Here is a 72,089-nt window from a genome sequence, read left to right as displayed (position 1 = left end):
AAAGAATCAACTGAATCAACTTGAACCAAGCTGAGGAAGCAGAAAAAGGAAAAATGGTAGGACAATATCGGATATCATTAAATATCTTGAAGGAGTGTTTGTGGGGATATGTATTTTTTAGAAACTTTAAAAGGATTCTAGCTACATAAGGTAAAGTAAGAATATGTTACAAAGAAATTATAGAAAGGTCTCTGGAAGGCATATCATGACAGTTTCTTCATCTGTCAGTAACAACACCTCTGATAAAGCTGATAAGACTGAACAACAGAACAGTCTTGTGAGAGCAAACATAGTGAATAAGTTCACATAATTGTGGAGATATTTCATTACCAAGCAAATATATTACAAATAAATAATCTAAGTCAGCCATTGTCTAAGCAACTTTCCTGAGGAGAATAAAATTTAATCAATGCTAATTAATTATATTACAAATAGAAGATTCAGCCTTCTAGAAAGAAGGTTAATGTCTATTTTTTTCATAAGTCTTAGAAACTTTTTAAGGGAAGAGTTGATTGTTTTAGAATTTGTGAGAAGTCAAAACCTGGAGGAGTCGTTCTCTGATCCTCTTGGTTCTTATGCCATAGATCATTGGGTTCACCATGGGTGGAACAAGGACATAGATGTTAGCCACAAAGATGTAATATGAGGAGCCACATGGTGCCCAAACCTGTGAGTAAGGAAGGAGAAAAAGGCTGGAGTATAGGCTACCAAGATCACACACACATGGGATCCACAAGTGCCCAAGGTCTTGAGCCGAGCAGCCTTGGATGGAAGACAGAAGACAGTGTAAAGGATGGCAACATAGGAACAGAGGATTACTATGAAATCTAGACCTCCAGTAAGGAAGGCAGCAGTTAGGCTGTATATTCTGCAGATCCTGGTCTCTGCACAGGCCAGCTTGATCAGAGCCATAAATTCACAGTAGGTGTGAGGGATGATATTAGTTCTGCAGTAGGGAAGCCACCGGAGCATGAAGGGTTGAGGACTGAAAAGCACAGCTCCACGGAGGACAATAGCCAGCCCCAAGTTCTGGATGACTCTGTGTGTCAGGATAATGGAATGTCTCAGAGGACTGCAGATTGCTACATACCTGTCAAAGGCCATGGCCAAGATAAACCCTGAAGCCATGCTGCATAGTGAGTGAATGAGAAATACCTGGACAAGGCAGACTTCAAAATAGATCTCCCTGTCATGGAACCAAAAAATGCTGAGGATTTTGGGCATAACAGTAGTGGAGAGGATCAAGTCAGCCACAGATAGCATACAGAGGAAGAAGTACATGGGCTCATGCAGGTTGGAGTCTGTTCTGATAATAAATAGAATAGAGAAATTTCCCAGGAGAGCACTTAGGTAAGCAAGGCAGAAGGGCATTGATATCCAAGCATGAAGGGCCTCCATCCCTGGAATGCCAAGGAGAAGAAAGGTACGGGGATGGATATCGGTATTGTTTGGCAGTGACATGATGAAAAATACCGACTGTGTTCAGTTGCAGAATGGTGTAGATTCTCTCATATGCATTTCCCCATTATTTAGTGAAGAGTTTTATTATTTTTATATACATTATATATATATAATACTTATATGTTTCATAAAATACTTGACGGTGTTTTAAGGATAAAACAGATAAATAGCACTCAATTCCTAACCTTAGATATTAACACTTCTAATTAGAGGAGAAACTGGTAGAAACCAACCATTAAATTCCCATGTGATTAATGCAGTAAAGTTATATGAACAAACAACTTTATGACCCAATAGATAAGAACATTTTTTCCACTTGTATGAGTCAGACGATTCTTAGAGAAGATGCTTAATCTTGGTTCTAAAGCATTCTGAACCTTTAAAATACAGGAAAAAAGAGAAAATTATAACATATTAAATTCACAATTAGAAGACTCTAATCTTAACTGTATTACCCCAATTTAGAATTCATTTCTACGGAACTGTTTGTGAAATATATTAAAATGGCAATCATATTGTCACATGAAGGGAACAGAAGATTCTCTCCTAAATTTCAGTTGACTCTCCACTCAGCCACATGTAATGCGCATGTTTTGAAAAATAATTTTGATTACACATATTGTAGACTCTTTTCCCAAGGAATGAGGACTATAAGAGTGACAACAAAGGCTCAAAACCAGGTCGTATTCTGCATCTGTCTCCTCATAAAAATTAGGAGCCACCCACTTACGGCAAGTAACTATTTTGAACCAGGCAATAATCATCTTTCAACTAGAATCTCATTCCACCACCAAACATCACCTCTTTTCTCCATCCTTTCTATCCAACAAGTTTGGATTGCAGAGTTCTGGAGGTTGCAGAACCTTGCATTATATAGGTAAGTTGTGCCATGCTCAGAAGTCCCACTATTAATTCTGAGGATGGTTTATAGACCAGATATACAAGAGGAATACATTGCAGTGGGAGTACATTGTGTCCTCAGAGAGGTATAAATCAAAACAAGAGAAAACAGCTGAAGATGCAGGAATAAGAGTGGCCACAAAAATAATAAGTGCAGATTCTATCACTGTTACTCCAGTATGAACAGAGAGGTCATTAAGCAGAAAAGTCCACTTTCATTAGGAAACATAAAGAAGATGCATAACTTCTCAGAGATATGCTACTCAACACCTACTTCAAATGTAAGTCAGAGAGCTAAAAAGGACTAAAAGTCCTACTACCTAGAGGATGGCATGTGGGAAGCAATAAACATATTACTCACTTTTGAAGTTGGCAACCACTGAGCATGGACAGATCTTTCTCATTTGAAAATGAATATGAGAAAAGAAAGAAAGGGAAATCTGAAATTATTTTGTAATGAACTTGGAAATTGGTTCAATATATATGGTTCAAGATTTACTTTGAATCATAGCTTTACTTTAGCAGTAAAATAGAAGTTTAGAAAGTAGATATTAGTGTATAAAGGATAGGTAAAGCACATGCATGATTGTGCAATTAAATTTGCTTTCAAAACAACTCTTCAATTAAAGAGCAAATCAAGTTCAGAGCAACACCCCGTTATAAAATTATAAAATATGAGAACATATGCCATCTGCATGTCATAATTCCTATTCTGAATTCTGTAATAAATTCCTAGAGTGAATTGCTTTTATTATATTAATGATAAAGAAAAATTTTAATAGAGAAACTTTGAATTGAGAGTGTTAAAATAACTCCAACAATAATTTGTAGAAAAATAGGAGAAAAGAAATGATGAGGATAAGAAAAAAAAAGAGTGAGACTTACTGGAACAGTAAAAGAAATTTTAAAAGTGTGTCATTTAAAAGAGGATCAAATCTGACAAAATTCTACCAAAAAAAAAAAAAAACTGCAGAAATGAATTAAGCAAACTGAGAAATGCAAAACAGCAACCAATATATTTACTGTGAAACTGCACATTAGAGATTTAAATGACTCATAAAGTAGGCCCATTGTTCTTCTGCCAAAAGGATATTCTTTTGTGCACAGACTCTCTTGCCATATTCATCAACCCCTGGACTCACCATTTTTTGGTCTTCACTTTCTTCTGCAGACTTAGTGACTAAGGCCTGAATTTGACATTCAGATTTAGATTTTTTGCAGTAGAGTGTGATAAAGCAAAAGAGTCAGACAGCCTGGATCCTACTTAGGACACCCTCATTTATCCTGTTTCCCCAGAAGCCACATGCATACAATACTTGCTTGGAATTTCTTTTTGTCCCATTGCCACTACAGGAACTGATTTTCCTTCAGTGGATCACAAAGCTCCTGCTTGTCACTTCAGCAACAATAACATGTGCTTTAGACACGACATATGCAGGTAGCATTCCTGAGCTTGCAGAATCTGAAAAGAAAGTAAACTCACAGAATGCCAGGTGCTTCTTTCTAGCATGCTTAGAATTCCTCAGCATCAGCTCCTGGAAAGATATCTTTAATAACCTGTCTTATTCTTGAGTCTGTTGTACATGGCAAATGCTGATGTGTGTACTTTGCCCTAGAGTTTGATTAAACAAGGAGTCAACAGGCTGTCCCTTTTATGTCTCCTCTTTTCACTGGCATTAGTTGTCCTTAGAAAAACTCAACTGAATGCCATGCCTTTCCTAGAGATAAGATCAGATGGGAAGTCTGTAAAGCTCCTGGAGAAAAGGAAAATACTTGAGAAATAGGATTTGGTGATCAAGAAATATCTACCCTAGAGACTCTTTTTAATCTTCCAGTATGATTCCGTTTTCTGATCTCTGTGTCCCTGAAGTACCTAGGGCCTTCTGCTCCATACCTTTGGTCATAAAGGGAGATATTGTGGTGGCTGTGTTATCCTTGACCTTACCTGTCCTATATCACCAGAACCTCCTGGCCTGTCTTTAATATAATACACTTCTTTTAGCTAACCTCAATTATATTAATAGTTCTGGAACCAAAGCATCCCAGGAGTCATGAAAGTGGCTCAGGTGTGCATAGGTTCCCTATGGAGCCCAATATAGGCCAGAGCAGAGATTTTTCAGCAGAAGTTAGTAGCGAATCTTCAGACTTATTCTCCCACCATTTTTATTAAAGATCCAAAAAGAGGAGAAAAAAACATAATTTTGTCAATGGAATCTATCTCACTATAAAACTATTTTGCTTGAAACATACTGGTTTGTCGAAAATATTTAGTTTACAAGACAGACTTCTTACTTTAAAATCTTTGAAATGTATAACCACGTTAGCTTTACATGATGACTTTTGACTTCATTGAGTATACATAGTTTCTAATTTCCTATAAGAAAATATAATGCAACAAAGGCCTTTCTGTTAATAGTAAAGTTTCCATAATTATAATTTTGTCATAAAATGTATCATTAAATTTGTTTCATAATTTACTTAACCGTTCTTATGTTCCTGGATAGATGTGTTATTTTCATTGTTCCACTGATTACAAAAAAAAAGACCAATTATTTATGCAAGTGTGATAGGAACATAATAGAAATAAAGAAAAAATATATAAAACTACCCACATCTACTGCTATAAACATTACTGTGCAAAAGAAGCTTTGCAGTCTCTTAGTGCACCACCAGGCACATGGAATTTTTTTCATATTCCTGTGTTTATTCATTAAATCAACTCCTTTTTATGAACTAGGGAATAGGTAATATTCTAGGGACTGGAAATGTAATAATCAAAGTGGATAAGGTCCTTCATGTTAGGATATTTGTGGTAATGTGAGAAATCAACAAAAAATAAAAAAAAAACATAATATTTCAGGAAGTAAAAAAAATTCTCTTATGAAAGCAAAGATGTTGATGTGATGGAAACTGACTAGAGGTAGGAAGACCTTAGAAAAAGAAGGTCAGGAAAGAACTCTGTTGAAGATAATGACTGAATTGAGACCTGGAAAATAAGAAAACACCAGTCTTCAAAGACAGGAGGGAGAGTATTGCAAGAAAAAGAAATGATGGAGGGAGTATCTTGCACACTGGGAGAAAATTCTTGCTAAGCTTAAAGAGGAGGAAAAGAGTATGATAGCTGAAACGAGACTATTTTCAAAGAGTAGGTTTAAGATGAGTTCAGGTTTTGTTAGGAAGCTGAAATATAAAGAAACATGAATGGATTCGGAATATGTTTGGGAGTTAAATTTATGGAATGACTGTGAAAAACAAAAAGGAATCAAGCATGACTACTAAGTTTGGGGCAGAAACAAACAGATGATTGACTATCACGTATGCCACAAGAAAACAATAAATAGTGGTTTAGATCCAGATGATGGTTGTCAAAATAAAGTGAACTAAGAGATGTGAGACCAATTTAAGATATAACCAACAGAGCTTGCTGTTGTACTGGATGTAGAGGATGAGAAAAAAGAGGGGAGCTAAGAGCTATTCCAGGGACATAGCCTTGAGAGAGAGCAGTGTCTTGTTGAGAACATCTGCATGGTATATGTGACTGATCCCAGTTAAGGCCTCTCTATAAACTTTTAAGACTCTGGAGGGCAGGTATGGAGATCTACTTGTCTTGTGGCTGTCCAAGACATTGACATCATAAAATAGATAATGAATGGCGGTCACATCTAAAGTCGTGGCATACAAGACTAGACAAAAGAACAGGACATTGAATGGAGGTTCCAAATTCTCTATAACCACCTAGCAGCAGAGTTGAAAGAAAGAGTGAACTATTAAAAAGGTAGAGTAAAATCACCTTGGCCAGTTAGACTAAAGTACTGTCCTAGGCTTTAATATATAAGAATGATCAACCAGTAGGTTCTGTTGGTCCAAATGCCAAAATAGGGACCTTGCAGAGAGATCAAACCCCATAAATGTATGGAAATCACAGAGACAACCACTGCCCCAACTCTCATCATGAATCAATGTGCTATGCTGCTCAGAACACCAAGCCCCATCATGGCTGAATAGGGGCTTATCTACTGGAATTTGCAATGGGATATCCCACCAGAATGTGAGAGATACTTCCCCTCACTGGGTGAGGAGGAACTACTCAGTCACCACTGGAATCTCATTGTCCTATTGCAAGCTAGACCTATTGAAAAACACTATACTAGAAGGGAACATCTGCCATTGAAAGAGGATAGAATGGTGGTCCTGGTCTGGCATGTCTGCTCCCAGTTCATGCCCTCATGACTGACAGTGCTGCATCCTTTGGTCAAAATGTGTAGTATGCACAACCAGGTTAAGTTTCTAAAGCTACCAACCTCCCTTTCCCCAAGCCACATGGACATGTTCTGTTTTTCACTGATACAATCATTTGGCCACCATTGTCGTTCCCTCCATTGGCCTAGAGGACATTATAGCACACATAAAAGCCCGTACTAAATCCACTCAGCAAGCCTTCAAATACAGGCAAAGCCTGTCTTTACTGGACACTGAGATGTCTCCGATGAGAAGAGCTGTCCTCAAAAACAGGATGTCCTTGAACATTCTTACTGCCTAGCAAGGAGGCACCTGAGCCATTATTCATGCTGAATGCTGCAGTTCAGACCTGATGAGTCCCTAATGTATCATGTTTGTTAAATCCCATGAAGCTACAAGTGAGCATTATGATTAATCTGACCCCAGTCTAGGGGGATTAACAAATCATGGTTCAGTTTATGTGGCTCTTGGTTGAAAAAATTACTTATTTTGAGCATTATTATCTTAACCTGTGTCTTCTCTCGCATGTGCCTGTACTGTTGTTGCATCTGCCTTTAGTGCACCCAGATAGCCACCAAACAAGCCACTTCTATGCTAGTGAAGCCCCTTGCTAACCACTCAGAGCACATTGCAGAAGAGGGTGGGCATATAAAGTTGTAAGAGCCAGGCTCGAGGGATAGAGTGTTGGAGGAGGTCTTTGAAGACTTGACTGCCAACTGATTCAGAAGCTAGACTAAGGCAGTCAGAGGATCCTTACCCCTCTGCTGTCTCTGGAATGTAAGATGCACCCTCCGTTCTCATACCAGGAGTAGCCAAGGACAAAGCCTTGAGAGAATGTGTATTGAAGACCATGTGGACCATTTTGGTGACTGATCCAAGTTAAGGCCTCTCTACTAACTTTTAAGATTCTGGTGGGTAGATGCAGATATCTACCATATTAGCAATAAAAAGGCATTATGTAAAACAAAAGGACTAGACATGATCTTTCCTTTTCCAATACATATGTGGAATTTTTTTTTATAAAACCAAAAATTCTGAGACTCAAGCAATCCTGTTGAGAGTCAGTTTCTAGAGACTATCAAGGAAGACTCACCTCCCCACACACCCCATCCTGGATTCTCCTGTTATTCAGATGTTACCTTTAAAGACTTAGAACCTGAATTCTAAACTCAAATCTCCAATTCCCAATGGCTTCTTTCTCTGATACCACAGGGAGGCCATCCACACGCAGTGCGCACGGGAGCCTTACACATTAGGAAACGTGTCTGTAACCGAGCTCATTTGGAAAAGCTCAGTCATGAGGGAACTGAAGGCTTCCTCAGTGAGGTGGGTGCTCACGCTCATCCCCCAGAACACCCACTGACATAAGGCAATGTGCAGTTGTTCCCATTTCTGTCATGGGCTTGGTGAACAATAGCCAGGTGGAAGGTTTCAGGGCTACATTTAGAGCAGACGGACTCAGAAAAAAACAGGCTTGTGTATGATTTCTTGAGGTAACTGAACCCATGTGGAATTGTGTCCCCTGGAAAGACTGCCTCTGTCCTACAAGTAACAGCCTCTCTACTCTGTTATAGGTTGTGACTAGGCTGCAACTTTCCTGAAAGTAAATTTCCACATGCACTTCCTTGCTTGTTAGTTTACTCCTTCAGAGGCAGGTTGATGAAGCAAGGGATGAGAGTGTGGATGTATCAGCCCTATATTCTGAACAAAACTTAGAAATGGATGATATTTGAGCAATGTTCCGTACTGTTCAAAGCCATCTTAACTGTGTTATGTCAATTTACATTTATAAAACCCTATAGAGTACATGTCTCCTAATGACTAATATAAAGATTCCACGCTTTGTAATTATACTTGGTTTCAAGTTATAGTACATGATTCATACTAGGATAGGTTTTGGTAGATCAATTGAACATTCTTAGCTTGTTTTCCTATCTGTGTCATGGGATGATTACCTACCCACAATTTCCTTAAGGGTTTAATAGGATAATGCCTGCAATATGCTTAACATGGTTCTAATAGATGCTCAATTTGTGTTTGTGTGTTTCCTTGTTTGTTGTAAAGAGAATGATAGAGGAAGTAGGATTTAGCCAGAAGACATTTTAGGCCATATATTTATTTAATTCTTCCAGGAGCAGATGTGAATTTCCTTCCTTTGTTCCCTCTTTTTTCTCCATGCTGTGGTCAAATAAGGAACAAATTATTGACAGAATTCAATTTTTCTGGAGACTGATCTCTTGGTATGTGTGAAAGAGTTAATATCAAAATCAGGAAATGCTTAATCCACAAAGTTTGGGGGTAGTGTGTGCTGCAGTAAATTTATAGCAATCTACAGCTTATCTTTCATTTATATTGAAATTACTAATCAAAAATGATAACACTCCCTTAGTTTCTGTTTTTTTCTTCTTTATTCATTAATTGGAACACTGGCAAAAAGGTGAAAAGAGATTGTCCCTGCCAAGTAAAAATGTGCAATATAATAAAGGAGAAAAATATGGGGAAATGCAAAATACAGTATGAGGAGATAGCAGGCAGGTAAGTGCATATAACACAGGGACACTGAGGAGGGGTGTCAGTGATGGTAGTAGCTAGAAAAACAATCTCAGGGGAGCTGATATGTGAGTATAATCTTTAATTTTATCCAAAAGTTACTGAAGATTTGATGTATAAAGAAATACTATGAAGAACAAAGACACAGGGTCACCACATTTATGAGTTGCATAGGTGACCAATTCTCTACTCAGAGAAATGTGAGAAAGGTATTTCAAGAGGTTAGAAAATTTTCTTGATATTTTACAAGACATGGAAGGCCACATCTTATTGGTAATTTCTTGGTTTCTATTTTTTTTTCTGAAGATTAGAATTGTAACTCTGCATTATTAATTTATTTACCTGAAACTATACAGGTGACACATGTATACACTGAGTCCATTTGCACTATTTAGAAAGTCAAATCATAGTGATGCAGCTAAATTTTACCGTCTCCACTCCTTCCCATCCATCTCCATTTTAGACTCCTGCTAAGTTGGGTGTGCATGCTTTCAGATTGTTTTGTTTTTGTTATAAATGTTCAGTATAAATTTATTTTATATACATATGCACAAATATATAGTAGTTTATATTATAGAATATATCTAACATATACATATATGCATATTTATATACACATATATACATACATATTACTATATGAATAGAAAACAAATTTAGCTTCTTTTTTTAATTTTGGATTTTCTCTATACTATTTGTTTTATCGATGCTAAATACTGCATAATATAAATTTGCCACAACTTTTAACTTAACTATTATTTTATTGCTGGACATTTTGAATACTGCAGATTTTTCTTCTATCACTGGCAGTGTTACACTGAGAAACACTGTATATACCTCCATGCATATACTGAAAATTATTACCTAGTATGGCAGGTAGTTAAAATGCTCTACCAAAAATATTATTTTTAGTAAAAATGTTTACTGCAAAATTTCCGTATAAAGTTGAATCAATTTATACTTCTGCCAATTATGCAAAAGAGTTGTCCTTTAACCCAAATGTCATTAAGAAATATCATCAATCCTGGTATTCTTTTGGTTAAGAATATGTTTTGTATCATATTCATTGTAATTTTTAATTTCCTGATTGCCAGTGAGGGCAAGATTTATTTTAAGCAATTGGACATGTGCATTCACTTCAGTGTTAATTTTTCTCTGCATAATCAGTCCACTCATTTTCTACTGAGAAAGTATATTTAAATGCTACAGTGGGATGGAGTAAATAGAAGGACTGAACGCCAAGGTTCAGGATAAATAGGAAAGTCTTGATGGATCTACAAATCCAGATAAAAGGATACAAATGTTCATTTTAGGGCAAAAAAAGGAAAGTATGCAAAAATGCATTAACTCAAAAAGTATACCTACGCTAATGGTAGAACAGGGTGTGATTGAGAGAGCTTTTGTCTGACAATGATAATTTTCCCCTGAGGAAGAGTTCATAACACATATTGAGAGTAAGTGCATTGGGAAAGTGTTAATTAGGATGAGAAAGGCTTAGATTTGGGCCAGCTCCATAGTAGAATTTTTAAAAAGAAAGATTTTTTGACCAGCATCCACAATCAAATTAATGGTGATGGTATTTTCTAACGTTATGTATGGGATAATCCTCATTCACTCTCTCACATACACAAATGCAAGTAAATGATCACTTCCTTAGGGAAGCTGATCATAATAATTAAGAATGAGGTCTCTGGAATTGGTGTCTTGGCAGAAACATGGTCTATCACTTACAGGTTGTTTAACCTCATACATGATACCTGAACTCTCCATATCTTAATTGGGGTTACACTTCATGTGTAACATGAAGTGTTCTCAGAAAAACAACTAACAATAACCACTTATAAATTTCAAATTATTATATAACTTCCCAATAATCTGATGTCTCTGTATTTCTTTTGTGTCCCAATTTATTTCACAATTCAGAAATGTCATTCTCTGGAGTTTTCAAAGCTCCTCACCCCATTGTGTCCAACTGTTTCCATATTCAAAAGAGAATATCCATCCTTAGGGACCTTGAAAGCCAAATAGTGAAATAAGCAGAAACTTTGGGTATGAAACTCCAACAAAAGATTAAAAGGCAAAAAAGTGTATCATCATTATAAATCAGCATTGATGCCCGATCTGTTATATATATTTCAGTCTCTAATGGACACTGACTTAAGGGTTGTTTTTCTGATCACAAAGACTCCATGTGGATCTACAAGTATCTATAATAGTGGGTAGAGTAAAAGGGGTGTCTCAGGAGCAGTGTCAGTTGTGCCTCCAAGAAGAAGAGAAGGAAAAACAAACTATCTATTACAGGTGCAGTATGACTTTCAAAATGTTGCTCCAAAGTCTTAAGAAACAGTATAAGAATAATCAGGAAATCACAGTATTGGATGGGGGTAGGAGTCAGCCAATACAGGAGAGGTATGCAGAGCAAAGGAAAGCTTATGAAGGAAAGTTCTGATGGAATAGACTGCCTATAGAGTGAACTTAATCAAAAGCAAGTCATGAAGTTGTTTTTCACTAACTGGATACATTGTTAGAAAATAAAGGAAGCTCAGAATATAGGTTACAGTCCTACTGTTTTAGTTCCTGTCTGCTGTGGTCAGGAGTCAACACTATTCAAGGGCCAGGGGAGAGTAGTGAGCAATGCATTGAGTTGTTAGATCACTGACACGTTGTCATCAGGCCCACGCATCGTCCTGAATGAGTCCCCTGTTTGTGCGAATGAACACCCTTCTGTTCATTGCACAACAATACTCCCAAATTTTGGTATTTTGATCTCAAAGCTATATCCCGTAACTTTGCACCTAGAATTATTGTGACTGAAATCTAAAAATTAAAAAAAAAGAAATTCTGATTGAAATCGCATGTCATTTCTCCTGTGTCTCACTCTAATTTGTGTTACAACTACACTTTTCTTATTAAGTCATTCAAACCGGTGACTCTTACACATTCCTCAGCTTTCAATTTGGTATGTTTTATCTCAATGGGTAGAAGATTTTGGGTTTTCATACATTTATTTCTGATTTTTGATACTTTTGATTTTCCCTCTTTTAGCATTAGAAATCAGCCACATTGTAAATTACAACTCTGAAATATCTGACAGTCATATGATGAAATAATTTCTATCTAAATATTTACAGATGTTATAATTAATCCATCACCTGCAATTCCCTGCATTTTGGCTTGCTTATCAGAAGTTTCAAATTTTATAAGGTTTTGTTTGTTTGCTTTAGAGGAAAACCCATGAAGAGAAAGCGAAACATCTAACGCTGATTATGTCAGCATATAATAAGACCTATGTCCATCCATCAGCCTTCATTCTCATTGGCATCCCTGGGCTGGAGGCTGCCCACATCTGGATCTCCATCCCCTTTTGTGCGGGCTACCTTTTGGCCCTACTGGGAAACTGCTCTCTTCTGTTTATCATCAAGACAGACTCCAGCCTCCATGAGCCAATGTACCTCTTTCTCTGTATGGCAGTTGTGGCTGACCTTACTTTGTGTACTACAGCTGTGCCCAAACTTCTCAGCCTCTTCTGGTTCCATGATGGAGAGATTCGCTTTGAAGCCTGCCTCACCCAAGTGTTCCTGATTCACTCTTGCTCCACCATGGAGTCTGGCTTCTTTCTGGCCATGGCTTTTGACCGTTACGTAGCCATTTGTAATCCATTAAGACATTCATCTATTCTGACACATTCTACAATTGGGGGCATGGGTCTAGCTATTGTACTCCGGGGCTTAGCACTTCTCAGTCCTCACCCCTTCCTGCTTTGGTGGCTTCCCTATTGCAGAACCAATATCATTTCCCACACCTATTGTGAGTTCATGGCCCTCATCAAGATTGCCTGTGCTGAGACAAGAATCCGCAGAGCCTACAGCCTCATTGTTGCATTTCTTACAGGAGGAGTGGACTTCATATTGATCATTTGTTCCTATGTCCTCATACTCCACACTGTCTTCCACCTCCCATCCAAGGATGCCCGACTGAAGACCTTAGGTACCTGTGGCTCCCATGTCTGTGTGATCTTAGTGTCCTATACTCCAGCCTTCTTCTCTTTTCTCACCCACAGGTTTGGGCACCATGTGGCACCCCATGTCCACATATTTGTGGCCAATATTTATCTTCTGGTCCCACCCATGGTGAACCCCCTCATCTATGGGGTAAGGACCAAGAAGATACGGGACAGGTTTCTTAAATTCTTCAGTTTTTCAAAGCCTCTGAACTAAATCCTTTTAGTTGTTGAGTAATATATGAACAAATGATGTATTTTCTGTCTTATAATTTGTGGCTTCTTCCTCAAGACCCTCTCTTAATGGTCAGTGGGATTAGGTTTTTCTGTGGGAAGTAACTCATCCAAAGATGTATTCTATGTTATAACAATCATTACGTTGAGGCAGACATATTACCTAGTGGGACTCTTTATCAAAATATAAAATATTATTTCCTAAAAAAGCCAAAAGAATAACAAAAATCCCTGGAGAATTATATGAGGCTAAAAATAAAAGATATTTAAAATCAATTATATATATATATATATATATATATATATATATATATATATATAACATATCTGTTGTTTTACCATTTTAGACATTATCAGATTTAGAAATTTTCCTTTTTTTTTGCTCCAGTCCTTCTTTCATGATTAAATGCACTTCTTTCTTGATTACATACTTGGCAACACTTTCCTAGTGAGAGTCTTTTGGTGCTTGCTTTCCTATTATCTGTTCATCTAAAGATTTACTTATTTCACCCTCATTCTTGAAAGATTTTTTTTTTAGCTACATAATTCTATACTCTAGTTATTTCATTTTCTTAGCCTTTGAAGCTATTATCCTACAGTCTTTTGTAACATTATTACTTTGAAGAAATCTGTTGTTGACCAAGTTGTCATTATTTGTAGTATTTCCTCTGTCATTAAATCCTGTTGCTTTCTTTGGTGTTCTGTGGGTTAGCATGCATAATTCCCATAATGCATAATGCTAACTGGTAAAAGACAGACATAAAAGAGTGCATACTGTATGATTCTATTTAGATGAAACTCTACAGAAGGCAAAACTATAGTGAGGGTAGTGTTCAGGCGTCCATGTTTTAAAGTTCCCTAGGAGATTCTTAGATGTTGCTAAAATTGACCTACAGCTGTGCAAATTAAGGTACAGAGAAATTAGTTTACCAATGGTAGAATGTTTTAGTCGAGTACTTCACCCCTCAAGCTAAGAATATAAAGGGATCACCATTTACTAAGCATTTGTTAGGTCCCAAGCTCTTCATTGTGTGTTTTGTATACATAATTGCTTAACTCTCACAATATTTTTGTAGAGTTAATTATCATAAAATCCCATGTGAACTAGCTCAGCCAAGACATGTTTAATAATCTGGTGAGTAGAAGAGCTAAGATTTGAAGTCTGTCTGGTTCTAAAAGCATAATTATCTTACAATCTCACAATGTTTCCATGTACGGCCAAATCTCACTGAATGGGAATCTCAGGAGTACAGCTTCTCCCAGGCTAAGGTGTCAAAATTGTTGTTGCTGTTCATTCCATCCTCCATAGCCACCCTCAATGGAGAGTCATTTAGCCAGTATTTAATTATCGACCAGAATTAATTGGGGATGCAGAGATGCATAAGGCAAGATTTGTAATCAGTTTCAGGGCCTCAGAGATGCACAGAATAAATATATTCTTTTTTTCCCAATGTGATTCCTTGAAAATGTATTTTTAAAAAGGTGTGACAGATGTGAGTTCAAAATATCATCTGTCTTGGTGATGAAGACACAAATGTCCTTCTACTCAGAGGATACAACATGTTTTAAAATCTCTACCAGGACTTATATTTTTTACTTAGAATATCGAAAGTTGGAAGGAGTGTCACTGAAAACCTTATGACAAACAAAAATTCAGAATGATAATTAAAAAAAAAAATCTCACATTTTTTGTGGCACTGTCAGATAGCTGAAATCAGAGAGCAACTAATTAACCCAAAATCTAAGGAAAGACAGGCAACTTCAAAGAGAGGTAGAAAACAATACTTGGTTACTAGGGACAGATGCCAGAGGCCATACAAGCCCATAAAAAATAATCGGTTAAAATTTGTAAACAATTCCTCACAGTTGAGTGTGGAGCTGTGTGAGAATATAGAATGGCTGGGAGTTGTGTGTGTATAAGGTAAAGGGGAATTCACACCGCTCAGGTTTTTCTCCCTAGATCTCAACCAGGTACTCATGGAAAGTCTGAAAGCAGGACTAGAAGCCTGAGAAGGGCCTTCATCATGGAACAGTCTTGATGGAGGGGAATAGCATCCACTGTAGGATGGCAACCATACCTCACCCGGTTCCAGTCCCCTAAGGAACAAAGTAAAGACCCATTGCCCCTGAGGGAAAAGAGAAGAAACACACTCTATATCTCAGGGCTGAAGCATGTTCATCAGAAGTCTCCTACCGCACTACAGGAGGGGCAGAATCACAGAGAAGTCTCCACATTCAAGATGCAGAGACACAGCAGCTGCCTAAGACTGAGACTGAGCCAGCACAATTGGTAATGTAATATCCCTCAGCTCCCACCACCAGACTAGCTGGGTTCCAGAGAAATTACCAGTGCTCTACTCCTAAGGGAGTGTCCAGAATATGAAGTGTGGTCTTGTCTGTGGCATAGGATAAGGGGAAGATCTAAAGCTGAATGTGGGGCAAATAGACACTAAAAAAACTCACTGACTCACCAGCCCATACCCTACAGGCAAGGTAAAGCCAGAGACATATGAATCCTGTGATGCATTCACTGAGAACATTCATAGCAACAGCAGGAAGAATTGGATGACCTTAATAGTCCTTTCGCTATCAAAGAGGTTGAATCCATAATTAGCTACCTTCTAACACAGAAAACTCCAGGCTCCACTGCTTGCACTGGTGTATTCTACCAAATGTTTAAACACTAAATATCAATTTTCCACAAATTAGCCAAAACATATAAAGAGAGTAAACGCTTTCTGAATCATTTGAGATGCAGCTGGGAAAAGGTAATTAGAGTTCATTTCATAATGTAGAATAAATGGACAAATAGGGATGAGTTCAGTGCCACAACAAGGTTCTGGGAAAAGCCACTCAGGCCTATAATTACACAGCATAACTGATTGTATTCAAAGAATTTCAGGTTCACAGTGTGATGTTAATTAATACAAATGCCCTCTATAAATTTATGACATCATAATTTCTATTGTAATAAATAAAAGGATTTTTTTTCTTAAGTGCGTTGTACAGAATATGAGTAGCATGAGCTCTATGGAGCATTCTGAAGCCAATATAATCTTAAAATTTCAGGTGAATATTAATTAAAAGCTCTGAGAGTCCTGAAGTTAAAATATAGCTAAAAATGTAATTTTATTGGCCAGGATTTACAAACATATTTTCCCTTGAATCCTTTCTGCACATAATGTCAATAGTGTCACATATAACCACAGAATACTGAGTGATATCACATGGAACTAGAATTCCATCTTAAAAGGAACACCTGGGTAATGCTGGATTTAGAACATCACTAAGACTTCCAGCTTTCCATAAGAGTGAATATCCTCTATGGAGTGGTAACAGAAGACACAGAAAGAAAAACTGTCTGAAAAATAAATGGTTGTTTGAAAATAAGGAACAAAATACAGCTTTGAAATAAAAAAAAAAAGACTGAAGATTTGCCAAGATTGCCAAGTTCCTGGAATTCTTTATATGGTGGAACATCTTCACCTTCTCAAGTTACATATTCACAGTGTGAATTTCACATACTCCAATGTAAAGATGGTAAAGTCAGACTATCATTCTTTTTTATAGGGAGTCCAGGCAAATGGAAAGTGTTCCCGCATCTATTATTTTGGGGACCGCCACTAGTCAGGGTGATACACTACATTTGTTGAAGTCAGGATATGAAGGGCTTTCTTGTTTGTTTGTGGGGTTTTTTTGTTTGTTTGTTTTGTTTTTAGGGAGGTGGTTTAGTTTTAAATTGATGGTGACTATGGAATGTGATGTGCTCAGTCTTAATGGAAACTGAACACAGTGTTGGTTTTTTTCCACATGAGGAGTCTGAATTATTTCCAAAAAATGGAAAATTCTAAAACACTTTTATTCATGCATTTGACATGGGCTTAACTTTCCATTTCTGGGTTTGAGAAAGAAGCTGACAGGCCTTCCCTAAGACTGGCCTGCGAAACTTCCATATGTTCTCTTTCCATTCTGAAAATAGAGAGTTAGTGCTACACCTTTCTTAAATGTGATTCTTTACCAGAGCTGTGTTTTTTCCCTTGGAAAATACTTCCAGCACCTAATCTCTAATCTGTTTAGTTCTGACACCATGGATTTCAGGGTTGAGAGCAGGTGGAATGACTAGAAGTTGGCCAGAAGGACGTGGATGTAATGTGGCATATTCTGGACAAATCTGCAGGACACGAATGTCAAAAATGCCAGGGAGTAGACAATTTTGGGTCTTCAAATTCTATGAAATTTCAATCTGGGGGATTTGAGCATGACAGCACAAAGATGGAGAGGAAGGGGAGCGGGGCAAAATCGCATGTATAAATCCGACTCTTTTTTTGCATAAACAAGGAAGAAGGATCTTATAAGTAATGACAATGGCTTTCCTTTCATTCGGAGATCAGTAGGCAGCAATTAACACATTTTAAACACAGAAAATAATTGACTTGCCTATGTCTTTAAGAATTCACTGCCCTAAGGAAAATTGGTTTGGGGGGAATGACACAAATGGAAAGAATTAGGTGAGTTAAGTGGCTAATAAAATAGAAGAGAAATCATGACAGTGGTAAACAGCAGAAGTGAATAAGTTAAAATACTTTGGACATAGAAACACGAGGACATGTTAATGGATTTTAATAACCAAGGACAATGCTTAGTTTTTCCATTTGATCAATTGTATAGCATGAGTTGCATTTACTAAGATAGAAATAGTAAGGCGATTACCAAGAATTCTTTCTTGGCCATGTGATTTTTGCTGTGCCTTTTAGGCATACAAGCAGAGACATCCTGTAGACTATAATACCACTCTGGAGATCAGTAGAGAGGTTAATATAGAGATGTATAGTGGAGTTCCCAATGGATAGCTTTTAAAAGCAATTTTACTGAATAAAATATCTTATGAAAAAAGTATAGTTATATAATAGAAATAAAAGCAGAAGGAAGACCTGGGGTAGTTAAAACATTTAGAAATCTGGTAGTGGAGTAGGGCTCAGTGAAGATTTTGAAAAATAAAATAGACCAGCTAGTGAGGTGGGAGGAAAAAAAAAGTAAGCATGTTTTCAAAAAATAATCTGTATGGAGAAAAGCATTTTCAAATGAGAAAATGTTCAACAGTTTCACATGCTCCTGAGAGTTATAATGAGGATAGGAACATGTTTTGGATTTTGTGACCAGGGATTATTGATTAATTTGACTGGAGCTATTTGGTTTTGGGAGGATGTTGGGCAGGATGCTAGATTAAAGAGACTATGCTTTATGGACCACAACAGCTTCCTGAGGCAGCACTCTTGTTGCAGAGATTCTCCAGCTCTTCCCCCTTCACTTCCTTCTCTGCCCACTAAAACTCTTCCTTTCAAGGCTTGCCTCACTCAGTTTTCTTCGAAGCTAATGCTTTTGATTAAACAGTAAAGAAAAGTGAGAGCACATATGTTCAGGTAAAATGTGGAGGCATTTGCAAAAAAGGACAAGAATGTTATTACTCAGGGAAGCCTGGTAAAAAATACTCTACAGTCTGAGTAGGAAGGGTCATTGTTGGTTTATATCTATCACTGTAATTCCTAGTGTGTAATGGAGGGTCATTACAGTAGAGAACTGGGGCTAGTTTCTGAACTAGTGGAAGCTTTAGAAGCAGAGCCTTGGATTCTAATTACAGCTGCACTTTAGTTTGTTCAGTGGCATTTCTGAATCTCAGGCTACTCATATATAACATGGCCTCTGTTGATCTTATATAGCTATTCAGTGGTTCAATATGATAATAAATATATAAATAATTTTGAGTCTTAAAAATACTCTTAGATATTAGGAAGTGATTATAACCCATGAATAAACTTAAGGAATTGGATAGTATTGTTTTTCTTTAGCAATGAAGAGATCTCCGTTAATAGTCAAGCTACTCTTATGAAAGAATCATTGGATCATGAGGGAAAAGCACAGATGATTAACTGGCAGGGGATTTAGTAACAGACTTAACATGCTGTATGGCTGTTGTCACAGGAAGAAAGCATGGCAGTAAAAGTATAAATTAGTTAAAATACTGATGTAGTTAAGTGTCTGAAGGAACTGATTTTCTGTTTGTTTTAATATCATTGTGGCATTAGGGACTGCACGTGATGGTAGGCATATGGCTGAAGCTTCAAGCCCTGACCAAGCTAGTCACATGGCTGCAGCAGCCATGTAGGAGAGGCAACCACTGTTCTGGGAAAGCACCATCTACATGAGCAGAAACCTGAAATTGATATTCATTAAAGCTCTTGTTGTACTTATGTGGCATTGGGCAGAACGTTTAATTCTCTAAGCCTCTGTTTACTTGTCTATAATACGTCTTCCTGTTGACATCATTGAGATGCTTTAAGGTACAAATATGATAATTAAAATATAAAAAATTCAAATTGAAAGAGGACTGTGGTTAGCATTTTTATAAATTAATTATCTGTACAGTATTGTGAGAGAGGGCTTATCTTTGTCATTGAAATACATTAAAATAAGGAGCAAAGGAGCAAAAACAAAACAAAACAAAATAAAGAGAATGGCACTAGATTATTGCAATTATACTAGACCACTGGATCACAGTCTGGGCGTAGGTTAACTTCATTCTACTAACCTAGGGAAGAAGAAGCTGTGATGGCTGATATTTTTTTTGCAGCTTTCACAAAGGCCAGAGGCCACGTTCACAGATGGCAACATTAGAAAACTAGTTGTGAGTCCAATGACAGTAAAAGTGAGGTTCCAGGATCAACAAAGCTGATATAGCTCACAAATCAATTATATCCACAGAAGAAATGACAGAAATTCACTTAAATAAAACTCTTGCCTCATCACAAGGTAGGACACATAAATAAACCTTGGTGGAGAATATGAAAGAGAAACTAAACTCCAAATACTTGAAAATATGTAAATTAGGTAACCGCTATTTACCCTAGGATGTTTGTAGACTTCTGGTTCCCATTTAAATCAGTTTGAGGGCTGATTTATCTACCTCTCTAAATGGTAACCACACTTGCTGCATATACAGTATTCTTTAAAATATCAATTTCATATCCTACAGTATGACTTGATTAGCCTTCTGTTTTCCCCCCATTGGCTATAACTAACTCTATGAACATATTGCCTAACCTTTTTCTGACATTCATTCTTAAATGTTTCTACCAAGTATCTTTGTCAGAGGAAAATGAATGCTTAACATGGAGAGGTCAGGGTCTGGGAGAATATTCTTACTTTATATCACATGCAAAAGTAAATGGCAAGTAAATGATAAATCTAAAAGTGGATAAAAATAACCCACCCTATCAAAATAATAGTAGAAAACATAGGAGAATATATTATAAACTTAGGGGAGAAAAGAACATTTTATGAATCACGCAAAATCCAGAATCATTAGACTAAAAGATTGACAGATAAGTATATAATAACCATGCACCATTTTAAGGATTAAACAGTCATATATTAAAAGAGGATGGTGACTTCTAATAATTTTTCAAAATCATTTTCCAAAGTGTATGCAGAATGTACCTACAGAGCAAGACTTCAGAAAAAACCTGATAAGCATGACTTGCTATCTTCTCAATGTTGCATGTTGTTCTTCCTTTTAGGAGTTCACAATTTAATGGTTGGAAAATGGCTCCATGGGACAGCCTCAGGACAGGCTCTAATTCCAGTATCAGACAGTCTGCTTCATTCTGCCTCACTGGGATTCCTGGCTACGAGGATGTTCAACACTTTATTTCCATCCCCTTTTGTGTGTTCTATCTGATTGGAATAGTGGGCAACGGCACAATCCTTCACATCATCCACACTGACAAGAGTCTCCATGAGCCCATGTACTACTTCCTGGCCATGCTATCCCTCACTGACATAGGCATGTCCATCTCCACCCTGCCCACAGTACTGAAAACCTTCTGGTTTGATGCTAAGGACTGAGATGAATGTTTGTGTAGCTCAAATATGTTTTATACTTTTTCTCTGATGGAGTCAGCTGTGCTCCTAGCCATGGCTTTTGACCACTATGTTGCCATCTGTGATCCTTTGAGGTACTCCAGCAAACTTACCCCACGATGCATTGTCTACATAGCGGTCTTCATTGTAATCAGATGCTCCACTGTCCTCCCTGTTATTCTTGTTCGTATTCCCACATTTTCCTTCTGTCACTCCCGTGTTCTCTCCCACTCCTTCTGTCTACATCAAGATGTCATCCACTTGGCCTGTGCTGACATATCATTTAACATTTTGTATGGCTTGATTCTTGTTGCATTTTATTGGGGTGTAGATTCTCTAGAAATTTTTTTATCATATGTTTTCATCTACCACTCTGTGCTGTGCATTGCATCCCAGAGAGGGAAACTCAAAGCCCTCAATACATGTGCCTCCCATATTTGTGCTGTGCTCATTCTGTATGTGCCAATGATAGGATTGTCCTTAGTGCATCATTTTGCAAAACATTCCTCTCCCATTATTCATATAACCATGGCAAATATTTACCTATTAGTTCCACCAGCACTCAACCCAGTTTTTTTTTTAAACTCTTCATTGGAATATATTTGCTTTACACTCTTGTACCCATCTCTGAGGTACACCAAAGTGAATCAGCCACATCTACACATATATCCCCATATCCCCTCCCTCCCACAACTCCCTCCCCACCCTCCCCATCCTGGCCCTCCAAGGCATCTCCCATCAAGTTGATCTCCTTTTGTTATACAGCAACTTCCCACTAGCTATCTATTTTACAGCTGGTAGTGTAAGTATGTCTATGCTACTCTCTCACCTCGTCCCAACTTCCCCTTTGCCCCTCACCCCAGCCCCGTGTCCTCAAGTCCATTCTCTACTTCTATATCTCCACTCTTGCCTGTCACTGGGTTCATCAATACCATTTCTTCAGTTTCCATATATATGTGTTAGCATACAGTATTTGTTTTTCTCTTTCTGGCTTACTTCACTCTGTATGACAGACTCTAGGTCTATCCACCACATGACATATAGTTCAATTTCATTCCTTTTTATGGCTGAGTAATATTCCATTGTATATATGTGCCACATCTTCTTTATCCATTCATCTCTATTCTGTTCTATTGATCTACCTTTCTGTTTTTGTGCTAGTACCATACTGTCTTGATCACTGTGGCCTTATAGTATAGTTTGAAGTCAGGGAGCCTAATTCCACCAACTCCGTCTTTCCTTCTCAGGATTGCTTTGGCTATTCGCGGTCTTTTGCGTTTCCATACAAATCATAAGATTTCTTGTTCTAGTTCTGTGAAAATTGCCATTGGTAATTTGATAGGGATTGTGTTGAATCTGTAAATTGCTTTGGGTAAGGTAGTCATTTTCACAATATTGATTCTTCCAATCTAAGAACATGGTATGTCCCTCCATCTGTTTGTATCGTCTTTGATTTCTTGCATCAGTGTCTTATAGTTTTCTGCATACAGGTCTTTTGCCTCCTTAGGCAGATTTATTCCTAGGTATTGATTGGCATTTAGGTTGTTTCCATGTCCTGGCTATTGTAAATAGTGCTGCAATGAACATTATGCTACATGTTTCTTTTTGGATCATGGTTTTCTCTGGGCATGTGCCCAGTAGTGGGATTACTGGGTCATATGGTAGTTCTATTTGTAGCTTTTTAAGGAACCTTCAAACTGTTTTCCATAGTGGCTGTACCAGCTTACATTCCCACCAACAGTTCAGGAGAGTTCCCTTTTTTCCACACCCTCTCCAACATTTATTGTTTCTAGATTTTTTGATGATGGCCATTCTGACTGGTGTGAGGTGATACCTCATTGTGGCTTTGACCTGCATTTCTCTAATAATTAGTGATGTTGAGCATCTTTTCATGTGTTTGTTGGCCTTCTGTATGTCTTCTTTGGAGAAATGTCTATTTAGGTCTTCTGCCCATTTGTGGATTGTGCTATTTGCTTTTTTTAGTATTAAGCTGTATGAGCTGCTTGTATATTTTGGAGATTAATCCTTTGTCCATTGCTTCGTTGGCAAGTATTTTCTCCCATTCTGAGGATTGTCTTCTTGTCTTGTTATGGTTTCTTTCGCTGTGCAAAAGCTTTTGTTTCATTAGGTCCCATTTGTTTATTCTTGATTTTATTTACATGATTCTAGGAGGTGGGTCAAAAAGGATCTTTCTTTGATGTATGTCATAGAGTGTTCTGCCTATGTTTTCCTCTAGGAGTTTTATAGTGTCTGGCCTTACATTTAGGTCTTTAATCCATTTTGAGTTTATTTTTGTGTATGGTGTTAGGAATCAAGACAGTATGGTACTGGCACAAAAATAGAAAGGTAGATCAATGGAACAGAATAGAGAACTCAGAGATAAACCCAAGCACATATGGGCAGCTTATCTTTGACAAAGGAGGTAAGAAAATACAATGGAAAAAAGGCAGCCTCTTCAATAAGTGGTGCTGGGAAAATTGGACAGCTACATGTAAAAGAATGAACCCAATTATTTTTAACATCAAGATGAAGGAGATTCAGCAAGGCTTCCTAAGGATATTATCATCCAAAAGGGCTGGGCTTGCCCACACTTAGAAGGCATAAGATTCCCTGTTATTTTGACCTTTCTATTTAGTTTCTTCACCCTGAAGATAACCTGTTTAGAAATTCTTGGAAACATTTGGTACATAATAATTCCATGGATAGTTCATAAATTCTGCATGTCCCTTCAAGAAAAATATTGCAGTTATTTCTATCAATGCTTCCTAGCTTTAAAGCATCTCAAAATTCTTGTGTCAGGAGGTTTAGTAAGAGGAAATTTATTTCATTCAGATATTTTATGGACATATTTTCCATGAAGCTTTGAAGAGAAATCAAATTTTATATGTTAAAACTAAGAAAGAGAAGTTCACTAACAATTCAGTGGTAAAAAGACATATATATATATATATATATATAGTAGATTTGGTGTTGATAACTAGCTACATTTTCTTTCCATTGAGGCAAAGTAGACTTCATTCCCCATATTTTGAGTCAAATCATAATCAAATGGATGTTTAAATTTAGAGATGGGATGAATGAAAATATTGCATTTTGTTGTTTCCTTTACTTCTGTTGCAATGGTTGTCAGAAAAAAGCTGGGCAATAAATGTAGGGAGTTAGTTTTCTTTAATGGAGAAAACTCACAAGACAAATCCAGATTTCACACCAAAGGAGCTCTATACTCATGAAATGGGGTAAAAAAGTCAACATCCCTGGGTCAGTGTACACTCCTATTATGTGTAATGTCTCATGTACAGAACTTGAAACAAAAATAGAGTAAGAGAGATCCCCCCAAATCACCACGAACTGTAATCGCCAAAGATTCTTGCTGTCTCACACAATTCCCTAGGAAAGAAGAAGAAACAAACAAGTTTTCAACACCCAAGCTTAAAGTGCACATTCTAATGGGAGAATAGAAATGGACCTAAGGCAATTAGAAAGAGGGTTCAAAGAGAACCCAAACTAATTTTCTTTGTACAAATAGTATTTTAAATCACCCCCTTGATACAGCCACTATGAAGAACAGTATGGAGGTTCTTTAAAAAAAATGGAATTACCATATGACTCAGCAATCCTGCTATTGGGCATATACCCAGAGAAAACCATACTTCAAAAAGACACATGCACCCCAGTGATCATTGCAGCGCTATTTACAATAGCCAGATCATGGAAGCAACCTAAATGCCTATCTACAGATTAATGGATAAAGATGTGGCACATATATGCAATGGAATATTACTCAGCAATAAAAAGGGATGAAATTGAGTTATTTGTAGTGAGGTGGATGGACCTAGAGTCTGTCATACAGAGTGAAGTAAGTCAGAAAGAGAAGAACGAATACCGTATGCTAACACATATATACAGAATCTAAAAAAATGGTATTGATGAACTCAGTGGTGGAGGAAGAATAAAGACACAGATATAAAGAACAGACTTGAGGACATGGGGAGGTGGGGAAGGAGAAGCTGAAACAAAGTGAAAGAGTAGTATTGACATTCATATACTACCAAATGTAAAATAGATACCTAGTGGGAAGCAACTGCCTAAAACAGGGAGATCAACTTGACAATTGTTGATGACCTAGAGGGGTGGGATGGGAGGGTGGGAGGTATGCTCCGGAGGGAGGCTCAAGAGGGAAGGGATATGGAGATATATGTATAAATACAGCTGATTCACTTTATTGTACAGCGGAAACTGGCACAACAGTGTAAAGCTATTGTATTCCAATAAAGATCAGAAAAAAAAAGTTGTGGTACACATATACAATGGAATATTACTCAGCCATAAAAAGAAACATAATTGGGTCATTTGTAGAGACATGGATGAATCTAGAGACTGTCATACAGAGTGAAAGAAGTCAGAAAGAGAAAAACAAGTATTATATATTAACACATATATGCAGAATCTAGAAAAATGGTAGAGATGAACTGGTTTGCAAAGCAGAAATAGAGATACAGATGTAGAGAACAAACATACAAAAATGAAGTGGGGAAAGTGGGGGGGGTGAATTGGTAGATTGGGATTGCCATATATATATTACAAGAAAAAAAATCAAATTGTACACTTTAAATATATGCAGTTTATTGTTTGTCAATTATATCTCAATAAAAGTTCTTAAAAAATAAATCACCCCCAGCACCCTCCTTGGTTAAGTAATGGTTAGCTGAAAAACATAAGTAAACACATTTTATGCAAGATTATGACTAGATAATCTGAAAAGAGGAAAGAATACACACAATAATTAAAAAAAATAAAACTACACAGAATCATAGTTTAAAAAATTAATTTAGGAAGTAAACTAATCTCAGGGAGCAGAATAAAAATAGACAACAATCTCTGCAGTTCCAAATGAATTGAAAACAGGAAAAAAAACTGTGAAAATCACTTTAAAAATTAAATCAGATAAGAAGGCAGATTTTATAGCAAAGGGGGCCCCTGAATGCTAGAGAATACCAAAAACAATAAAATACAAGCAGTTAAGGTTTACACATGACAAAGGCATTATTTCTTACATTCTCACTATGTGGAGGCTGAGTTCCAGGGCGAATCACAGGTGATTCCCATCTCCTGTGCTCTATCTGTATTGCCTCTTAAGGGATTACTCAACTTTGTAAAATTTCCTCCTTCCTATGTAGGCTGACTTGTTCTCTGACCTCTCATTACCTTTCCTCAGTCCCAGCTTTTTCTCATTGTCCTATGTAGAAAAACTAAATATGCAAATATGTTCTTGAAGCTTTCTCTCTTACACTTGGGCCACTGACATTTTCAAGGTGAATCCGCCCATTTTGGGAGAAAAAATGACATTTTGGTCTGATTAACCAAAACACGAACATCAGGCTTCTTGTTAAAAAATGAAAAAATTACACTTATTAAAACTTCAACATATAATAAGCTTGCAGATAGTGATAACGATGGTGATAAACACAGAGACAAGAGAGAAGGTGACAGAGAGATATACACATGTGTACGAGGTAGACATTTCTCCCTTATATTAATTAAGGTTCTGTCAGGAAAAAAAAAAATGTCGTTCTCAAACTGGATAGTTTGAAGACTTTGATAAAGACATCAGGGGTCATTGAAAATATATGGGCAGGATATAGGAAAACCAAGGAGAAACATTTATATATATATATATATATATATATATATATATAGTAAGTAAAGCAGTATTACAGAATGGAATTTGCTGCCAACACTAGTTCTGAAGTGGCAAGGGGAAAAAAAAAATTACCAGAACATGGAAGTGACAGCATGTGGAGAAGGACACCCAGCATGAACTTTCCATTTCTGCAGAGAGATGCAGTCCCATGAGGAAGCCACAATTAGGGTTGGTGAGGAGTGAAGGAAGTAAACACTGCAATTATATGTTCTTCTGTATTCCTGTTTGTTGCCATTTCCATTATAGATCCAGTCAAACCGGAAGTCAGAGAGCAAAGGGACCTGTTGATGCAGCTTGCTGTGGTCAGGACACAGAGCAGAGTAGATCCAGAGAAAAGCCTAAGGATGCCCTTCTTCCTGCAACCACTGTGGCTTTCATATTTGCATCTACTCTGAGGCTTTGTGGTCTAGGTAGTGCTCTATCTGTAGCTGTAAATATTAATATTTGCCCATCACCTTCTCCCCATCAGAGTAAATCATTCAAAATTGAGCTTATGACCTAGGTTGCCAAAGAATTTGGCAATGAGAGGTGAAACTGCTTTTGTATTTCTTCCTATCCTATACATGAGAAATATATAGACCTTATGGTAAAGGAGTATGGTTGCATTAATAATAATAATCCTCTAAATTGGAGATCTTTAATCATATCAAACTTAGGTGGTGTGAAAGTGATTTAAGGTAACATTTTTTAAAAAAATTAAAATGTGAGGAGAATTCTAAGGCATCCAGTGCCAGTGAAGGCAGTAAGTTCAAATCATTTCTCTGGAGACGTGTGAAGATGGGGTTGTGAAGGCTTTTCTAGTGGTAGGGTAGAAATAGCCTCTTGTTTTCATAGACTATTACTGGATGGTGAATTTCCTTAATAATTAAGTAAATTTTCACTGTGAGAACTATTACTTCTGTTGAGGTAGGTAGCTCTGTTTTTTAATTCCCGAAAGAGGCAGTTCTTAATGAGTATTTAAATAAAACAGTGCTGGAAGATTAGTAAGCTGTGACATATAGGCAATCAATATCTTAGTTGAGTGAATCAATGATAGGGTTGTTAAGATTTATAATTAAACCAGTATTACCAGTTTCAAAACCAGATTTGGAAAGATTAACAGTAGAACACATTTTAAAAATAAGTTTCTCTGCTAAACATTTAGAATTCAATATTGTTGACAGACATAGAGGGTTCTATTTACCCTGATTAGAGATTTCTTATCACTCAGTGTCCACATGCCAACCCTTCTGCATGGTTTAATCACCAGTAGACATTTAGAAGTCAATATTGTTGACAGACAGACCTAGGGAGCTTTATTAATTGAGTGAAAGCTTCTATTCATAGGTCAAATGTACGAGGGTGACAAAAATTATCCTTACTATGACAGTGCGGCCAACAGAAGTTTTGATATAACCAAAATGTTGATAATTTTTGACTCACCCTCGTATATAATCTGTTTCATCAGGATGAACTCTATGGCACAGTGAAGAAAGTACCACTCTAGAGAATCAGATTCGAGTAAGCACATTGACTTCATTGCTTAGGATCTTTAAAATAGATTTTATTTTTTATTGTAGTTTTAGAATACAGCAAAATTGAGTGTAAGTTACAGAGATTGCACATATACTCCCTATTGTAATAGTTTTGAGGAAAGCAATTCACATAAGTGAGTTTCATTTTTATCTGTTATATGGTAACAGAACCTAACTAGAGTCATTCTGAGCTCTTAGGTTATAGACTTTACGTCCCTTAGCAGTTTAAGTCCTTACTAAGTCCCTTTCATTGGCCACACCATTCCTAACATTCTTTACTACCTTTCTATATCCTGGATACAAGCTAGTATTTCATCTCATGTTCCACTGTCTCATTTGTTCCAGACATTGAGGTGATAAATATTTGAGACTCTCTATAGACTTCTTGCCTTTGTATTCCCAAACTACAATACTTGGAATGGTAAAGGGAGGATTTGGGGAAGGGCCATAACCTGGAATACCGGCACTGAGAGGGTCACAGGCACTGTCCTGCCTTTCCCATGGGGACTCATATCTCTAAGGACTAGAGGAACCTTTATTAATTCAACATTCTTGCTTTGAGAATTAGAACAGTTCTTATGACGAGAGGAACTGTTCTACCAAGTAGGTGAGGACTGGGAAAAGTAAATGTGGGAGGTAAGAGGAAAATACAGAGAGGGGCTTGAGAGAGAAAAGAGAGCAGGGCAGACACCCAAAGTGTGAGAAGGAGGACCAGGAGACTGGTTCAAGAAGCGAGAGTTTCTCAGTTTATTACAGGACTTACTTTTTCCAAATATCTTTATTGTTCATACCCATGAGCAAAGCATTCAAGCCAGACGCAGACTTTTCAGATAGGAATTGCCTAATATACCCTAGACTTTCATGGTAAGTGGTCTCCTTGCTGTCAGTGGACATGACTGCTTACACAGGGTGAAGGACTATTATCAGACATAATAGAAGAGGAATTCCAGAATAAGACTGGGATTACACTGCATAACCTTTGAGGTCCCTTCCAATCCCAAGTATCAGTGATTTTCAACATGATATTAATTATTAATTATGGTCTAAACCTCACAATAGTTAAGACCTTCAGATTTTTGAGTTTATAGATTAACTCCACAAACTGCAAGCTCCTCCTATTGGGATGTAGAAGACATCACAAGGCCATGTGAATGAATTTGAAATTGTAGGATCAGGAACGATAGGAATTGGATAGTCAAAATGAACAGGTGCTACAATAAGGGATTGTGAAATAGTACATGGACCAGATACTAGTGAACATGGAGTATAATGAATATTTATGTTGTGGTAACTTCAGAATGCTAATGTGACTGCTCAGATTCCTAATTCACTGAAGTCCCAAAGATCTCTTTCTATCTCTTGGCGAGACTTATTTTTTCCTGGACTCTGATTTTTTTTTCCAAAATTGGCTCTGAATAAAATGGAAAATGCTTCCATATATATATATATATATATATACACACACACATATATATAGTGTGATAATGATCAGAGGAATTTCAGGGTAGAATAAAAGATTAAGAAGCAGTTTATATCTCTGGCCATACTGAATCTTTACTGGATGAAAAGGAGAAACCGATATAATTCACTTTCTACTCCTCAGCTCATCTAGGTCACTTGTGAAGGGACCACTTATGGTGTTTTCTCTGTAGGAGGATACTCCATAGTCTCCCCACCCCGTCTCCCCCTACCCCCCAATTATACTTCAGACAGTTATCGTTGTTGTTACTGTTATTGCTGTCATCACCATCATCGTATAAAAGGCTCTATGCTAAGTATTTTACATACAATATCTCCTTTACCTTATCACATCCTGTCAAATTGTTACTATCTTCAGTTTACAGAGGACGCAACTTTGGTACAGAGAGAAAACAAGTCTTTTGGTCAAAATTAAAATGAGTGAGCATTGAAACTAGACTGTAGCTTAGGTTAATGTGATTGCAGAAGCAGAGAAACAGATTCTAAATAAGGGAGATGGTAGATTGCTGTCTCCTTAAAACCTTAGTAAGAAGTTAGTTAGATGACGAAAGAAGACCTCTAGATCAGGTATCTTCCAGTTTTCAATGAAGCTTCATATTTACTCCTTCTTGGCAATGGGGGAGAAAGGTTATAAAATCAGAAAAATGGTCTGAATTGACTAAGTAGTGAGATAAAAAGAACCAGATTTCTAAATTTTGATTATGGGATAGAAATTGGAAAATAATCAACAAAAAGAAGGGATAATATAGTAAAATCTGGGCATTGAGGTAATAATTACTGCAAGTGTAGACAGGAAGGTGAAGTATATAGACTGGAATTTGGAGAGGTAAACAGCAGGGCCATAGAAGTATCAGTTCATACAATATGTGGGTGGAACTTAATTGTAATATGAACAGTCAGAAAGACTGAATTTGTTTCTGGAATTTACTTATTTGGTGTCTTGATTATGGATCTTTCATTTCCTAGAAAATCGTTAAACATTCCAGGCAAATATCTTCTGCAGTCAGGGTTTAAATATGCACATGAAACTAGAGGAGACTGAAGGGGACTTGATGTCCCAGAAGGCCAAAGTAGACTTTCCAAGACAGCAAGATGCTGATTTATTAATTTACACTGGGAGGTAATCTGTCCCATGGATTGTAAGTTCTCAGACCAGCATTTTGGTGAACATGGATGCTTGGCAAAAGATGGGCAAGTGGTATTTTGAGAGGTGGCTCACCTTTCTTACTTCAGAAATGTTTTTCTTGACAGAAATACTGGAATCTAGTGGAGGAAAATATATTTTCTCACTTGTCTAAGTAGAAAAGATTTAGTGTCAATGTGAGATACCACTAGGCTTTTTTTGAGCATTTTTGTTGTTTTTTGGTTGTTATTTGGTTTTCTCTTGATTTGCTTTGAATCATGAGTTTCTTCTCTACCTTTCCACAATCCCTACATAGCTGTTGTTTTGAACCATTCTCTAAACAATTAATCAGTTCCTAAACATTATAGGAAGAATGTTCTGAATCTTTACAATCAGAGTCATAGTCAGCTGCACATTTCTTAAATTATATATTTTTAATGTAAAAGTGTTACATATAAAATTGTATATTATATAAAATTTAAAATTCTTCTAAGTCTATCTTAACCTGTGTTTAGCTTGTGGGGATGCTAGTCCAAGACGAGATTTATATCAGAGTTGATTATCTGTGGATACCAGCCCTGTAGCATCAATTATATAGTCAGAGATATATTAGTAAGAACAAGAATCATACTGACCAATACTTAACTGAATTCTGTAAAGAAGCCTTGCATGGCATTCTAATGTTATGGAAAAAGCTATCAAGTTCAGAAAAAGACATTTCATATAAATCACTGTGAGTCATTTTTTTTTCCTTTTAAAAAGTTTTATTGAGATATAATTGACATAAAATAAACTGCATATATTTAAAGTGTAGAATTTGATATTTTTTTCTTATTAATCTATTTTATACATATTGAGTCATTTTTTTTTAAGAAAAAGAACTAATATAAGATCAATAATTCTGGCCAAAGACATTCCTAATGAAAAATACAAAATTAAAGATGTAGTCTAGAATGGGTTTTGTGTGTGCTGCTCTGGTTAGTGTTTTTAGAAGGAGATTGTCCATATTCACAGAGCATGTTAATAGGTCTGGGAAGCAGGAGGGAAGGTCTTTGTGGTTGTAAAAACGGATGCGCTACTTTACTGACAACACTCAGCAATGCAATGAAGAAAGACAAAGCAAAAATGTGGGGATGAATCTAGAAGTGATTATAGGACAGACTGAAATTTTGTTTTATTTTATTTTCCTCAGATAGATGCTGATCTTCTCATTGGCTCCCCCACTGGAATGTGATTGTAAAACTGGATTGTGGTTTAACAGTAATTCCTATGGCAACGGCAAACTGCAGCAATACCCTGTCCTCCACATTCTATCTCACGGGTATCCCTGGATATGAGGAATTTCACCACTGGATTTCCATCCCATTCTGTCTCCTCTGTCTTGTTGGAATAATGGGTAACTGTACCATCCTGCTTATTGTCCGGACAGACCCCAGGCTCCATGAGCCCATGTACCACTTCTTGGCCATGCTTTCCCTCGCTGACATGGGCATGTCCTTGCCCACAATGATATCACTCTTCAGGGTGTTGTGGTCCATTTCCAGGGAGATCCAGTTCCATACCTGTGTGGTCCAAATGTTTTTCATTCATACTTTCTCCTTCACTGAATCATCTGTGCTCTTGGCCATGGCCCTTGACCGGTATGTGGCCATCTGCCACCCACTACGATACGCTACCGTTCTTACTCCAACACTTATCACTAAAATTGGAATCGCAGCCCTGCTGAGGAGTGCCTTTCCTGTGATTCCACTTCTGGCCCGGCTGGCCTTCTTTCCCTTCTGCCATTCCCACATCCTTTCTCACTCTTATTGTCTGCACCAGGACATGATCCGCCTGGCCTGTACTGATACCAAATTTAATGTTATATATGGGTTGGTTATGATCACTCTGCTGTGGGGCATGGACTCTCTGGGCATTTTTGTGTCTTATGTTTTTATCCTTCACTCAGTTTTAAGAATTTCTTCCAAGGCGGGGAGATTTAAGGCCCTCAACACGTGTGCATCCCACATCTGTGCTGTACTTATTCTATATGTGCCTATGATTGGGCTATCTCTTGTCCATCGTTTTGCCAAACACTCTTCCCCCCTCATCCGCATCTTCATGGCTCATATCTACTTGCTAGTTCCACCTGTGCTCAACCCAATCATCTATAGTGTGAAGACCAAGCAGATCCGCCAAGGAGTTCTCCGCCTGCTTCTCCCTGAAAAATCAGTTCTACTGTGATGTAGGCATGTTCTCAAGACAATGTTGACATCAATCTTCATGATGTAAATATATAGTGATTTATCTGCTCTCTGTGTTGGTAGCAGAGTCTCCAACAAAAGACTAAAGAGCAGAAATAGAGCTGACAGTGCATCATGGAAAGGTTGTAAAGAGCAAAGTTGTTGTCCACTGGGACTGTACAGACTGTATTAATGTGTGTTTCATAAATCCCCTCCAAGTATGAAAATGTTGGTGTGGAGTGTGTTGGAAATTATTTCACCCATTGTCTCTCATTTCTAATCCCAACCCTGATTCAAGGTCACTTGTCCATGAAGTTTTCCTTGAGTATTCTATACCCATATTTCTTTGCTTCATAGCATACTATATCAGGGAATATGATATTACCTTTCTTGTTACATAGGTGTGTTTGTGAATCTGCTTTTGCTACCTTTCTTAAAGATGGAAAAAAATCTTGCCTTGATATAAGAGCATATTAGTTTTCAAAAAAGAAGTTATTGATCTTCATGGTGCATTAGCATCATCTTTTAAAATTTTACAGACATGTTCTGTCCTTTCTGAGGAAATTTAATTTCATCAGGAATAGAAAGGGGGTAACCTTCACAGTTTTTTCCTTTTACTTAATTTTTAGAAATAATTTTAACCTTATAGAAAGCTGAAATTCAGTAATTTTTGAAATCCCTGAAATAATGTCATGTGAAGCCAGTGATTAAAATCCATTGGATTAAATGTATCAAGTAATAATTTAGGTTATAGTATTTAAACATAAAAAATCTAACTCACTGAGGTATAGCTGCTTATAAGTTTGTGGTAGCAGGACACAGGTAATACAGATCTCAGTTTTTATCCAGAACTCTTTTCAATATACAAACTGTCTTCATATTACTCTGAAATTATCTAGTACATGGCTGTGTGTAGAGTTGTATTAAAAAACTTGTAAATTTAATTGAAATTTCTTAGTTCATGTCTACACCTGTTCAAAGAGGAGAAATAAATGAAGCAGAAAACAGACTTTGAGAATGCTTTATAACACCCAGTATTTATGTTGGTCTTAAGTAATATGTTTTCACAAATCGTATTCTATCTACTGTAGGAATTGTGTCTCAAGCATTTTGCTACCTGTGAGAATCAACACTATGTTTAGTGTAAAGGAGTCATTTAGTAATTACTGAATGCATCAGTGATAAAGAAATGAATCACTCATTGAGTAAAGAATGACTAGTTTGGATTGGATTTTTTAAAAAAATCTTGGAGAGAAAGATTTGACCTGTCATGAGCCCACATTTCATATAAAACAGACCTTATTAACTTAAAATTAGGATTTCAAATGTCAGGCAAATGGAATACACCTAGAATTTCAATGAGCTTATATCTTTTCCCTGGCTTTAATTCAGTTATGTCTGTTCCCATCCCTCTTTATCATATTTCTTAATTCTATTTCTAATTACCCCCTCCTTCAGCACATTCACCTTGACCAAAGGATCATCAAGGAAAAATAAAGTAAGATGTGTGAACATCAAACTTAGATAATATTCCTTGTAGTAAATAAGTAAAATAAAATTAATATATAATTAATGTACATAAAATTAATATATATAATTAATATATATAAAAGTTTGTGTTATGAATGAATAGATGGCAAGGTTGTTTTCTATGTATTAATAAAATCAATATATAAATATATAATATATATAATTAATATATATAATAAATATTTGTATATATTTATATATTTAGCATATACATATAAAATTAATATATATAAATAAAAATAATTTATATATAAAGCTGTGAACATTAGCATCAAATGTACATTATATAAGCAACATTTAACTATTTATAATTGCCTTTAATACAAGAGCTTCAAGTATAAAACTTATTTTTAACATATGGATGCTGATCACACCTTTCCTAATGCTGTGCTCCAAAAAAATGAAAAGTTTTAATTTTTTTTGCTAACAGAAATATATTCAAACTATTGCATCTTAAATTTTGCATTTCACATGCCAGTAAAATTATTTTAAATGAATGTCTACATAGACAACCCAACTTTTGAGTTTACAAATTATCATCCTCCATTCTAGCTATGTATTATTAATTACCTTATATTCATAAACTATATTTTACCAAAAACATTTAGAAAACACCTATTCTTAAAATTAAGATAAATTCTTCCCAGTAATACTTAGTTGGTGTAGAGATGTTATTTTATTTATTTTAATTTTTATTTTATATTGCAGTATAGTTGATTAACAATGTTGTGTTAGTTTCAGGTGTACAGCAAAGTGACTCAGTTATGCATATATATCTATCTATTCTTTTTCTAATTCTTATTCCATTTTGGTTATTACAGAATATTGAGCACAGTTCCTGTGCTATACAGGCATCTATTTTAAAAATAGCAGTGTGTATATGTCAGTCCCAAACTCCCAATCTACCCTTCTCCCGCACTCTTTCCCCCGGTAACGATGAGTTCCTTCTCTAAGTCTGTGATTCTGTTTCTGTTTTGTAAATAAGTTCATTCGTATCCTTTTTTTTTCCAATACCGCATATAGGTGATATCATATGATACTGGTCTTTCTTTGTCTGACTTACTTCACTTAGTATGATAAGCTCCAGGTCCATCCATGTTGCTGCAAATGGCATTATTTCATTCTTTTTTAGTGGCTGAATAATATTCCATGTATATACTCCACATCTTCCATGTATTCCACATATTCTTTATCCATTCATCTGTTGATGGACATTTAGCTTGCTTCCATGTCTTGGCTATTGTAAATAGTGCTGCAGTGAACACTGGGGTACATGTATCCTTTCAAACCATGTTTTCCTCCAGATATATGCCCAGCAGTAGGATTGCTGGATCGAAGAGATGAGTTACTGACTATATGAATGAATGAATAAATGAATGAATGAATGAATGGCAAGGCTTTTTTAATGAACTGAGAACAGAAGCATTATCTTGTCCAGTCCAGCCCTCCAGTTAGTAGCTGGTGCTCTTAAAACAAAAGGCCTCTTGTTCTTGCCTAGAATTACAATAATATGCTTTTAGCATCTATCCCAACTGTATATAGACTTATAAGTTGAGACACGCTTACTCATAGTATCTTGTTTGATAAAGTCATAAGTGTATATTTGCCTTCTAAAAGCATTCTCTGCCTACATGAAGAATCTGTAAAGTATCCAGAAGCCCAAATGATAATTCATTTTTGTTTTCCAGTTCCCTATCATTAGGCAAAAATGCACTGCAATTATTTTCATAATGTCAAATGTTATCCTTTGGATTATACATTGATCATCTTTATGCTGCAGAACCTTTTTGGCAAAACATGATAGCAAGCAAAACAGCAAAGAGGAGAAGATCCCTATTCCTTTTACCATTTAAGTGTTTAGCACTTTCTTCTATACAAGTATTGCTCCAAAACACTTCATTAGCACACTTAGTCATTCAGTCATTCGATTGAACAACTTAAACCATAAAGACATAGTTTCCTTAAAAAAAAAGTACAGCATGGATAACCACCTGATTACATAGAAAATCTAGAAACAGCCATATGCATTTATAAAGAGAATGACAAAAGTGCAAATATTTTCAAGACAATTTAATTCAACCACTTGACCATTTAAATGTTTCTATTATGTTCATGATGCACTTTTTTATTGTCTGATGACAGGAGAATATTTTAGCTCTTTTATAAATCCAGAGGTAAATATTTTATTGTGGAGCTAAGGAATTACATTGCAGGAATTATGGCAGGTAAGTTTATAGATGATAAAGGTTGCCCTAGGTACTATGGAATGCAGTTAGCAATAACATTTGGAATGGGAAGAGCTAAATTAGGAAAATTGTATGTGCTGATATAAACATGCCCATTGAATCCAGTGAACATAATCCTGACCATTTACCATGATTTCCTTTTCTTCAGAATTGCCCTGACACAATTTCATCCCCATTAAATCAAAATAAGGGATATAACAGATTGATCCATATTAGCAATCTGACCCAGTATAAGGCAGTAACAATCCTTGTCCCACAATCATTGTAGCTGAGACCAGTGTCACCAAATCTCATAAAGAAATTCATCCTCTTCTGCTGTTGAGGTCCTGTAGCAGCCTGGCTTTTGTCCTACCTGAGTTATAGTATTCAAATTATCCTTGGCTGTCATGACATTTGCAGAATATTTCCATGACATATCCCACTTGTTTTAAACTTAATCTAACCAAAGTAAAATTCTATTGTTTGTAAACAGAAGAATTTTTAATTCACTAAGATATTAATGGAAATAAGAAACAGATATCTGGAAGCTAAGAGAAAGTTTTTTGAGATAAAAAGAAATAGAAAAAGAAAATATGTATTTTAGTTATAGGTCCTATATAAAACATAAAGACATATCAGGGAGTTTCTTATGTAAAATCATTAGTATTTATTTTTGATTAAGGTATTTATTCATTAAACAAATATTTATTATTTGTATATTCTGGGTCCTATGGATGTCATGGTGAGGCTGGAATCAGAAGTAACACCTGACCCTATGGAGTTTATATTTTGTCCTGTCTATAGCAAATTGACATAGAAGAGGCATTGTTTATTACCAAAAGGATATTTAAATGCTCTATGCTGTTAAAGTGGTATATTACATTGATATGTTGAAACAACTTTTGGTGGTTCTTATTAGATTCCTGTTTACCACCTATCAGGAAGATAGCATGTAGAAATACAATTTTTAAAGCTCTGTGCAGTGATTAGGTGTTCTAGGGATAGGTCTGTCCAGATTGATTCAAACTTAGTATTTAAGCTGTCTCTCCATCCTGGACTCCCCTGTTCCTTGTTGCTTCATTACTCTTGGATCATTTTGGTTGGCTACAAACTCCCAGCACTCGCATCCTTATCTCTTTTGTCTTTACCCCATAAACAATGGGGTTCATGGTAGGCGACACCAGTAAGTAGAGGTTTGCCAGGAGGATAAGGACATGCCTGGGTACATGGTTTCCAAAGCAATGGGTAAAGAAGGAAAAGAAGGCCAGAGTATAGAATATCAAGATGACACATACATGAGCTCCACAGGTTCCAAAGGCCTTTGTCCGGCCTCCCCAGAAGGTAGTCGGAAGACTGTTCTCAAGATTAACCAGTAGGACAGGGAGATGAGGACAAAGTCCAGCCCTGTGGTGAGGAGAGCAGCAGTGAGCCCATAAATGCTATTAGGGGCAACGCTGTTGCAGGCCAACGTGACAATGCCTATGTTCTTACAGTAGGTGTGGTGGATGGTGTTGCTCTGTCGGAGGTGCACTTGGAGAATGAGCGGGACCCCAGGGTGACCACAGGCACACTTGGAGCCACCAGAGCCAGGCCCACCTTGTTAATGAGAGAGCCTGTAAGGAGGGTTGCATAATGGAGCGGTGCACAGATTGCCACATAGCGGTCAAAAGCCATGGCCAGTAGAGAAGCAGATTTAGAGAGAAACACAGCGTGGACAAAAAACATCTGCAGGAAACGTGGATGGGGAAGGGCCCTGCCAGAAGATGAGAAGCATTTTGGGCACTGTGACAGTACAAAAGAAGACATCATTGAGGGCCAGCATGGCCAGGAAGAGATACATGGGTTCATGGAGCCTCTGTCCCTGGCCACCACAGCCATAACCAGGCTATTGCCTATCACAGTCAAAAGGTACATGAAGCTGAAAGGTTTGGAGATCCAGATTTGGAAATCTTCCAATCCTGGGACACCAGTCAGCGAAAAGGCAGTGAGGGGAGTGGATGTATAGTTGGATTGTGTTATAGAGAAGTGGCCAAAGTCTATGACATGAAAAACAGCGGGAAAAGACCTAGAGTAGATAACATTAGAAAAAGAGCATTTATTCCTTCAGCTTAGTCAAGTTCTTAACTATTAATTTTGGCCTGATAAAGTAGGAGAACAAAGTGGTTTAAGAAAATGAATGAACATGGGCAAACCACCCCCTTTTTAATGGAACACCTTTTTCTCTCTGAAAAAAAACAAACTGCCAATCAGAAAAATTGCCATGAATATTTTTTCTAATGCCAGTTGTTAGAACTACATAACTTATGCATATGTCTTTTGAACTTTTAACTTTTCCATGTATATAGTGTTTCCCTCTAATTAGATAATAAATTCTTAAATACAAAAAAATAATAATTTTTCTCTCCTTTGTCTTGGTAACTATGATTAGAAGATTGGAGAGAATTAATTTTCCCACTCCAGTGGACATATTGAATGAGAGGAGATGGGTAGGTTGGTAGACTGATATAGAACTGGATGCAGCATGAAGACCTGAATTCTTGTTTCCCATCCTGAGGGGGTGAGATATTTTCCTTGGCTTAATTTTTCCCACAATAAAGAAAAAAGTTTTACCCATCACCCCTCATCTGAACCCTCATAGATAATGTTCAAATTAACATGACATTTAAACTGCCATGCAAGAATTATAATATTATGCATACCATCATAAGACTAGCTCTTAAGGATCATGAAATAGAGTCAAAGAACACAAAATTCAGAGTACAGAATGTTCTTATTCAGGGCAAGAAAATCACTGAAAAACCTTAGAGGGCCAGGACGAGGAGGGTGGGGGGGAGTCGCGGGAGGGAGGGAATATGGGGATATTTGTATAAATACAGCTGATTTCACTTTGGTGTACCTCAAAAACTGGTACAAGAGTGTAAAGCAATTATATTCCAATAAAGAGCTTAAAAAACAACTCAATGTCCAATGTTCAATACCTAATGTTAAAAAAAATTTCCACAGAGTGACTGCAATTTTAATATTCACCAAAAAAGAATAAGATCAAATTTCAGCAACTTTTTCTCAATAGCAGCAGTTCCTTTAATATATCAAAAATTATAAAATAGCTTTTGTAAAAAAAAATCCCTCAAATTTAAAATTCTCTACTTTTCATGCACATAAAATATTAAATCAATTAATCAGGTTTGTAGTGAAAAGCAGTACTTTTGGTAAAGGCATCGTATATATAAATCAACACTTTTTGACTGCAACTCTTAGCATGTTTCAAAATTATGGATAATACATGTTATTTCACCTGAAAAGAACAACAAAAAAATCTGGAATCCGCACATGCTTCACTTTTCCTCTGAGGCTATCACACCTTCTGGCAGATGGAAAACTACCCTGCATTTCAAGATACCTGGCAATCCTCCCTTGAGTTAACTGAATCCTTTTCACATTATCCCAACCTTTATAAGGAAATAGGGCATATTACCAAATTATTAACAAATTTATTCTCTCTCTCTCTCCATCCTTTCATGAAATTCAGGTGAGGAAAAAAAATTCTCATCAAGGGGCAACACATAGATTTCTTAAAGTGGCTTTTAATGAAAACTCCAAGAGAGAATTTTTTTTTGAATTGTTATTTCATTAAAAAATATGGATGTATAAATATAATTTTATTAACTTCGCTAGACTGAAGCTTTTGCTTCATTTAACTGGATTTCTCCTAGTAGTGCCTGGCTTTTCTGGGTAACAAATACACAGAAAATGTCAGCATGTTTACATGGAAGACACAACAGATATCAGCACAGGAATGGCCAATACAACAATACTGGTAAAAATAATAATTGTAAGTATTTATCAGTTCTTACAGTGGGCTAAACATTTTCCTAAAACTGCTCTAACCACTTTACATAGATTATCCAATTTAACAGTCACAACTACCATATACAGTAGCTATAGTTAGTATCCCAATTTTACACAGAAGGGGACTCAGGCATTGAAGGACTTTCTCAAGGTCACATCACCGTGTATGTAAAGCCTGCTTTAAAATCCAAGGATCCTAATGGCAGAACCCACAGTTTTAACCAATAACCTGTTCTAAATTCCCTTTTAGATGTATGGTTTTTCTAAACCATTGGGACATTAAAAGGAAGATCTTGAATTCCCTCTTAGTATATTCCACAGTGATATTCCTAGGTCATAGGCAAAAAGTCATGTCTAGCACATAAGGATGCAGGAAGATTTATATTTATAGATTCAGCTTTGTTGTACGTAGATGTCCATAAAGACAGCCCAGGAAATAACCTCTGGGCTGAGAAGTCTTTGGGGTATTTTACGTGCTGAATGACTGCTTTTATAACTGAGACCTACAGTCAATATTTGGATTAGCTGACTAAATTTGCCTTTCATACTTGTGAAGTTAGATTTTCCAGTTTTAAACTGCATTTGATAATTTTCCATCCCAGAGCAGCTTCTGAGCAACAGCTCTGCACTTTTTGCCCTCTTAGTATGCAAGCCTGAGAGAATACAAAAAACATAAGGAAGTTTCCTATTGCATGACTCCTCTGCAACATGAACATCTTTTACGACAAAGTCAAAATATATGTCAATGCATTACCATTTGTCCTCGTTTTGGGGATATGTTAAAGTTTCACGGAAAGAAAATTGTGACAGAATATTTGAAGAACTACCACTTTTCAAATGAAGCTTTAAAAAATTAACATATATTAACTTATAAAGCAGTTTTAGGTTTACAGAAAAAATGAGATATACAGTTTATGTATATCCCCCAACCCCACCCATCCAGTTTTGTCTTAATATTAACACCTTGCATTAGTGTGATAATTTGTGACAATTGATAAGCCAATACTGATACTTTATAACTACAGTCCATAATTTATATTAGGCTTCACTCTTTATGTGGTACATTTTATGAGTTTTGACAAATATATAATGGCAGGCATCTCCCATTACAGCATCACGCACAATAGATTCACTGCCCTACAGATCCCTTGTTCCACCTGTTTATCCCTCCTTTCCTCTAACCCCTCTGACAACCATTTATCTTTTCTGTCTCTATAGTTTTGGTTTTTTTTTCCCACAATGTCATGTAATTGATAGGAATCATACAGTATTATAGCCCTTTCATATTGGCTTCTTTCATTTAGCAATAGGCACTTAAGTCCATCCCATACCTTCTTTGTGGCTTGTAGGTCACTTATATTTAATCCTGAATAATATTCCATTTTACTGGTGTACCACAGTTTATCTACTCACCTAGAGAAGAATATCTTGTTTCCATCTCTTTTCAAAAATATTGTGTGAGGAATTTCATTTGTAGGTAAACATGCTGGAAAAGGACAGATTGCACCTACCTGGTTTTGGGAACTGACTTCTACTTGTTGCACTTGGCTAAAAGTTTCATTATTAGTTTCAGCCTGTTTCAGCATGGTGGTCTATGAAGAGAATATGTTTTGAAATGGAAGCGACAAGTACTGTAATCATAGTTCTATGCCTTAGAACCAATAGTCCTCTGAGATTTAATTTCATCTTCTGTAAATTGGATATAATAAACCATCCCCACTTTGGGGCCATATTCACAAGGTGACAAATGTGAAGAACTTAGCAAAGTAGGCAGATGTATAGTAATTAGTTAACCAAATATAGCTTTTTTTTTTCTTATTATCCCTGATATCCTAGCAAGCCATGTTTTTAAACCACGGTCTTCTTAATCTTTGGACCTAGATAACATAATGTAGAGTAGACCATTAAGTGAGGACGGCAGAAGGCTGCATTATTTCTATTATGGGAAAATTAATGGCTAGATGGTTGGTCTCATTCTTTCCAAGATATCTGGAAAACTCTCAAATATCTGAAACTTGACCCTGGGAACTATGTACAATGTGGTCTTGTCCACAAACCAGCGCAGAGGTACTTGTTTCTGAGATGATCCTGGATAACAAGTTCATCCAGAGCCCTGACTCTCAGGATTCCAGGTGCTCTTAGCTGGGTTCTCTGCTCAGAAGCTCATAAGGCAACTTCCAATGTGTCTGCTGGGCTGCATTTTCATCTACAGACTCTATTTACTTTTCTTCCTCCCTTCCTCCTTCACTTCCTTCATTTCTTTTATTTCTTTCACCAACTTTAAAAATGCCTTTCATATGGCAGGTATAATGATACATGGTGGTCTGCTCCATCCTATATCTGAAAGACCCTCCCTAACTAACCTATGTAAAGACTAACACTGTCACAATTTATATCCTTTATAGAATTGACCTTTACATGTAACTCATCAGTACTTGATATTTTGTATTTATTCATTTATGTCTTTACTTTCTATTTCCAAAGACATAGAAAGTTCTCCCTGTAGGATTTTTTCCCCCACAGCTCTATATGCAATAAATAGACAAGTGGTAGGAATACACCAAGTATTCAGTGTATACACAATTTCCCTGCCGAGAACAAAAGAGTTGCCACCATGACTATGAGTTTTTCTGCCCTTTTGTATGTGAAATACAGAACTTTAAACAACATCCATCCTTTATCAGAATAGCTGGTTCTGCACTAAGAGAAATAAAACATAATTTATAAATTTAATACATTTTTAAAATTTCCTAAAGCATTGTTAAATTTCACTCAAATCTTTAAAGATCATTACAAATAAACAGCTTTAAAATTCATTGATCCAAATTTCCCACAGAATGCAAAATAATAAGTGATCAAATGGGGAAGCTCAACATCTTAGGTCATTAGGAAAATGCAAATAAAAATCACAGTGAGATACTACTTCACACCCATTAAAATGGCTATAATCATGAAGCCAGAAAAGTATTGGTACATATGTGGAAAAAATGGAAATACTCATTCACTGTTGCTGTGAATGTAAAAGAGTGAAGCCAATTTGGAAAATACGTTGACAGTTTTTCAAAACATTAAACACAGAGTAACCATACAGTTCCCAATTCCACCACTGGGTATCTAACCAAGAGATATTAAAATATATGTTCACGTAGACTTGTGTTTTAATTTTACTAAGAGTATTATTCATAATAGTGCCAAATGGGAAGGGACCCAGGTGTCCATCAACTGGTGAATGGATAAATCAGATGCTGTCTACCCCCAAAATTAATACTGTTTGTTGATAAAAAACAACAAACTATTAATACATACTATAACATGGATGAACTTCAGGAACATTACACTAGGTAAAAGAAGCTAGAGACAAAAGGCTATTATATGCTTTTATTTATATAAAATATCCAGAAAGGCAAATATGTAAAGTCAGAAAATAGATTAGTGGTTTCCTAGGCTTGGGGATGAGAACGGAGAGTTACTGCTAATGGACAAGAGGTTCATTTTGGGAGTGATGGAAATATTCCAAAATTAGTGTGGTTATAGTTGAATAAGCCTTTAAATACAGTAAAAGATATCAAAAGGTACTATTAAATGTGTATGTTTTGTGGTATATATCTGAATAAGGCAGTTTTAAAACAAAGAGGAGAAGTCATAGGAAATGGATAATCGATGTTGCCATTATTGATGGAATAAAATTTTGTTTCATTAGGAAATTTGCAAAGTAGAAAGCTATCCAAGTAGTAGCCATCAAAAAATAAGACCCAGTGCTAAAAAAGGAAACAGGATGGGTGTGATAAGTACTAGTATAATGATTAATACAAGAATGATAAATAACAGATGTTATACACTGTGATGTTATCAAGTATCATATATGAATGTATAAAAATGATAGAAGAAAATGAAGAGATGCTATCTTAAAAGAGATTTTAGACAAAGGGGCAGTTTCTTTAATAAACTCAAACAGAACAACATTTTTAAAGTGTCATAGGTGTCATCTGAGTTAGAGAAGAGTAATAACCAACCTTTCATGAATACCTCACTTAGAAAGGGAACACAACAATCTCCATTAATTTACATAATGATAAAGGGGTACTGTTTTATTTGATAATTGCAAGATTCTAAAGGTTCCTTCTTGCTAATAAACACAAGAAAGCAGTGTTCCCTCATCTATGGATTTCAAATGACAAATGATGGCAAGGTTTTTTTTTTTCCCTTCTAGTTTTATTGAGATACAATTGACATACAGCACTATACAAGTTCAAGGTGTACAGCATAATGATTTGACTTACATCGTGAAATGGTTATCTCAAGAAGTTTAGTGAACATCCATCATCTTATACAGATACAAAATTAAAAAAATAAAATATTTCTTTTTCCTTGTGTTAAGAACTCAGGATTTACACTCTTAACTTTATGTAACATAGAGCAGGGTTAGTTATATTTATGTTGTACATTATATCTCTAGTACTTGTTTATCTGGAAGTCTGTACATTCTAACTGCCTTCATCCAATTATCTGCCCCCCCCCACCTCTGGTAATTACAAATCTAATCCCTTTTTCTATGAGTTTGTTTGTTTGTTTGTTTTCAAACTACAATTGACCTACAACACTTAGTTCCTGCTACACAGTATAGTGATTCAGTATTTCTGCACATTTCAAAATGATCACCATGATAACTCTGCTCATGATCTGTCACCATGCAAAGATATTACCTATTTATTGACTATACTGCAATAAAATGTTTTGGTATTTTTTTAGAATTTTTTTTTCTTGAAGTCCTGGGGTAGGTCCCAACAATATAAAAGTCATTTTGTTTATGGATGTCTGAATGGTTATCTTACCAGAATCAAGCACACCATCAACATTTCCTTCAATTTGACTAGGAATTCCCAAACCTCCTATTATTTTGAACTGGTTATTCTACGTTGGCTGATATGAGAACTCAGACTTATCAAAGCTCTTGGAGAAATAGAATTAAATAAAAAATATATAGTAAGGGGTATTGGTGCTGAATTAAAGTGATAAATATGAAACAAATTCCAATTCTAAATTTGTCTTTTAGAGTGTCAAGATCGGTACACATTATATATTTTTATTTTTTTATTTTTTAAGAACTTCTATTGACATACAGTTAACATATAATAAACTGCATATATTTAGAGTGTACAATTTGGTATCCCGATCTCCCAATTCATTCCAACCCAACCATCCCTGCTTTCCCCACTTGCTATCCATATGTTTGTTCTCTGCATCTGTGTCTCTGTTTCTGCCTTGCAAACCGGTTGATTTGCACCATTTTTCTATATTCCTCATATATGTGTTAATATACGATATTTGTTTTTCTCTTTCTGATTCAATTCACTCTGTGTGAGTCTCTAGGTCCATCCATGTCTCTACAAATGCCTGAGTTTCATTGCTTTTTACAGCTGAGTAATATTCCATTGTATATATGTACCACATCTTCTTTATCCATTCATCTGTTCATGGACATTTAGGTTGCTTCCATGTCCTGGCTATTGTAAATAGTGCTGCAATGAACATTGGAGTGCATGTGTCTTTTTGAATTATCGTGTTCTCTGGGTATATGCCCAGCAGTGGGACTGCTGGGTCATATGGTAACTCTATTTTTAGTTTTGCAAGGAACCTCCAAAGTGTTTTCCATGGTGGCTGTATCAATTTACATTCCCACCAACAGTGCAAGAGGGTTTCCTTTTCTCCACACCCTCTCCAGCATTTACTGTTTGTAGATTTTCTGATGATGCCCATTCTAACTGGTGTGAGGTGATACCTCATTGTGGCTTTCACTTGCATTTCTCTAATGATTAGTGATGTTGAGCAGCTTTTCATGTGCCTCTTGGCCATCTGTATGTCTCCTCTGGAGAAATACCTATTTAGGTCTTCTGCCCATTTTTTGATTGGGTTGTTTGTTTTTTTTGATATTGAGCTGGATGAACTGTTTATATATTTTGGAGATTAATCCTTTGTCTGTTGATTCATTTGCAAATATATTCTCCCATTCTTAGGCTTGTTTTTGTCTTGATTATAGTTTTCTTTGCTGTGCAGAAGCTTTGAAGTTTCATTAGGTCCACTTATTTATTTCTGATTTTATTTCCATTACTCTAGGGGGTGGATCAAAAAAGATCTTGCTGTGATTTAAGTCAGAGTGTACTTCCTATGTTTTCCTCTAGGAGTTTTATAGTGTCTGGCCTTACATGTAGGTCTTTAATCCATTTTGAGTTTATCTTTGTGTATGGTGTTAGGGAGTGTTGTAATTTCATTCTTTGACATGTAGCTGTCCAGTTTTCCCAGCACCGCTCATTGAAGAGGCTGCATTTCCTCCATTGTATACTCTTGCCTCCTTTGTGATAGATTAGTTGACCATAGTTTATCTCTGGGCTTTCTATCCTGTTCCACTGGTCTATATTTCTGTTTTTGTCACAGTACCATACTGTCTTGATCACTGTAGCCTTGTAGTATAGCCTTGTAGTATAGTCAGGAAGCCTGATTCCACCAACTCTGTCTTTCCTTCTCAAGATTGCTTTGGCTATTCGCGGTCTTTGGTGTTCCCATACATATCATAAAATTTCTTGTTCTAGTTCTGTGAAAAATGCCATTGGTAATTTGATAGGGATTGCATTGAATCTGTAAATTGTTTTGAGTAGTACAGTCATTTTCACAATGTTGATTCTTCCAATCCAAGAATATGGTATATCTCTCCATCTGTTTGTATCGTCTTTGATTTCTTTCATCAGTTTCTTATAGTTTTCTGCATACAGGTCTTTTGCCTCCTCAGGCAGGTTTATTCCTAGGTATTTTATTCTTTTTGTTGCAATGGTGAGTGGGAGAGATTCCTTAATTTCTGTTTCTGATTTTGCGTTGTTAGCAAGCAGGAGTGAAAATAAATTTCTGGCACATGAAACCAGAAGATCCCAAGCGTCTTAGGGACAATGCTGGTAGTAAGTGCAATATCTGTGACTCCTAGCATGCCTAGCAAAATGTACATGGGCTCATGGAGGCTGCGTTCTGACTTGATGATGATCAGCAGGAAGGATATCCGATCACAGCAATGAGGTACATGGCACAGAATGGAATCCCAGTCCAGCACGGCACAGACTCTAGGCCTGGGATCCCTGTAAGTGTCAACACAGAAGGCATGAAGACTGTGATGTTGGAAATGGACGTAGTGTCCTTGGACCTCCTGATGTAAACAAAAAAATTAGTGCCACTGTTCTTCTACTTCCTATTTTTATCCAAAGTCATCATATTGTCAGAATTTTGTTGAACTCTACGCTTATATCATGCATACATTCACATATTGAAGGGAAAATACAGATCCTTAGAGAGGGAGGGTGTCCACAAGCACAGAACTACAGTAAAATGTTATGTGCGTGGCAGGGCATATGCATTAGAACCAGCAAAATACCCGGGCAAGGCAAAAAACTGCTGATTTCTGTCCTTCTTTCCTGGACCTGTTAACAAAATACTTAGACTTGTTTATTTTGCTTGGAATTTTTTTTTTTTTAATCCGAGTTTATCTGTGATTGTTTAATTTCTCTGTCACCCCTATCCAGTTATGTTAGGACTGTATTATTCCCAGTTGTCTTTAATTCAGAAACTGTTGGTTTGGATCAGCAATTTTTTAGACTATAATCAGTATATTAGGATAAAAGACTACCTATGAAACCAAATAGAGGTAGCATCAGTAGATATAGATTTATGTATCTATATCTATCTAGTCATCTCTCTATAAAATGGGTGTCCTTTCAAAGAATGTGAAGGAAAGAGCTTTAGAAAAGATCATTCAAATCTATGTGTTTTGGTGAATTTGGGTCAAACTTTTCTTTACTAATTTTTACATGTCTAGTAAAATTATATTTCCTTATGCCCATATATTTAACAGCTGAAGCCCTCAAAATTAGTTTTGTTTTAAAATAGTTAAAATTCCATAATGCACATTACAGAATATCTGGAGGGGGAAGAATCTCTAAGAAGCAAGATAATTAGCACCAGCAATGTACGAGGGAAAGATGACTCATTCTTGATGACTATGGAATATAGAAAAAAATAGTTAAATGGGTAACTTAGCCAGAGAGAGGCTAGTTTCTTGGATTTAAACTATTCAGAGCTATAGTGAGGATGAGATTTGGTCAATTTAGTCTCATTCATTCTTAATGAATTATAGCTTATATAGAACACGAATCATTTTATGAGCTAAGATATAAGAAATTAATAGGAAATAAAGGATAAGGACAGTCCCTAAAAGGAGTCAAAGAAACAGATATGGAAAACAGAAGGGAGATCTTGGTACCTGACATGATTCAGTCAAGGGTCTCAGAGCAACTGATGAAAATTTCATCACTGCTTAATTCACTGACTACTGTTTTTTCTTAAAACTTGAGATCTTATGCTTTATATGAAAGTTCTCTGACCAAAATTAGTACTTTTAAAAATTACACATTTTGAATCAAGATTCTAAAGCTATAGATTACATAAATGTTTGTGATCATGCAAAAAATAGAATTAGATTATTTTATTGTTTTGTAGACTCTGCAGGAATGTTGCTTTTGGTCTGTAAGCTAATGATCAGCGAACTGTTTACTGGATGTCACCAAACATGCCAGTGATGCAGGAAGCAGCTGTGATTTATGCTGCTAAACCTTAAGGGAAAGAACATTGTCATCAGGGGTCACTCTGTGACAGAAGGCTGTATGGGTTGACATATATTCAGGATAGACTAGTCAGTCAAGTGAGTACCTTGATTTTCACAGATTTCCTCTCCATTCCTTAATTCTATGACTCCGCGATCCATAGATCACTGACTTCCTAATGGCAGTAAACTTTTTCCTCTTCAAAGATAATCAGAATTAGAATAGGAGCCTTTAATAAAAAGCACCCTATGTTACACTCAAGAAGAGACATATGAGCATTACCAGACAGGTACAGATAGTGGGATGGCAGGTGGAGAGTACATACTTGAATACAGGGCTTGTGGGATGGAGCTATCATTATTGGAAGACCTGGTAATGAAAAATTATGGGATTAAATTTGGGGATAGTAAGAATTACTTGCTGATTGTTTTTGGACCCAGGGCCTGCTACTACATGACACCCAAGAGTAACATAAATTCTTCATTTCACTATCACTCATTATTTATCATTCAACAAATCCTCTCCCCAGATTTCAGTCTCATTTCCTTGCATTATACGTTCTGCAATGCCTCTTCTTTCTCTGAGCCCTCTGTAACAGAATCCAGGCAGTGTCAGGAATCCTAATCCATTTGGTGCTGCGGCCATCTACCAATATGAGGGCATCTCTGGGATTGCCTTTCATGCTTCTCTTCTCTCTCTGAATGCAGACATTCTCCATCTTCTGTACATCTGTCTGAGATCATGTTGGTGTGTTCACCCTCTGACAAAACTCATATCACAGTCTGTGTTTTTCTGAGACAGGGTATCAATTTATTGAGCTCAAATTGGAGAAGAAAGCTGCTAGTCACCAATTTTAATATTCCCTGATAAATATGTGAAGAAGAGGGACTTATGAATATGGAATGAGGGATTTATAGCCACTAGACAAAACCACAAGGAACCCAACATATTTTAATTAAGCCCCCTTCAGTTCATCCACAGCTAATATCCCTGTGATATCATTTGTACAACTTGCAGAAATTGCCTTGCTTTCTTTTCTCTTTTCCCACAGACCAAATGCAGAGAAATTAATATACGCAAGATTTCTTTTTATAAGTGGAGTTCTGACTTGTTGCTATGCCAAGTGAATTCTACTTATATACATATTCTTGTGACCCTTCCTTTCACTGAGGTATCTCTGGAAAGAAAAAAATTCTATCTGTAATTGATCTTTTATTACATTTTTAAATCGAATTCTCCTACTGAGTCATTATTGAGATTTTTATTTTATTTTAGCCATTTTGGTAAGTTCAATAATTTCTCAGAGTGCCCAATTATGGTGGACATTTCTAAATCTTACCATATTGAGCTCTGATCCTATCTTCCTCTTTTCCTTTAAAAAGGATTCTTTGTATGTCTCATATTGTGGAGGAATCTTGCTGTTAGCTCTTTTCTAAACACTTACAAAAATTTACCATGAAGCCATCTAGTCTTGGACTTTTGTTTGATGGGAATGTTTGATTACTAAGTCAGCTTCATTACTAGTAATTGGTCTGTTCATATTTTCTATTTCTTCCTGGTTCAGTCTTGGGAGATTGTATATTTCTAGGAATTTTTAAACTTCTTCTAGGTTGTCCGTTACATTGGTATATAATTGTTCATAGTCATCTCTTAGAATCTTTTGTATTTTTGTGATATCAATTGTACCTTCTATTTTATTTCTGATTTTATTGATTTGGGTCTTCTTGATGACTCTGTCTAAAGGTTTAGGAATTTTATTTATTTGCTTCAAAGAACCAACTGTTGGTTTTATCGATTTTTTTCTGCTTTTTTTTTTTTTTTTGGTCTCTATTTCATTTATTTCTGCTGTGATCTTTCTGATTTCCTTCCTTCTACTAACTGTGGGTTTTCTTTGTTTTTCTTTTTCTGTTTCCTCAGGTATAAGGTTAGGTTGCTTATTTGATATTTTTCTTGTTTCCTGAGGTATGCTTGTATTGTTCTAAACTTCCTTCTTAGAACTGCTTTGTTGTGTTACATAGATTTGTCTCCAGGTATTTTTGGTGTTCATATAGTTAATACTGTGTGGTACACTTAAAGATTTGTTAAGAAGTCTGACTTCATGTTATGTGTTTTTTTATTTCTTAACTTCACACACACAAAAAAAAAGTCAGGATTATTATTTCCCTTGAAGAAATGATGAGTGTAAAGGAGAAAGGAGGGGTTGGGTTGCTTCTAGGGTGAAGAGATTATGTTTTTCAATGGAATGGTTACATATTTACTTCTACCTGGTGAAAATTACTTAATGAGCTTTATCACATAGGAGCTTTGTATGTATGTTAAAATTCAATAGAAATATCTATAAATGTTAGGTAAGTAACTACTCAGAAACAAAACTAAACAAAGAAAAAAAGCATAAGTAAGAAAAAGAAATTCTGATGAGCTGCTACAGTTTAAAGGATTCGGAGGATACATTAGTGTTAAATCACTCTGTGATCCTGTGTTGGGTTCTGGGCAAGAAAATAAAATGTAGCAACAGGAAGTCAGTCTTTGGGCTATTATTTAACTTTAAATATGAGCTGTAGATTAGCTTATAGTATTGTTTCAATACTAAATGTTCTGATCTTGGTTATAATAGTATTATTTTATAATAGAATATCATTTTTCTTTATCAATAAAGAAGCACAAAGTGTTCAACTTAGTCACAAATGGTTCAGAAAAAAAAATCAATCAATCAATCAATCAATCTAGCTATCTAGCTATCATCTCTCTATCGAATGTAAAAAGAAAATGGGGCAAAATACAAGCAATTTGTGATTCTGGTTAAGTGTTATAAGGGTGTGTACTGAACTATTCTTGCAAAATTCTGTACTTTTAAAATTATATCAATAAAAAAAGTTTTAAGCATTATCCTTGAAAATAACCTCAATTCAGAAAAGGTTACAATTCACATTGACCAATCAAAAAATATACTAATTTGTTTCTGACAGTGGCTTATATTGATCCCTACTCAGTCACCAGGTCCTAAGTGTTGTCTCTTAAATAGCTCCAAATATGACCCCTCCTCCTTATCCCTTATCACTCACTTTCATTTTCAATCTTACATGAGATCGTATGAGAAGTAAAATATGTTTTTCATCTTTAATTTATTGATATTTCTTCTATATGTCCTACTTCTGAAATTTACTAAGGTTAGCATTCTAAATTTAAAAATAGTTTGTCACCTTCATATATTATGCATTATTTAAAGGCTGCTTTAAATTTCTTGCATTTTTTACAGAAAATAATCGATGCATCTGTATACTATTCTTTGTATTTTGTATACAAACACGTACTTTTTGCTAGTCTAACTAATTACCTTTTAGAATTTAGTTAGGTTTGTCCTTTAATTAAGGAACCTAGGCCATTTTCATTGCTGTTTTTTCATACCCCTCCTAAAAGCTTCAATAACACATACAATATTACCCCTCTATTTCAATTAATGTAACTACTTTCTCTATTTAGATCATGTGTCTTATTTACCTGTATGCTCATGACCTACATCATATATGACACATTAGTGATCAATATATATTAAATGAAGAAATGAGAGAATAAATACACATTTTTAACCAAAATTCATACAATAAGCATTAATTCTCACAATAGCATTATATATACATATTTTTCAATTTAAAAGACCTATGGAGGAAAAGTTGTTCTAAACTCTAATAATTTACTGAAATAACTTTTCAGTAGCCTGGCAACAAATTTCACGATGCTTAATACTAAAAGCTCTGTATCCTAATTTTAAGGTCAAAAACACCAATAATTAAAATCATAAATTTATGTGACAAGGGCTCTATACAATATAACATTCTAAGTGATTTGTATTTATTAAGATTATTTAATAAACAGAAGAAATATAGGAAGCAATTATCAGTATTTTTACATGGTAGAGAGATGGAAATAGAAACATAGAGAACTCAAGTGCAATACCCCGAATCACGGAGTAGTCACTCGCAGAATCCAGATTCAAAACTAAACAGTCCGGTTCAAAAACCCATTTTTTTAACCAAGCATGTTTTGAGTGATTCTATAATTGAAAATTCAAATCCAATTTAAAATTGGAATGTGAAGAATATTAAGCAATTATATACACCATTTTTCCATTTGCGATGCATAAGGACACATTTACTCACTTGTTTTTTCTAATTATAGTCATGTAATGATGACACCTAAATGTTTCTTAGAGAAGATCTTTATAAAACGGGTCTCCACATAACACCAATCCATCTGCTAAAGGATTCTCTTCTACTTCTTCAACCACCACACCATCACAAGTGTCATCTAACATCGTGTGAAACTTTCATTCTTGTGGTTATGATAAAGAAATACTGAAAACAGCAACTAAATTTTATTATGCTTTATTACATTTTATTCATCCTAAGTTTAGTTCCTACATGAGACGGACTTAATTCACGCTTAGGATCTCACTAAGTATGACTCTTCTTATCGTTGTTGTACACATCAGTGTAGGCTAGTTTGTGCTGCAGTAACAAATAGCCCCCAATGTCAGTGGATTCAAACATAAAATTTCTCCCTCTTTCATGCTATATTTAAATGTGTGCAAAGAGTAAAGAATAGAGTTATACTTTATATAATTATCACTGAGGGAAGTTGACAGAGCCTTTTACCATTTCAGTATGAAACTCTTATATATGACATTGTAAATAAAGAAAAAGAAAATGAAGAATTAATGCCAGAATGTTAATGCCTCTACCTAGAAGTTTCACATCAATTCCATTCACATTCACAAAGGAAATTAAAAGTCACAAATTAATAGCTATAAGGAAGAGAATGGAAGAGAGGGGAACTAACAAATACTGGCAAACAGTAGCAATGTCAAGCTTAGGTTTACAGTCAATCTGCTGTCCTTTCACCAGAGTGCAACCTGAGAAGATCCAAACTTCTGAATATGCTGTGACCTTTCAAGCTATATTTACTTTTACCTCTGTTTATTCACCCATTCAGCCAGTACTATTGTTCCTATGAAAGTGAACATGTGACAATTAAATAGTTTAGTATCTTATTTATTGATTAATCTATGCATGAGTATAAGTACTCCATCAGTTTCTAACAGGAAAAGAGGAAATATTATGTAAAAAATTTATTGAACTTGATTTCAGCGTAAGGTGCTATCCCTGGCACAGAGAGAACATGATGCCAAAATTATGTTTTTCATCCAAATCTGAAATATCTAAAATACTTATTCAACCAGAAATGTTATAAAAGCAAAACAAACCAGATATGAAACAATAGAGGCTAGTGAAGACTGAAGCAAATGGAAGAGACTTTTCTCTATACAAAGAAGGAAGAACCTATGCAGTTCCAGCTGATTTTTATCTTTCAGGAATAAAAGTCTGATGTTAATGTATTTTCAAAGGAAACCACCCATGTAAAATTTTAGGCCATTAAGAACAATACTGATATGATTATTTGGGTAAATCTCTTGCATAAGCTAGAGATTTACTTCTCTTGCATAAATACTAGGAGCGGGAATACTGGGTCATTTGCTATTTGTACTATTAACTATTTATTTATTTATTGGCTGTGTTGGGTCTTTGTTGCTGCACAAGGGCTTTCTCTAGTTGCAGTGAGCAGGGGCTACTCTTCATTGTCGTTCGCGGGCTCTTCTTTGCCGTGCCTTCTCTGGTTGTGGAGCATGAGCTCTAGGCAAGTGGGCTTCAGTAGTTGCGGCACATGGGCTCAATAGTTGTGGCTCATGGGCTTAGTTGCTCCATGGCATGTGGTATCTTCCTGGGGCAGGGATCGAACCCGTGTCCCCTGCTTTGGCAGGCGGATTCTTACCTACTGCACCACCTAGGAAGTCCCAGCTTTTTCAATAATAATCACTCCATCCCATCAATGCTGTACTCATTTCTCTACGTCCTACCTGCCATTCCACTATCTGTACTTGTCAGATCAAGCTCAAATGTTGCTCCTTCCTCTTGACGATGTCAGGATTCCTATTCCGTTCTTGATTATCTTTGAGAAAGAAAAACTTTACAATTATTAGAATCAGTGATGTATGGGTTAATTGTAAAATTAGTCATTGGGGTGCAAGCCTATGAGTATCCAACTGCTTAGTTGAGTGACTAGTCTCTCCTAAAAATACGTCAGCCTGATACAGGCTTCCTGCATTAAAGTGATCCCTGCTGACTTGACTCATTCACTTGAGCTTTAGCAGCAGGAACCACAGCTGCTGCCTGCATTACTGCCCTATTTGTTGACATTCTGTATAGTTTTAACTGAGCCTGAGTTTACTGACATAAAGCAACATTATTGGAGAATCTATGAAATAATGAAATAGCCCAAAACCATATTTTCACAGAATTACAAACATTTCTCTAATGTATGGTTTGAGAATTTCCTGATTCAAAATATGTAATGTTTAACAGGTAATGATTTTGATGAGATAACAATTTTCATATGATGCGTAAGATCCAAAGTTTTCAGAAAAAAATCAGTTATCAGTGAATCAAGTAATGGTTAAATATCTTCATGCTCCATATTTCTCAAACATTTCTGACAGGTTAGCTCACTGTCTTCTGTTTCTAGTTCTATATTTCACTTATTTTAAGGAACATGTTCTTCCACCCCTTCATCTTTACTAATTTCTTATGGCTGAGCTCACTAAAATGACCCAAATGTTCCAGATTATCTATTTTTCATTAACAATTAATGAGCGTAAATTAGACAAATCTCATGCTAATGATAGCTCTGAAAAGTTTAAACTCAAGAGAGAAGTCTCTATTCCGGTCAAGTTACCCATTAATCCATGTCCCTCTATCCTCTGGTCATTAAGAATGAGTCCTGTTACTTCTATATTTTGCTGCTGCTGCTTCTCTTGCCCACCTAGATGTCCCTCCACTCTAGGTATTTTGTAATGTGAATTGCAGAATTTATTTTATTTATTTTTAGCACAAAAATTTAAGTATTTCAGCTATTAGAAATATAGGCAAAACCTAAGTTTCATTAGAAATGTAAGAATGTAGCAAGACACTTTGGCACAGACTCACCAAATGTATATAGATTTGAATGATCTTTTCTAAAACTCTTCCTTCACGTTCTTCTGAAAAGACATCCAGTCTTACACAGAGACAGATAATATAGGTTGATACATAGAAAAATATATTTGCTTTTTGGTGAACAAGTGTTTCTATGTCTATTCTCTTTCTTAGAGAGCATTCTGCACTAATATAGTGGTAAGACTCTGATACTTGGCAGTCCAAACCAACTGGCTTTGACTGGGAGACAATGAAGAATAACAGAGTACTAAAGCAGTTACTGGATTGTGGAATATGGAGAGAATCATCAACCTGTGACTAAAATGTAATTGCCAGCTGAAATAAACAAGTGTACTGTTTTTGCCCACAGGTCTAAAATGAAATAACAGGCAAGTCAACAGTTGATTCCCTTACTCTGGTATTTGGCTGGTTCTAATGCTGTTTCACATAACATATTTAGGGCTTGTGGATAGGTTTCCTAAAAACAATAATATGTCATTATGGATCTTTCTCTTACCTTCTATATATGAATGAGGTGGATGACGTGATCTTAGAGTTCTACCAAAATCATACAGACTCGGTATGATGACATTGGATGAAAATTGGAAGTATAAGAGGAAGTAGCACTGACTGAGAAACTTCTTATTTTTGTGTAGGAGACCCAAGGACACTATGTCCACTTCCAGCATCACAGTCTTCATGCCTTCTGTGTTGACACTAACAGGGATCCCAGGCCTGGAGTCCAGGCAGTGCTGGACTGGGATTCCATCCTGTGCCATGTACCTCGTTGCTGTGATAGGAAATTCCTTGCTCCTGATCATCATCCAATCAGAGCCCAGCCTCCATGAGCCCATGTACACTTTCCTAGGCATGCTAGGAGTCACAGTGCACTTAGTACCAGCATTGTCCCCAAGATGCTTGAAATCTTCTGATTTCATGTATCGGAGATATATTTTGACTCCTGCTTGCTTCAAATGTGGCTCATCCACACATTTCAGGGAATACTTAGGCATCCTGCTGGCCATGGCCCTGGACCACTATGCGGCCATCTGTTATCCCCTGAGACATGCTGCCATCTTCACCCACCAGCTAGTCACCCAAATGGGGGCTGCAGTGACACTCAGGGCTGCCATTCTTGTAGCCCCATGCCTAGCACTGATAAAATGCCGGTTACAATTTTATCATACAACAGTCGTCTCCCACTCCTACTGTGAGCATATGGCCAATGTGAAACTGGCTGCATAAAATGTCTGGGTCAACAAAATCTATGGTTTGTTTGTGGCCTTCAGCCTTGCAGTATTTGATCTCACATTCATCACATTGTCCTATACACAGATATTTATCACAGTTTTTTGTTTGCCCCAGAAGGAGGCTAGGTTGAAAGCATTCAATACTTGCATCGCTCACATCTGTGTCTTCCTCCAGTCCTACCTCCTTGCCTTCTTCTCCTTTGCTCACAGGTTTGGTTCTCACATCCCCCCTTATATCCACATCCTCATTTCTAGCATTTACTTGGTGGTCCCTCCATTTCTCAATCCACTTGTCTATGGTGCAAAGACCAAGCAGATCCATGTCCACATGGTAAAAATGTTCTGTTCATAAAATTTATGATGAACAATGCTTTTAAGCTTTTCTCTTTGTGCCACGGTAGCAATCTTTCAAAAGAACATAAAACAATAAAAATCCATATTTTTGAGCTTCTTGAGTTTTCTGTTTGTTATTTTTATTGTTGTTGTTTTTAATTTGCCAACATGCTAGCTGTTTTCAGATCCTGTTAGCACATAACAACTATCTGTCAGTAGGGTTGTGGATTCTACCTACATAATGAGTATAAAAAACATAAAAGAAGAAAATAGTGAACTATGTGTTTTCCTTTTCTTTCAGAAATCGTGATGTAATGAAAAAATCAGAAAGGGGCTTCTAGGTGCTGGTAATATTATATTCCTCAATTGGGGTGTTACATATTTATGCCTACTTTGTGAAAAATTGTTTAAGCTGTAAAACATGATCTCTTTATGTATGTTAGACTTCAATATAAAGTTTCAAAATATTAAGTAAATGATTTCTGAGACATGAAAGAAAACAAAACAATGGGGAAAAAAAAGTCTGAAGAATTACTATAGGTTAAAGAAGTCTAAAGAGACATGAATATTAAATGTACTGTGTGATCCTGAATTGGATTTGGGGCAAGGAAATATAGGTATAGAAGTCTTTGGACTATTTTCAATCTTGAAATATGGACTAATGCATAGGTTGTAATATTACTTCAGTGCTAAATGTCCTGATAGTGACTACAATATTACAGTTCTACAATAGACTATCCATTTCCTAGGGAAATATACAAGAGTTAGTCAAAAATTATCCACACTCTGGCTGTAGAATTTATTTTAATTAACTTTTAGAAAAGACAAATACATCATTTTTTGACATAATCTCCTTGCTTTTCAATACACTTTGTCCATCTGTCAACAAGCTTTCTTATTCCCTCATTAAAAAATGTTTTAGGCTAAGCTGCAAGCCACGAATGCACTGCTGTTTCACTTCATCAGAAGTGAATCTTCGTCCTCATAGGGCTGCTTTCAGGGGACCAAACAGGTGAAAGTCTGATGGAGAAGATCAGGACTATAGGGAGGATGATTTAACACCTCACAATGAAGTTTTTGCAGAGTGTGGACAGTGTATCACAGCACTCTGCTTTTCTTTCGTGGAAACCACAAAGTGGGGTATCCATTTTTGCTCTCACCCAAGTTACAAATGAACTGATATAACATGTTCACACCTGCAGAGCAGTGACTGGGGAGACAGTAGCCTTGAACAGAAAGCACTGATAAAACAGAGCAGTCAACAGAAGTTTTAATATAAGTGGAGTCCAGATAATTTTTGACTCGTCCTCGTATATGGAAATATTTAGGAGTAAAGGAACAAACACTATGTCTCTAATTTACTCATAAAAACTTCAGAAAATTATCTAACTATCTATCTATCACCTAGCTATCCATGTATCCATTTGTTGAGTAAAAAAGTAAAATGTGGCAAAATATAAAACATTTGTGAACCAGGTTAAATTGTATAAGGGAGTTTCTTGTACTATTCTTGGAAAATTCTGTACTTCATTATAAGATATATTTTTATAAAGCGTTGTCCTGAAAATATCCTCAATTCAGAAATGGCTACCATTATTCACTCACTCAACCAATCCAGAAACATTATTTCCTTATGATGTTGGCCTCAATTCCACACTATACACCTGATCAATCACCAAGTCTTAGTGATTATCCCTAAAATAATTCTCCAATAAACTTCCTTCTTTCCATTAGCTATTACTGGTTCCCTATTTCAATATTACATAAGAGTTTATGAAAAATAAAAAAAAATATCTTTTTCATGTTTAATTTGCTGGTATTTTCCACACAAACTGCTGTATTTTCAACAGAAAATACTTGACGAGTTTTATCAACCATCCATAGTAAAAGCTATTTGACTTCCATTCCTAACCTGTTATATTTTTAAATTAAATGTTTTGGTTCTAGTTTTCTCTGAAAAACATGTGGAAATAAATGCCTTTTCTGAAAATTTGTTCTCTGTAACTCCTATTTTATTTCACAGAGGTATATATTTCCATTAAAAATGCTTTGGAAACAATAATTTCTTACTGATGTTGGGAGTTCTTAGGAACTATATGTGTCACCAAAATAAGATATCACATTATTTATAAAATATCTTTCCACCTCACTGTTCTAACAGATTTTAACTAAGTAGTATCTAAGAATATTTTTGTCTCTTACATTCTATAGCATTATGATGCCTTCAGTTTCAAACAGTTTTTGCATATTTTCAAAAGTATCTTGGGAGTCACTCAATAGGTCTATTTTGATCTTTGTGCTATTTATAAAGAGTAGTGCACAGATTTCAGAACCTGTGATCCTCACCTCGACTGGTGGTTGGCACTCTGATATGCACTGGTTTTGTTTTTTATTTTTCTGGGCTAGATACTCAGCTATGGCTGACTTCAATCTGCTAATGTGTATCCCTGAGTGCTCAGCTGGGAAGAGATGAACACACCCTGATCCAGGCTGAGCTGGCTCCTCCATGTAACTGCCCTCAATCCTATACCTTTGTTTTCTCTAAGACGATGATAATTTTTTGGCAGTTTAATAAGAGGATAGTGTCAGAGGGTCTTGTAATTCAAAACGAGCAAGGCTACTTAAATAGGGCCTGTCCCAGTGACACAGGACAAAACCAATATGACTTCAAATAGGACATCAGGTAATCCAGGGCTGTTAGCCTCTCTCGTCCTTTTCAGAGAATCAAAGTATTTTCCTTCCTCTTCTTGTTACTAAAGCTTAAAATCTCTATTGTAAGACACAAATGCTTCTTTTAACCCAGTAAATATCTGCCATAAATAACAGTTTCCATTTGAGAAGTTGGTATAAATTTTAGAAGAACTTAAAATGTTTCACAATTCTCATCACAGTTCTGAATATGACTGGGACAATTTGGTGAGAGCTGGTTTGGATACGGAAAAGATTTGTGTCATCAAACTTTACATGGGAGAGGCTCAGTAAGTAACTGGTAACTGAGGCTCTGAGGTGAACTTTTTCAAGTCAGCAACTTTCATGGACCTAAATAAGAAATCAGTGCTTCTTTGACTAAAATTAGATTACAGTAAATTTTTTCTTTATTAATTTATTGTAAATAAGTTTACAATTTATTTTTTGCTTAAAATATTTAATATTTTTAAATATTATTTTTAAATAATTCTTTTATTTCAGCATTTCTATGCTGATTAGTCTAAATATGTCAAGATGTTTTTATTTACCTTTGTTGTCTCATTATTTTTGTAAATAAGTATCATTGACTTGTTTTGTGTTCTCTTGGGGCACTGTCTTCTCTTAGGAATTTTTAAAAGGAGGTTCATTTTGGTTCCCTGTCCAAAGTGAAACCAAAGTTTAAGAACTTTTTTTTAGAAGCAGAACCAACTATTAGATCATAAATCTTGTATGTTCTGAACCACATTGTGCCTCTTGTTTCACACTTGTTCCAGGTGAACGTAAAAGTTTACCAGGGATTGGTGAAAACCAACCCCCAGGTGCATACTCTAGTATAAAACATTCATCCTTCACTATCTGAAACATCAGAAAGATTTCCACTTTATGGCTTCTATGTGTATTACCACAGATGACCCTGGTAAGTCTTTGGGCTTGAGATTTTGCACTGAGTGTGGGGAACTGGACCACTGGTTTCAAAAATAATGTGTATATCATATGATCTAATATAATTCCAGGATTTAAAAAAAACAATACAATATTACAGTATTTCAGTGTTCAAACACTAGGAAGATGTGTCTCACACTTTTCATAATATTTTTGAATCTATTAACGTCACACTTGGTGACAAATTGTAAAGTGAGGTTGACAGAAAGAAGGCCCTTTAGAGAATGATATCTGTGCTGTCAGATGAATGGAAAGCTTGTTTGTTAAAAGCTCATGTAATTACACGTTTAGACTGGTAAAGGTGCAGGTAAAAAGATGTCCTTCAAGTAATTCAGTAGAAATGCTCATTCAGATAAAGTGCGCATTAAATATCTCAGGTTATTTGTGAGAAGAAGATAAACATCCATTGATTAATACCTGGCATTTATTGACAGATCAATATATCCTACATTTCCTTTCAAGAATTTAGATGGATTATGTCATTTAATACTCACAGTTACACCAAATGTGCTTTTATCCACGAACATTGCTTTAGCAAGAAAGAAGTTGAGACAATTCAAAGTCTTATATCTTTTGTTTTTTAGTGTACAATTTGATGGTTTTTTTCATATTAGTAATGTATATATGGCAATCCCAGCAAGCAAAGATAAGTAGTGGTATCCAAGATTTAAACTCTCTTGACTGACTGCAGATCCTGTGCAACAATTAACTGCCATGACCCATGGCTAATGTGTACCATTAGAATGCAGATCTAGGACTTAAGGAGCCAATTTTAGGCTCACTATAGAGAAGATTTATTTGACATTTGGAGCTGTCCTGAAATATGTCAAACTGTCTCAGAAAACAGAGAGTCCTCCATCACTGGGGGACTTGAGACAGAGATCAGTGGGTGAAAGTCAGAGACTTCAGAGAGGAAAGATCTCTGAGATTGTAGGGAGTGTGGATTTAGAGCCCCAGATTCCCCAAATCTTTTAAGATCCTGAGTTTCAGCTTGATTCAAAATTGGAGTTGTAAGTAACACTAATAATTCAGGTTTTATGCTATAAAGATGATTCCAGTATATTCACCCTGGCTTATGAATTTCAAGGGTTTAAGATATTGTTCCTCCCTCTTCTAAACACACACACATCTGTACACAGAAAGTTGCTTTCAGCTTGCCTTTCGTCATGCATTGCTGTACTTCTCAACCCAAGAACACCTTAGCATCATCCCCATTAATTTCTGCTACAGAAAGTCAGTGAGTCCACAGATTTTTCTTCCTTGTTACGCTTTTGATGTACCACATCATTTCCCGATATACTCTATGGACTATCAGAAATATCTTTCTGACTTGATCTCTTTACACTTAGCTGCCATGTCTTTCAAGCCATTCATCAAGCTGCTAGCAGATTGAATTTTTTACCTTCCAAAAAAACCTGTACTTCCACCCAAAAATGTAAAATCATTTGGTTCAAGATACTAACTTTACATTTGGTATTCTCTCCTTTTTATTAACCATCGTTTCTATTTATGAAATGACATATATGTGAAAAACGTTTATTGATATTCAGCCCCACCATATCTCACATGCTTCTGTGATTTTGTACAACTATTTTCTCCTGGAGTGCCCTTCTCCATCTCTTTATCTGGTTAGTTTCTACTGAAAATGATTCCCCTTCATAGGTAATTTATTCTCCCCATTTTGATTAAAGGCACATAACCGTAATACTTCTTCACTAAAGACTCTTTTTCCCCACTGTAAGACTCTATAACAATATTAAGCAACCAAGGTGATGTGCTTTTCCCTTACACATCCAGGGGACATTTAGTGACACCTGAACACATTTTTGGTTGCCAAGATGAGAGAGAACTACTGACATCTAATGTATAAGAACCAGGGATGCTGCAAAACCTCCTACAATGCAGAGAATAACCCCAAAACAAAATATTTATCTGACTTAGCATAGCAATTGTACCACGATTAGGAAACCCTGCCCTAGAAGAATACCATTAGGACTCATGAAGTTAGTGTCAATGAAAAAACTAACCTAAGAAACAAATGGAAAAAGTTTTTGAGCCAAACTGAAGTTTATAGTGCAGGAACAGCATCTCAGAAAGCTCAGAACTGTTCCCCCTATTAGAAGTCAAAGCACAGTTATATAAATATTTTGAGACCAAGAGCTGTACTTTAATGATGTATTCTTGAGAGTTTACATGATCCAGATCTGCAAGTATAAAGTGGTTGGTCATTGTGACCCCTTACAAGATCATGAATGAATGGTAACTGTTAAGAAGTTGTGTCATGGTGCTAAGATAATGTTGCTCTTTATAGTCAGGCAGTAATATATGCATATGCGGGAGCTTTGGTCAATGCATAATGCAGATAAACAATGCATAGTAGGGGGAGATGGGAGTCCATAGGGCAGAGAAAATGTTTTCATGTTTAAGTTTTTTGTCTTTTCTCCAAAATATGAATTTTATTTCACATTAGAAATGTAACACTATCATCTGGAAAATAACTACTTTCATCATAAGAGCTATGCTCTTTTAGACAGAAGGCACACTTTTCTATTTTTTGTATCTGCCATTTGTTTACTGCTCTCTTCTCTTTTTGCTCCCCTTCCTCTAATTATTCACAATATTTACTTCTGTAGAGCTTTGGCTTCTGTGTTATACAGATTCTCTAGATCATATATTCCTTATACGGCCATGTTAAATCTCCCAAATTAATATTCCGGATAAAGACAGTAGCATACATTTTTGAGCCAAACCACAGAGATTGTTGGCAAGCATGTGGATGATATGATGTTGCTAGTGGGGTCCTATGTCAGACATGTAGCATCTAATGAACACGTGCTATAATGTATGTATTACAACTACTTGGTGAATTAAGAAGCTAAAATAGGAGTTGTTTTCTTTCAGATTCTGAAGAGGAACAAATATTGAAATCCTCAGTGTATTTTCATATAATCCATCCTGATTTAGTTACACTCTGATATGTATCTCATACTATTTCCTGAATTACAGCTGAAAAATCTCAGAGGACACAGATTACTTTTTTGTTCTTTACAGGTCAATATTACATGGAATTTAGAGTCAAGTAGATTTATTTATAATAATGTCTTAGTTTTTCATTAATAAAACAGGGTAATAATGCCAATATCACAATCTAAGGAAAATAATTATAGTTTAAAAGTTTAAAAACCTTAAGAAATGAAATAATTTAATACATATTTAGTAAATTGTTGACACCATTTTTTAATTCCAAGCACACAGCACAATGTATATACTTCATAATTATACAATAAGCAAGTTGATATTTGTTCCACAATTGTCACAAATAATACTTGGATCAGAGTGGCTGCTTAATTAATATGTATTGAATAAAATCAATAGGAAATTAACTTCTCAAATGTGTGTATTAGTTTTACCTTCTGATTTGAAAAACCTCTACTTTGGTATACTGTGTATTTGCTCAAGGAGAGTTCCTGAACAGTGGTCTCGAAAAGGAAAGCCTTATTCAGAGATGAATAAGTTTTAAGAAAAAGAAGCAATAAATGCTCTTGCAATTGACCTGAGGTAGGTTATAGATACACTTTTTTGTCTGAGAGAAAATCTAAGTTTACCAAGGGAGAAAACTTGAAGAATGATGGAGAAGACGTGAATGTGAGATTTTTCTTATTTCAAATATGTTGTTTTAGGACTTTCTCACTTCTTTATCTGTTTTATACTTTGCTTTAATGGTTCCAAAATGAGCTGTACAATTACTAAAAGAAAACATTTATAATCAGAAAATTAATATTTTGCTTTTACTGGGGTTATATATATATATTTACACACACATGTACATGTATATATACATTTCACGGAAGACATAGTAGGAAGTTGGCAGGCAGAAAAAAAACTCCAAAGGCTTTGGAAAATCATAAGACAAACCCACTCATAGGAGGCCCTGGAAGCACAGTGTTATGTGTGAAGTAACTGGTGAAGGGCAGAGACAAAGATCAGGATGGATCTGGTCCTATGAAAAACAATGTATAAAGGAAAAGTTTCACCTGTATAAAAATTGTATTTTGAGTGGCTATAAGATACATAAGGCTATAAGTAAAGAAAACATTGCATTTAATACAGAGTTCATGCTATTGTAAATAGTTAAGAAAAAAATAAGTATTCAGGCTTTATGGCTATTGGTAATGAGAGATACGGTTATTGATAACGAGAGAGAAGAACAGAAGACATCGGTTGGCACTTGAAATTGAATACAAGCGATGTGCACATAGCAGGGCATAGTGAGAACAGATCTAAAAGAAACTACTAAGGATAACACCCATGAATTTAAAAGTAATGGATTTATTTTCTCAGAGTTCAATTAGGGGAAGGTGAAAGATATATCATTGGTTTTTTGGGAAAACACTGAGGTTTGAAAAATTAGGTTGAAAGCACTGTGAGAGAGTCCATTGCAGAGGGATCTAGACTAATCTAGAAAAGAAAAGTTAGTGAGCTGAAAGACTGAAAAATATTCTCGTCAAACTTATTTTCTGATTGTGAGCAAGCAGAATGATTTACTACAACTGTAGATCCTTTATGTCTAATCTAGGTAGAATCTAGTTCATGAAATATCTTTACTCGAAATTAAATGAATGTTTTCCCCTCAATTCCAATTAGCAGGTCACAGAAAAATCACAGATGATGATTAGCCAACACAAGTTAAAGGGGATTTGTTTGTTCCAGTAGTCGTGGTCCAGAAAGAAGTCATCCAGTCCACTTAATTTTTCTCATTGAAAATGATAAAGGCATGCAGAAACATAGAATCTGATGACTGGTCATTTAAAGACATTGGGAAAACAGATGGAACATTACAGAGGAGTCGTTGGGATAGAAAAAATAAGATAGTATCCTCCTAATCTAACTAAAGTACATTTTGCCAAATTAATTTATCCTTATTTTTAATTTATAAAGTCTTAACAGGGAATAGAAGATGAAACAGCTATACCCCTACTTGATGCTACTGACCAAATCACCATGCTCATGTCCAACGGCTCAGTCTTCATGCCCTCTGTCCTAACACTCATCGGCATTCCTGGTCTGGAGTCAGTGCAGCGTTGGATCGGGATTCCATTCTGTGTCATGTACCTTATTGCTGTGATTGGGAACACTCTAATTTTAGTGATAATCAAATATGAAAACAGCCTGCATAGACCTATGTATATTTTTCTGGCCATGTTGGGGGCCACAGACATTGCACTTAGCACCTGTATTCTCCCCAAAATGTTAGGCATCTTCTGGTTTCATCTGACAGAGATTTCTTTTGAAGCCTGTCTTCTACAAATGTGGCTTCTTCACTCATTCCAGGCAATTGAATCGGGTGTCCTACTGGCGATGGCCCTAGATCGCTTTGTGGCCATCTGTAACCCCTTGAGACATGCCACCATCTTCTCCCAACAACTTTTGACTCAAATTGGAGTTGGAGTGACACTCAGGGCTGTCATTCTTGTAACATTATCCATAGCGCTTATCAAATGCCGTCTTAAACTCTACCGAACAACCGTCATCTCCCACTCTTACTGTGAGCACATGGCCATTGTGAAGCTGGCTACTGAAGATACACGGATCAACAAGATATTCAGCCTATTTGTTGCCTTCACTATCTTAGGGGTTGACATAATCTTTATCACCTTGTCCTATGTTCAGATCTTTATCACTGTCTTTCAGCTGCCCCAGAAGGAGGCAAGATTCAAAGCCTTTAATACATGCATCACCCACATTTGTGTCTTCCTACAGTTCTACCTCCTTGCCTTCTTCTCTTTCTTCACACATAGGTTTGGTTCTCACATACCACCATATGCTCATATCCTCTTATCAAATCTTTACCTGTTACTACCACCTTTTCTCAACCCTATCATCTATGGAGTGAAGACCAAACAAATTCATGACCACATCCTGAAAATGATCCTTTCCAAAAGACATCTTGATCATTAGTGGCCCTTCTGTAGAAATTTTAGGTTAGTTCAAAGTATCAACCTGAATGTGGTGAAAACTTATATCTTGAACAAGTGTCTACATCTGAAAAACAAATCTTTAAAACTCAATTAAAAAATGTTAAAACAAATTTAAGACAGTGCTTAACAGTTCTTCAAATACTTAAGAAGTTTGGTTTGCTATTCATACAAAGAACAAAACTCTCTTATGCTGAGATTTCAAATTGTTTCGGTTATTCTGTTTTGTCCTGTTTGTTTACATCTGAAATTTCCCCTCTGGCAACACATAGGCCCACATATAGAAAACAAAATAGAAGAAAACAACACTTCATTTCATGTAACTTCCAAGGACCATGTTATACATCAGTATTTTCAAACTGCTAAACCAACTCATAGCTATAATTCTGGGTATGTTTTGAATGAATCATATGTAATCTGAAGTAAAGTATAAGCCAAACGCAAAACTGGCCTGTGAGAAACTGGCTCCTCAAACAGGGACTTCAGATCTCTCTTCAGTCTTTGATGCTACTCTGCCCACACACCTTCATCCTTTCAGGATGCTGCATCAGTAGAGATCAGGCTTAAAGTTACTTCAAACGTCAAGACTCAGAACCAATAAGATAATTTTAAAGAACCAAGTAGACAGAGATATCTGAATATCTAGTTTTAAACTAATGCATAGTCAAAGAAAGAAATAACCCAAGGAAACATTCTACTACCAGAAAAAAAATAAAAAAGGAAAAAAAGAAAAGAAAAAGGAAAGAAATCATGTCATTCAAGGGGCAGAGGTAGAAGATTATTTTGGTAAAAATAATCTTGTTGAATAAAGCAGAAATGAACTTGAGTGAAGATGTACTTAGTTTTTAATAAAATTTGTGTAACCATGAAGTACATAAAGAAAGGAAAACTACACTGAGGGAAGTAATAAAACAATATATTAGTGAATATCAGACATACAAAATATTTTAATGATATAATAAAAACAATTCATTTTAATTCTGTTAGAGCATTAAATGCTTTAAAAAGTTGTGGCAATCATAGTGCATAATGAATAACTGATGAGGACATCCATCCCTCAAAAGAAAGTAAAATGGTAAATATGTGAATTCTTTTCAAGAGATTATCATATGTAATGGACACAGAATGGAGATAAGAAGTATGTGATATTCCTGAATAAGAAACCAAGGGAAATAGAATGTGATGACAATAACAGATTAATTATTCACTAATGGGAAAACCGTATTTTGAAATATAAAGTGCAAAAATGTGTCAAAGCACATAGACGATACTAGAAAACATCTATATTTGAAAAGCCCAAGTTAATAAGAAAAATCAACCTAGCTGTATCAAGAAAAAAAGAAACATTCCATATGCTTCAGAATACCTGGTTTCTTTTATCTTCTGGAGTATGAGGAAAGACAAACAACATAAACCATAAAAATATACTTCATGATACAGAAAAAGTGATTTTCAAATGAAGAATGTAGAGTATAATATGACTGTGGGTTGACAGTCAAGCTTTTTAAGCCTATAATTCATTAAAGAGAACACTAACACGGTGCAATAAATCACCTATTTTTTGTCTCTAAAACAGAAGATTAGACAGAGGTCAATTAGTAAGAGTCAACAGTTCAGTAGAAAATACAAACAAGGTAATTAGCTTACATTACACAAGAATGAGTAGTTAGAATTTAAACTGACTTAGGTGATTAGAAGAAGTAAGTAATACAGCCACTAGTGCAGGCATATTTTCTTTGTTTTTTGAAGTGTAATTCTCATACAGAAAAGTGAAAATAACAAATTTTTGTAAAGATCATGAAAATACCTTCTAGGTGAAGAAATAAATTCTTTCTCATTCCCTGCAAACCTTGTATTGTGTCCTGTTGTCATTACAATCTGTCATTACAATCTCTCACTCTCCCCAAAGGTAATCTCTACACTAACATCTAAGATAATTATATATTTGTTTTTCTATATACTTTTACAATCTAAGCATACATTCTTAAACCTTATGGTTTGGTTTTGCTTGTTGTTCAGTTTTATATAAATGCAAATACATAGCATATATTTTTTCTGTTTTTCTTCTTGTGAATTTTTACCTAGTGTATTTTTTGTATACCTATCATGCTCATTTTCTTTCCTGCATAAGGTGCTGTGCTATGAATATACTACAACTTCTTTACCCATCCTATATTTATGGGCATTGAGAAGAGACAATTATGAAGAATATAATTTTAAACATTCTTGTATATGTATCTTGGTGCACTTAGATTGATGATTTCTGCATCTAAAAGTCAATTTGCTGATTCATAGGGTACTAACATCTTCAAACATTAGTAGATAATGCAACAAACATTTCTAAATGTTGTGCCAATTAAATCCACTGGCAGACTATAAGAAACTGCATTACTTGACATATTTACTAATATTTGATACAGCCCTTCTTCATTTTAGCCTTATGGTGCATATATAATAATAGCTCTTTGTGATTTTAGTTGTCATTTTCTAAATAAATGATCAGATTGAATTAAATTTTTACATATATAGGGGACATTTGGATATTTTTTCCTAAATTAAAAAACTTTCATCCATTTTCTACTGGATTGCCTGTATGGTTTTTATTAACATTCATGAGATCTTCACATATCTTGGATGTAATCTTTTTCTAGATTTTACATATTGAAAATATTTTACGCTCTTTGTAGAATACTCTTGATGTATTTTTGAAGAACAGATGCCCTACTTAATCGAAATTATCAAATATTTAAATAAGGGCTAGTTCTTTCTGTTGTAGGAAGGGAGATCCCTTCCAGGGCCCAAGTGTGGGCTCTTGTCTAACACTCGGAAATGAATTATCCCAGGAGACCCACATGCTGACAAAGAGGAGACTTTATTGGAAAGAGGCACCAGGGCAGAGAGCAGCAGGGTAAGGGAACACAGGAGAATTGCTCTGCCACGTGGCTTGCAGTCTTAGGTTTTATGGTAATGGGGCTAGTTTCTGGGTTGTCTCTGGCCAATCATCTTGCTTGACCCATATTTGGTCTGACTCAGGGTCCTTGCTGGGGCTGCTCGCATCTTTCAGCCAAGATGGATTCAAGAGTGAGGGTTTCCGGGAGGTTGGCAGGACATATCATCTCCTCCCTCCTCCTTTTGGCCCATCCTGAATTCTTTCTGGTTAATTTTACAAGGCATACTCATAGGCTGGCAGGTCCTCCCTCCTTTTGGCCCCTCCCTAAATTTCCCAGTTAGTTCTTGGCGGCAGCACCATGTTCCTTATCTGGACCTCTTGTTGTGAGAGGACTCATGCAAGTGGTTACCATTGTGCTTGACCAAGGCAGGTGTTTCGGTCAGTGGTTCCCTAACATTTCCATGCTTGATTTGATAGATCTTTGCCTATTATGTGTTTATCAATATAGTCATCTTATATATTGGTTTTCTTTCATATTTAGATTAAAATTCATTTAAAATTGCTTTTCAGTTATAGGTGAAACGGAGTATTGTGTAATTTTAAACGTCTTTATTAAAAACGGCATACGATTAACTGTACATATTTAAAAATGCACTATCCAATGAGTCTTGACATACACATATGTTCATGAAACCATTACCACGATCAATCCATGACTCCCCCAAAGTTTCCTCATGTGCATTTATGATACAGTTCTTCATCTACCCCAGTCTCCAGGCAACCACTTACCTACTAGCTACCACTAAAGGTCAGTTTGGTTGTCTAGAATTTTATGTAGATGCAATAATACAACATTTTTTATCTGTTTTTCTCACCACAATTATTTTGACATGGATTCATCAATTTTTTTTTTTTTTTGGCTGCTCCACACAGCATGTGAGATCTTAGTCTGACCAGGGATCAAACTTGTGTCCCCTGCATTGGAAGGACAGAGTCATAACCACTGGACCACCAGGGAAGTCCAGATAGCGCTCTTTTTTGTTGCTGTTAAATAGTATTTTGTTTAATGGATATACTACAATTCATTTATCCATTCACTTACTCATGGGTATTTGGGTTCTTTTCTGTGTGTTTGTATTTTTATTCAGTCATGTCATTTGCAGGGGAGAAGGAATGAACAAGGTGGATATTTTGATTCAGTTACATATAAGGTGAGCTTTAATGATACCAGAGAGGGGTGAAGGAGTTGAGAACATAGCAGGTAACAATGGAAAAATGAAATACGAACTATGAAAGAGACAATGGACACTCAAAATACGGTAACATCAACAGGTACCTCATTGCATTAAAGTATTGTTGAAATCAAAATGAGAGAGAGTGAGCCAGTAAAAGTGCAAGAAAAC

The 72,089-nt window shown here is 36.0% G+C and overlaps 3 protein-coding genes and 3 pseudogenes across 3 annotated transcripts; 5 read left to right on the top strand and 1 right to left on the bottom strand.

Moving 5' to 3' along the window:
• Positions 1-517: 517 nt before the first annotated feature.
• LOC130829137 (olfactory receptor 52D1-like) lies at positions 518-1,461 on the bottom strand (annotated as a pseudogene).
• A 10,943-nt stretch (positions 1,462-12,404) lies between these two features.
• On the top strand, positions 12,405-13,367 carry LOC130829235 (olfactory receptor 52D1-like). The gene has a single exon (XM_057695530.1). The coding sequence runs from the start codon at positions 12,417-12,419 to the stop codon at positions 13,365-13,367; it is 951 nt and encodes a 316-aa protein (XP_057551513.1). The 5' UTR covers positions 12,405-12,416.
• Positions 13,368-20,983: 7,616 nt separating this feature from the next.
• On the top strand, positions 20,984-23,896 carry LOC130860843 (olfactory receptor 51G1-like; annotated as a pseudogene).
• An 8,491-nt stretch (positions 23,897-32,387) lies between these two features.
• Positions 32,388-33,341, top strand: LOC130829463 (olfactory receptor 51G2-like). The gene has a single exon (XM_057696011.1). The coding sequence runs from the start codon at positions 32,388-32,390 to the stop codon at positions 33,339-33,341; it is 954 nt and encodes a 317-aa protein (XP_057551994.1).
• A 23,939-nt stretch (positions 33,342-57,280) lies between these two features.
• LOC130828966 (olfactory receptor 52A1-like) lies at positions 57,281-58,210 on the top strand (annotated as a pseudogene).
• Positions 58,211-66,822: 8,612 nt separating this feature from the next.
• Positions 66,823-67,779, top strand: LOC130861594 (olfactory receptor 52A5-like). The gene has a single exon (XM_057750632.1). It carries the CDS (start codon positions 66,823-66,825, stop codon positions 67,777-67,779), a length of 957 nt encoding a protein of 318 aa, XP_057606615.1.
• The last annotated feature ends 4,310 nt before the right edge of the window (positions 67,780-72,089 follow it).

This window comes from Hippopotamus amphibius, chromosome 9 (assembly GCF_030028045.1).
Source record: "Hippopotamus amphibius kiboko isolate mHipAmp2 chromosome 9, mHipAmp2.hap2, whole genome shotgun sequence".
NCBI lineage: Eukaryota > Metazoa > Chordata > Mammalia > Artiodactyla > Hippopotamidae > Hippopotamus > Hippopotamus amphibius.
The sequence above is the reverse complement of the archived record's forward strand: the minus strand, read 5'-3'. Positions and strand labels throughout refer to the sequence as shown.

Bases quoted from the DNA above. Each gene is read 5' to 3' on its own strand.
- LOC130829463 (XM_057696011.1), top strand. From the start codon at position 32,388: ATGGCAACGGCAAACTGCAGCAATACCCTGTCCTCCACATTCTATCTC.
- LOC130861594 (XM_057750632.1), top strand. From the start codon at position 66,823: ATGCTCATGTCCAACGGCTCAGTCTTCATGCCCTCTGTCCTAACACTC.
- LOC130829235 (XM_057695530.1), top strand. From the start codon at position 12,417: ATGTCAGCATATAATAAGACCTATGTCCATCCATCAGCCTTCATTCTC.